The 60948-nt window shown below is 43.9% G+C and overlaps 1 protein-coding gene and 1 long non-coding RNA gene across 2 annotated transcripts; both read right to left on the reverse strand.

The window, feature by feature from the left end:
* Nucleotides 1-1310: 1310 nt before the first annotated feature.
* On the reverse strand, nucleotides 1311-54634 carry plcxd1 (phosphatidylinositol-specific phospholipase C, X domain containing 1). Its single transcript, XM_034180609.1, has 7 exons — nucleotides 54384-54634; nucleotides 46495-46623; nucleotides 42761-42903; nucleotides 29365-29493; nucleotides 28132-28287; nucleotides 9973-10153; nucleotides 1311-1663 (listed from the first exon to the last, which is right to left on the reverse strand). Exons 1-7 carry the CDS (start codon nucleotides 54463-54465, stop codon nucleotides 1419-1421), a joined length of 1065 nt encoding a protein of 354 aa, XP_034036500.1. The 5' UTR covers nucleotides 54466-54634; the 3' UTR covers nucleotides 1311-1418.
* Nucleotides 54635-59080: 4446 nt separating this feature from the next.
* On the reverse strand, nucleotides 59081-60702 carry LOC117519278. The gene is made up of 3 exons (XR_004563232.1): nucleotides 60608-60702; nucleotides 59212-59329; nucleotides 59081-59129 (listed from the first exon to the last, which is right to left on the reverse strand). It is a non-coding gene; the product is annotated as an uncharacterized LOC117519278 (long non-coding RNA).
* Nucleotides 60703-60948: the final 246 nt, after the last annotated feature.

A 60948-nucleotide genomic window follows, 5' to 3' on the forward strand; every position in this document is an offset into this window, starting at 1 on the left:
TGACGCGTCTTCTTTTTGACCTTAGAAGACATTTAAGAAGGGCAAGAGAATAAAGTGAGAATATTCACTTTAAAAAGACACTTTTTATTGAAAAAGCTGATGTTTACAGGCACAGCAGGATAAACCAAGTGCTAAAATCAGTTAAAGATGACATCATGCAAAAAAAATATTTTCATGCATTTCTTGTCATTTTTATCTTTCTGTGCTGGTGCAACATTCTCCAAGGATAAATACATTTATATACATATTACAGTTTAGCTACTCTTTAGAACTGCTGTGAGAATTTGTAAAATTCCATGTCCTATAGTTATATGTGCTCCTTGAATAATGATGTGCTATTATTATTGCTTTAGTGACAGTAACATAAAAGTGGCCTCCCTACCAAAACACACACACATCTTCAACCGCTTAGTCCAATTAAGGGTCGCGGGGGGCTGGAGCCTATCCCAGCAGTCACAGAGCGCAAGGCAGGGTACACCCATGACAGGACGCCAGTCTGTCGCAGGGCCACAAATAGACAAACAAACACAGACACACCCACACGCACACCCACGGACAATTTAAAGATTCCATCCACCTAACCCGCATGTTTTTGGATGTGGGAGGAAACCGGAGCACCCGGAGGAAACCCACGCACACACAGGAAGAACATGCAAACTCCACACAGAAAGGCCACAAGCGGGAATTGAACCCATGACCTTGTCACATGTGAGGCAACAGTGCTAACCATTAATCCACTGTTCTGCCCCCCAACCAAAACATGAAAACTAATTCAGTATTGTCCATAAGTTGTTAAATGAATGTAAACAAGTGCAGGTCAAAATACTTATTTTCTGGGTACAGTCCAGTGCCTCAAACAGTGCATTTAGAATAATTCAAGTACTTGAATAACTTTTGTCACTCAACAAATCAACAGTATTCCATGCAGTATTTTTTTTTTTTTTTTGTACATCATTTTCTGAGTACCCCCTACTTATACATATGAAAGGTGGAGACCAGAGGTGGGCCAAAGTCAGCTTGTAAACAATTGATGGTCATTATGACTTGAGTCTTGACTTGGGACTTGCTGATTCATGACTTGAGAATGACTTAATGGTGACTTCGTCCCACCTCTGGTGGAGGCCCTCACCGAGTGTGTGCACGCGCGCTCATGCACATGCACATGCACAGTCACAACCCCCAAAAGAAAAAAATGATTAATTTCTTCAGTTTCGGAGGGTGGAAGGTAGGGGGCGGGGTACATTATCAATTTTACCCCCTTTTCTCTTTGGTTCATCCAAAGAAAGTGTTCTTACTTTGTTTGACTGTTAAATCAGTTTAATCTTAACCTCAGAGCAGAGAAAACCTTAGGCCAAGCCTGTGATGTTTAGCACCCCCAGGTGGGAACCAAGGGTGTGGATTGTGCGTATCTGTGAAACTCATGAAGACCATTTCAGTAATTTCTCATTTAAGGCAACAACAGTTGGTGCGAAGCGGCTCTCTGTGACAAAGTCTCCTGCGATGATATTGAGCGAGGTGACAGCAGAGCCAGGTTTCTGCTCCTCAACCCAGCCAAGGAGTGTTGGGTAAGTGGACATCACCAAGTCCTTCAGCGACTCCGTCGGGTGTGTGCAGATGTACTTCAAGTCCTCTGTGAGATTGATTCCTGTGACAAAGAAACCTCCTGAAACACAAAACACACCCTTTAGTTGTGGGTGTTCATGATATTGTCCAATACCTGGAGGAAAGCAGCCATAATAATTTATCTGCTGTACTGCTGTTTCATATGTAGTTGTTAACTTTCCATCAGAATTGCTCCATAATCATATTCTTTTTAAACTTCCAAGGAGACAATGTTTTCACCAACTCTTTACTGGATTTTTAAAAAGTTTTCTTGAAAAACTATATAACCGATTTTCACAAAATTTGATGAAAACATTCTGCCTGAATGTACACACTCAACAAAAATATAAACGCAACACTTTTGGTTTTGCTCCCATTTTGTAGATCCCAGATCTAAAACTTTTTCCACATACACAATATCACCATTTCCCTCAAATATTGTTCACAAACCAGTCTAAATCTGTGATAGTGAGCACTTCTCCTTTGCTGAGATAATCCATCCCACCTCACAGGTGTGCCATACCAAGATACTGATTAGACACCATGATTAGTGCACAGGTGTGCCTTAGACTGTCCACAATAAAAGGCCACTCTGAAAGGTGCAGTTTTGTTTTATTGGGGGGGGGGATACTAGTCAGTATCTGGTGTGACCACCATTTGCCTCATGCAGTGCAACACATCTCCTTTGCATAGAGTTGATCAGGTTGTCAGTTGTGGCCTGTGGAATGTTGGTCCACTCCTCTTCAATGGCTGTGCGAAGTTGCTGAATATTGGCAGGAACTGGTACACGCTGTCGTATACACCGGTCCGGAGCATCCCAAACATGCTCAATGGGTGACATGTCTGGTGAGTATGCTGGCCATGCAAGAACTGGGACATTTTCAGCTTCCAAGAATTGTGTACAGAGCCTTGCAACATGGGGCCGTGCATTATCCTGCTGCAACATCAGGTGATGTTCTTGGATGTATGGCACAACAATGGGATCTCATCACGGTATCTCTGTGCATTCAAAATGCCATCCATAAAATGCACCTGTGTTCTTCGTCCATAACAGACGCCTGCCCATACCATAACCCCACCGCCACCATGGGCCACTTGATCCACAACGTTGACATCAGAAAACCGTTCACCCACACGACGCCACACACGCTGTCTGCCATCTGCCCTGGACAGTGTGAACCGGGATTCATCCGTGAAGAGAACACCTCTCCAACGTGCCAAACGCCAGCGAATGTGAGCATTTGCCCACTCAAGTCGGTTTCGACGACGAACTGGAGTCAGGTCGAGACCCCAATAAGGACGACGAGCATGCAGATGAGCTTCCCTGAGACGGTTTCTGACAGTTTGTGCAGAAATTCTTTGGTTATGCAAACCGATTGTTTCAGCAGCTGTCAGAGTGGCTGGTCTTAGACAATCTTGGAGGTGAACATGCTGGATGTGGAGGTCCTGGGCTGGTGTGGTTACCCGTGGTCTGCGGTTGTGAGGCTGGTTGGATGTACTGCCAAATTCTCTGTAATGCCTTTGGAGACGGCTTATGGTAGAGAAATGAACATTCAATACACGAGCAACAGCTCTGGTTGACATTCCTGCTGTCAGCATGCCAATTGCATGCTCCCTCAAATCTTGTGACATCTGTGGCATTGTGCTGTGTGATAAAACTGCACCTTTCAGAGTGGCCTTTTATTGTGGGCAGTCTAAGGCACACCTGTGCACTAATCATGGTGTCTAATCAGCATCTTGATATGGCACACCTGTGAGGTGGGATGGATTATCTCAGCAAAGGAGAAGTGCTCACTATCACAGATTTAGACTGGTTTGTGAACAATATTTGAGGGAAATGGTGATATTGTGTATGTGGAAAAAGTTTTAGATCTTTGAGTTCATCTCATACAAAATGGGAGCAAAACCAAAAGTGTTGCGTTTATATTTTTATTGAGTGTGTATATATATATATATATATATATATATATATATATATATATATATATACACACACACTAGCGGGCTCTAGATTGGGTAGTGTTTATAAAATAGATAGCTGACTTTTTGCAAGGGTGGTAATAAATTATGCAAAGTTTCTATAATGAGTTCAGAATGTTTTTAGAACCTTAGACCTCAATAGTTTTTAGAGGAACTCAACCCTTTTATTTCCTGTTAATTATGTAATTTTTTAAAGTTAATTTACTGTCTTAATGTTTTTATAAATTGTTTAGGTTCTTGTTATACACACTATTAATATAACTAAGGCAAAGCCTTGGACCAAACATTGACATAGGCTGATGCAAGTATATCATGTCAATTGTATGTGATACACCATAGTTCATAATTGCTTGGGTGTATGAAGATCTTTAGATGAAGGTACTTTAAATAGACTTGATGATTTGTTAATGATAAACTACTGTAGGCTATAATGGTGCATACATATTTTTTTACTAAAGGTATTCAAGAAAATATCATTGCTAAGTAGAATATCAAGAACAAAGTTCTGTATTCTCGAGATTGATAGATTGATAGATTTATTGAGTGATTAATGTAATTTAAAAACAACAGTAAATAAGATGTTTATGGCACCAACATTAATGAGCAAAGCTCATCACCCCCCCCCCCCCCCCACCCCAAACCAGGGCCCTCTTCATCCCCCGCCATTTTAAACTTTTTTTTTTTTTTGCCTCTCACATGCCTGGAAGCTCCTCACCATCTCAATGTCATTTACGAGGTCTGTCCAAAAAGTATCGGACCTTTTTATTTTTGGCAAAAACCATATGGATTTGAATCATGTGTGATTGCATCAGCCAAGCTTGAACCTTCATGCGCACGCGTGAGTTTTTTCACGCCTGTCGGTTGCGTCATTCGCCTGTGAGCAGGCTTTGTGTGAGCAGTGGTCCACCCCTCTCGTCGGATTTTTATTGCGAATAAATGTCTAACGATTTGGAGCTTTGCTGTATCAAAGTTTTCCAGAAACTGTGAGAGACCTCCAGGTGGACACCATTCGGAAAATTTAGATGGCTTTCAGCGACGATTTTATGGGGATTACACAGATTAAGGAATGCTCCAGCCGGTTTAAAGACCGCCCACAGCGGCTGAGAGCATGGCGCAAAGCAACGCCGTGATGAAGCCTCACAGGACATGTTCTGGCATGTCCAGCTCATGCTCAATTTCTCGGATAGTCACACGACTGAAAAACCACCGAAAGCCGTGTGAAAGCCATCTCAAAGCCGTCCTGTGAGACCAACATGGAGGTGGTTTTGTGCCGCGCTATGAACGGCTCCTTCTCTTTCCATGAAAAAAACTCCTGTAACAGTGGAATGTGCCGTAAAAGTACTGATGTCCACGTCTCCTGCCGTTTTTGTGTAAGTCAGACGACGTCCCGGATCAACAAAGCCTTCACGTTGGAAATGATCTGGTTGTTTCAGCGGGGTTTGAGCCTGTCGATCGGCGCTCGGAGCGCGGCACGCTCTCAGCAGCTGTGGGCGGTCTTTAAACCGGCTGGAGCACTCCTTAATCTGTGTAATCCCCATAAAATCATCCCTGAAAGCCATATTAATTTTCCAAACGGTGTCCACCTGAAGGTCTCTCACAGTTTCTGGAAAAAATTGATGCAGCAAAGCTCCAATCGTTCAGACATTTATTCGCAATAAAAATCCGACGAGAGGGGTGGACCACTGCTCACACAAAGCCTGCTCACAGGCGAATGACGCAACCGACAGGCGTGAAAAAACTCACGCATGCGCACGAAGGTTCAAGCTTGGCTGATGCAATCACACGTGATTCAAATCCATATAGTTTTTGCAAAAAATAAAAAGGTCCGATACTTTTTGGACAGACCTCGTAGGTCCTTCAGACTTTTTTTTTCCAGTAAAATGGCTCAAGGGAGCATTAGCATGGCTAAAAACCTTCAGCTGAAAGCTTCTGGGGGAGAAAACTGCAGTCCAGTCATCATCTATCTCAGCAACAGATATCTGAAGCTTTTGTACAACAATCATTTCCACATAAACTCAGCATTAAGATGGGGAAGTTCTCAGAGCGTGACAGCATCGACCGGTGTTCTGTCGAGATGAGCTTCCATAGCGTAAATCCACAGTGTGTCTGCTTTAAAGACAGCATGTACATGCAATTTTTACTTTTTTAAGTGAAAGGGCACTTATTGCTGTATTTTTATGTAAAGACAAAACTTAAGCGGGTTTTCTTCGGCCGTGAAGTTCAGCGTGATGGATGAGGTGTAGATTTTACCAGTCGCATTGGAAGCAACACGGATGAGCCATTCCTGTGTTTATACAGAGATAAACTGTGACTATTTATACTGCAATTTATTTCTTTTTATAAAGACAATGACCGTGTTTGGGATTTTGTTTTTTATTTATTTATTTTTGTGCATTTGTTTTAGAAATATTGTAGTGATCGCCAGCCCACCGTCCCAAAGACTGTGAAGTGTTGTGCTGCAATACATTATGGGAGTTCTGGGTTTTTTTGTTTTTTGTTTTTTTTATTATTGTTATAGTAGTTCATGTTGGTTTAGCAGTTTTGTTTGTATTATAGACTTTCTGTGTTTTTGTAGTTCAAGTAGTGTAGTTAGTTGGGTGAAAAGTGCCTTGCGTTTGATGTCTTCTGTAACTGTTTGTGTTGTTGTTGTGTGAAAAGTAAATAACACTCCTTTGCGGCAGCCAGCAGGGTGCATAAAGACAAAAGCTCTGGCTTGTTATTAAACGCAGTTTCCCACAATATACAAATAATGAATGTTCCAGCTTTTCACTGAAAGAATGTAAAAACATTCATTATTTGTTTTATATAATGGCTAAAATAGATCCTTGTCATTTTATATTATATTAATTTACAACAGAAAAGGGACTTACATTTTGGTACCTCCTCTGTGCAGTAAAAAAAATAACATCAGAAATGAATCCAGCTTTGGTGCATCACTGCTGCTTTGACATCAACAATCCAACAAGAACTTTAAATAGGAGTCCAGAAATAATTCAGACGATGAAGTCCGCCATGCCGTGCATCATATCATCGTCCGTCAGCAAAACAAACTCTGCCGTGTTTGTTTTAAAGCTAAGCGCCGCCCGGCTTGTATGAGCGTGCGCACGGTGACCACTCACACAAGTGGGAAGGAGCTTGTGCGCGTGTGTACTACCAAATAAAAAAGACTGTATTTCCTCAGTGCAACGAAAAAAATCACGTCAGACGGCTTACAACGCAGTGGATTTGTTTTGTGTGTGTGTGTGCGCACTCGTGCATTGTGTGTGCATGTATGTGTGTGTGTATGTACATGCATGTGTGTGCACGCATGTGTGTAGGGGTGTGGGTATGTAGGTGTGTGTGTGTGCAGAGTGCAATGGTACCAAACGTATGGAACCAAATTTGCACTCTAAATGGAACCAAACTGCACTCTAAATGCAATGCAACACAGATGGGACAAATAATCCATGTCATGTGACACACAAAGCACCAATCAAATGACAAGGATCCACTTATAGCCATTATATAATATATAATATAGATAAACTGACCTCTTTAGATAAAGATGATGACAGTGTTTGGGTTTTTTTTTCAGGTGTTTGTTTTGGGTTTGTGATCGCCTTTGAAATTACTCAGAAGCCCCCGCAGCTGCTTATCAGTAGCCGACAGTGTACCAAGTCAATACTAACTAGAGACATTCGTCACGAAATGCCCCACACTCAGTACTATTTTCCATGTAAAGTGCAATAATATGTACATGTGTGGGGTAGGTATTTGGTTGAACCCTCATGTGTTTGATGTAAACTGGGATACACAGTGGAAAAATTGGACATTGACATTATATTTATTTAGAGGATGTGGCCAACAGTGACCATAAAAAGTCAGTAGCCTTCGAACAAATGCAACTATTGGTAATTTTTTAAACATAGATCAAGGTCACTGGACATCAAACCCATGCGAAGTACTCCTACAAGGCATGTACCCACCAAATATGAAGTTTCTGCGAGCAATAGGTGCTGAGGTACATTGCGGCAAACAAATTTCAGGCGAAGGATTTGACAGTTGTGACCACTGGTGACCTTGAAAAGTAGGTCAAGGTCACCACCCTTTGAACCTATGTGAAGTACTCCTCCAATGCATGTACCCACCAAATATGAAATTTCTGCGAGCAATAGGTGCCGAGGCACATGGCGACTAACAAATTTCAGGCAAAGGATTTGACAGTTGTGACTACTGGTGACCTTTTCAAGGTCACCACCCTTCAAACCCATGCAAAGTACTCCTCCAAGGCATGTACACACTATATATGTAGTTTCTGCGAGCAATAGGTGCCAAGCTACGTTGCGGCAAAGTATTGGACAGTTGTGACCATTGGTGACCTTGAAAATTAGGTCAAGGTCACCGGCCTTTGAACCCACGCAAAGTACTCCTCCAAGGCATGTACCCACCAAATATGAAGCTTTTGCAAGCAATAGGTACCGAGGTACATTGCGGCAAACAAATTTCAGGCGAAGGATTTGAGAGTTGTGACCATTGGTGACCTTGAAAAGTAGGTCAAGGTCACCACCCTTCAACCCCATGCGAAGTACTCCTCCAAAGCATGTACCCACCAAATATGAAGTTTCTGTGAGCAATAGGTGCAGAGCTACATTGTGGCAAAGGATTTTGCAGTTGTGACCATTGGTGACCTTGGAAAGTAGGTCAAGGTCACCAGCCTTCAAACCCATGTGAAGTACTCCTCCAAAGCATGTACCCACCAAATATGAAATTTCTGTGAGCAACGGGTGCCGAGCTACGTTGCGGTGAACGAATTGCAGCCGGACAGACGGACGGACAACCCGGATGCTATATGCATAAAAAATAGCATTTAGCTGCAACTTCCTCGAAATTTCTTATCGGTTTAGCGTTATAAAAGTTAACTTTTCGGTTAGCTATGCCCATCGCTGGTATTTATGGGATATTATGCATTAATGAATTTGAAAAGATATCTTTTGTGAACCAGATTTCACCAACCAGTGAAAAATGAATTTGCAGAAATTTCACCACAGTAATCTGCATCACCTTTGTTTAAAGTTCATCAGAATGAATCACCCATTAGATAGAAATTTGCGTCCTGTGACATGCTGATAATGTAGCTGCATTTTCGTTGTCTTAAAAGTGGGTGAAAAGTTGTTCAGATGGATATCATCCAGTTTTCAACCAAAAATCAACATTAAAATTACAGCTTGTGCTCACTAGGATGCCAGAAGCTTGCTGATGGCTACCAGAAGCCTCTGGTCAAGGTGGAGCTTGCTCAAAATAATTAAAGGAACACTTTTTAATCAGGGTATAGCATCAAGTCAGTTCAAGTTCTGGGATACTGATCTGGTCAGTTAAGTAGCAGAGGGGGTTGTTAATCAGTTTCAGCTGTTTTGGTGTTAATGAAAATAACAACAGGGGCACTAGAGGAAAAACAATGAGAAACATCCAAAACAGGAATGATCTTACAGGTGGAGGCCACTAACATTTTTTCCCTCTTCATCTTTTCTGACTGATTGTTCACTAGCTTTGCATTTTGCTGGGGTCAGTGTCACTACTGGTAGCATGGTTTGGTGCCTGGACCCTACAGAGGTTGCACAGGTAGTCCAACTCCTCCAGGATGGCACATCAACACTTGCCATTGCCAGAAAGTTTGCTGTGTCTCCCAGCACAGTCTCAAGAGCACAGAGGAGATTCCAAGAGGCAGGCAGTTAGGTCCTTAACCCATCAGCAGGACCAGTATCTGCTCCTTTGTGCATGGAGGAACAGGATGAACACTGCCAGAGTCCTACAAAATGACCTCCAGCAGGCACTGGTGTGAATTTCTGACCAAACAATTGGAAACAGATTTCATGAGGGTGTCCAGAGCCCCCTGAGCATGTGATAGACATGAAAGGATCTGGAGATACTGTGGAGAACGTTATGCTGCAACCTCATTCAGCATGACCGATTTGGTTATTAAAAGCCCAAAATTACCATATGACATTCATACCTGTGATAAGTGTATGTAAAACCACAACTATATGTACACTTACGTTGCTTGTTTGCAGACCTTAATGAGAAATTTTGGGTTTAACATGGAACATTTCGATGATCTGCAAAAAAGGGTGGAGCTATAAAACCTTTACATGACTTAACATTACAAGATGAGCTGTTTTGTTTACAGGTATGTACTCTGAGTGGCCTTTTGTTTAGTTTATTTTTTTAACCCTCCTGTTTAGTTTAATTTTCTCTTTATATTTCAAATTCCAAGCTTGTTGTTGACTTTGACTTGACTGAGGACATTTGCATCTTGAAAGATATTCATTTTCTAGAGTACTAAATAATTCACCTGAGTAACACAAGATAGACTTGGAGCGTGTCTTTAAAGATTTAGCTAAACAGCAGTCCTACCTGGTCTGCCGTGCTGTTTTCTGTGTTCAAACTCCTCGATGAGAGCCTCAGCTTTGCATTTGTTGGCCCACCAGTAAGGGATGTGTGGCCACAGCTCGCTGTGACAGCTCGCCATGGTGTGTTCGTAGGACACGATCACTTGGTAGCCTAAAGCCCACAGGTTTCGAAGGGTTAATACTTCCTGAAATTAACAGAAACCAACAGTTCTTGAGAATGTGTGAAGTTTTGACTTACTGGGTTCAATGGTGAGAAATGCACATTTCTCAGAATGCAAAAGATGGAGAACCACGCCCTACTATTTCTGGGACAGGCTCAAAACTTCTTAATCGCCCTCGTATATCACTGGCCGCAAACCTGGACTTTGTGGTCTGTGGCTTTGGGAGGTGGAGTTGAGACTAGAGGATCAATTTATTTCAATTTACTTCATTTATACAGCACCCCATCACAACAGAGTTGCCTCAAGGCGCTTCACACAAGTAAGATCTAACCTTACCAAACCCTAGAGCAAGCACACAGGCAGTGGCAAGGAAAAACTCCCTCTGATGATTTAAGGACAAAACCTCAAGCAGACCAGACTCAAAGAGGTGACCCTCTGCTTAGGCCTTTCTAACAATTACAAGGTTTTGCAAAGTTTTACAAAGCTGAATAAACAGAAAATAGAAAATCAAATAACATAAAACATATAAAGAAGATGAGGAGTCCACACAGGCCTCTAAAACCTTTTCCACATACACAATATCACCATTTCCCTCAAATATTGTTCACAAACCAGTCTAAATCTGTGATAGTGAGCACTTCTCCTTTGCTGAGATAATCCATCCCACCTCACAGGTGTGCCATATCAAGATGCTGATTAGACACCATGATTAGTGCACAGGTGTGCCTTAGACTGCCCACAATAAAAGGCCACTCTGAAAGGTGCAGTTTTATCACACAGCACAATGCCACAGATGTTGCAAGATTTGAGGGAGCGTGCAATTGGCATGCTGACAGCAGGAATGTCAACCAGAGCTGTTGCTCATGTATTGAATGTTCATTTCTCTACCATAAGCGGTCTCCAAAGGCGTTTCAGAGAATTTGGCAGTACATCCAACCAGCCTCACAACCACAGACCACGTGTAACCACACCAGCCCAGGACCTCCACATCCAGCATGTTCACCTCCAAGATCGTCTGAGACCAGCCACTCGGACAGCTGCTGAAACAATCGGTTTGCATAACCAAAGAATTTCTGCACAAACTGTCAGAAAACCGTCTCAGAGAAGCTCATCTGCATGCTCGTCTTCCTCATCGGGGTCTCGACCTGACTCCAATTCGTCGTCGTAACCGACTTGAGTGGGCAAATGCTCACATTCGCTGGCGTTTGGCACGTTGGAGAGGTGTTCTGTTCACGGATGAATCCCGGTTCACACTGTCCAGGGCAGATGGCAGACAGTGTGTGTGGCGTCATGTGGGTGAGCGGTTTTCTGATGTCAATGTTGTGGATCGAGTGGCCCATGGTGGCGGTGGGGTTATGGTATGGGCAGGCGTCTGTTATGGACGAAGAACACAGGTGCATTTTATTGATGGCATTTTGAATGCACAGAGATACCGTGACGAGATCCTGAGGCCCATTGTTGTGCCATACATCCAAGAACATCACCTCATGTTGCAGCAGGATAATGCACGGCCCCATGTTGCAAGGATCTGTACACAATTCTTGGAAGCTGAAAATGTCCCAGTTCTTGCATGGCCGGCATACTCACCGGACATGTCACCCATTGAGCATGTTTGGGATGCTCTGGACCGGCGTATACGACAGCGTGTACCAGTTCCTGCCAATATCCAGCAACTTCGCACAGCCATTGAAGAGGAGTGGACCAACATTCCACAGGCCACAATTGACAACCTGATCAACTCTATGTGAAGGAGATGTGTTGCACTGCATGAGGCAAATGGTGGTCACACCAGATACTGACTGGTATCCCCCCCCCCCCCCCCCCCCCCCCCCCCCCCCCAATAAAACAAAACTGCACCTTTCAGAGTGGCCTTTTATTGTGGGCAGTCTAAGGCACACCTGTGCACTTATCATGGTGTCTAATCAGCATCTTGATATGGCACACCTGTGAGGTGGGATGGATTATCTCAGCAAAGGAGAAGTGCTCACTATCACAGATTTAGACTGGTTTGTGAACAATATTTGAGGGAAATGGTGATATTGTGTATGTGGAAAAAGATTTAGATCTTTGAGTTCATCTCATACAAAATGGGAGCAAAACCAAAAGTGTTGCGTTTATATTTTTGTTGAGTATACATTTTAAAAACTAAAAAGTGGGACAATTTAGTCCCAGGAAGCATTGAAATACTGCACTTATACTATGAAGTGTACTCAGGAAGTAAACTCGAGGTTTACTTAAATTTATTTAATAAAATAAACTTTAGAGCCCTTTCACACATAACATGAAAAATGCAGAAACCTGAAGAAAATCCGTGAACTAAACACAAAATGGGGAACTACGAACCATCCACCTGCTGTCATGAGGGACGCACGGTCACACAGGCGTGCATGATACATCGGCGATGGTTTCGTGCACGCTCATGCACGTGCACAAACACAATTGCGAGGAGCTGGAATGCGTTGCACCACATCGCACTGCTGATGTGGAGAAAAATAAAATAAGTAGATGTATAATTAGTGAAAATCATTGGGTTGATATCAATAATAAATAAAAGGGGACACAATACAGAACCCTGCAGTTAAATAAAAAAATAAATGTCAGTCGCTGGATTCAAACCTGCAGTTTACAAAAGCTCAGATTACCAGACGGAAACTTTACCACTGCACTACAATCACTGTCTTATAACAAGAGCGTGAAATGTCTATTCAGCTGGTGGATTGAGTGCAGCTGGTTGTGGCAGAGGAGTGTTTGTATAAAAGAGGGAGTGTGTGTGCTCTTCTTTCTCTTTCTGGAGATTGACTGCAGGTGTTTGAACGTGTTCACTTCCACGTTCCCGTGAAGACAGAGACCTCTGTGTGGGCTGTCGTTGGCGGTGCGCTGCTGAGTTTGTGGTGCTCTTGACGCTCTGGGGTGGTGTCGAGTTACAGCTGATTGCTGTGACGGACGGTTCGAATTTTGGACCAAGCTGTGGAAGGAGGCCCTGCTGCTTTGCTCTGGTGCTCTGCTGAAATATTTTGTCCTGTGAGACCGTTGGATGTGCCCTGTTTGCTGCGGCGGCTTTACACTCGGTGTGGACATTTGGAAAACTCTGCCAGCTGCGTGTGCTGCTGGGCTGTGATGCAAGGGCGCCCTCATGTGGTCATGATTTGTGATGTTTTAAATTAGTTTTTATAAAATTGTCTTTTTAACTAGAAATCTGATTGTTAATAAATTCTTTTGGTATTTGGGAACCACTTCTCTGTCTCAATTGCAACGAAACTGTGTCTTAAGTTGAAGTTATTCAAACTGTCGAATTCCCTGGGTGAAATTCCCAGGGTGGTGTCAGAAGTCCGACATATCATGTTTAATCATGATTTTTAATAGTCTTGACGATTAGGAGTAACTTCTCCGCTTTGCCACATTTTGGTGTCAGAAGTGGGATGCAAATTGAGACTAGAGAGGTGTGTTCTGTTTGTTTTTGGGTGAAGTAAATTTTTTTGTATGTGTTTAATTTGTTTTTTTCTGTTTTCCAGAGCAAAGCAGCAGGTGGTCTCGGTGCAAGTAATTTCCCCTATTTTGGTCATATCCTCATTGTGGGAAAGTCTCAGGGGGTATGATGGCAGAGGAAACACAGGAGCTGAGAGAGTTAGTCACTCAGCTTAGGATGGAGAATGAGAGGTTGAAGCAGGAACAGGCTGAGGCAGTGCCTGGCCCGAGTATAGAGCCCTCATCTAACGTGTCCCCTAGTGGTAATGCTCCAGTAATGGAGAAGTTTATTTTTTTACCCCGAGACAGAAAATGTCCCATGTTTAATGGCAAGACAGGTATGGGGTTGGCTGAATGGTTGGAGGAGATGCAAGCTTGTGTGAGAGCCTGTCATGTCTCTGAAGCTGACCAGGCATTTTTTTATTTTGATCATCTGGAGGGGGAAGCACGTGAGGAAATAAAGTATCGTTCCAGTGAAGAGCGTTCAGACCCATTAAAGATCATTGGGGTGTTGCAGGAGCTGTATGGGGATACAGAATCTTATGTAGCACTTCAAGAGGCCTTTTTTCCCACAGACAGCGTTAGGGAGAGACTCTGTTAGGGTTTTCATTGGCATTAATGAGTCTGATGACATCTGTTAAGCAGCGCGTGCCTAATGGTGTCCCAAATGCAGAGGTTTTGTTACGTGATCAGTTTGTTGAGTGTGTGTTTGATGGGTCACTTCGGCGCGAGTTGAAGCAGTTTGTGCGCTGGCAGCCTACCGCTACCTTGTTGGAGGTTAGGGGTGAGGCAATTAGGTAGGAACGACAGGGTTTACCTGGAGGTACGAAGGGTAGTGATTTTTCTATCCAATTTGATGTGGGTACTCAGTGCGGGGTTCAGGGCAGTGGCCAGGTGGAGGCTGGTTCTTTTCAGGCCTCAGAACTACAGGAAGTAAGGGAGATGCTCCGGCAGCAACAGGAGCAGTTGAATCGGCTGACTCAGAGTATTTCCCATTTGCAGGATTCTGGGCGGTTTCGTCAATCAGTTCCCCGGGGGTCTATAATTTGTAGGCGCTGCCAGAAACCAGGTCACTTTGCCAGGGAGTGTGATGGAGTTCCTTTTTGTCGGCCTCTTCATTAAACAAACCATCTTCCGCTGCTCAGGGGTCGGGAAACTAGTGCCCGCTGAGCTGCGGAGCCACAGCTTGGGGGGGCAAATTACTGGCTCAGGTTTGGGTAAGACGTGTGACAAGGTAGTGTCCAAGCTTGTGTCGCCGTGTCCTCATTTAATGGTGAGCATGGGGAGTTGAGATCCCTTGTCTGATAGATACAGGATCTATGGTGTCAACTATTCCAGAGTCTTTTTTTCATCAGCAGTTTGAGCCAGGGGGTTTGAGGTGGCTGAAATCATGTCATTGGCTACAGCTTAAAGCGGCTGGTGGTGATGGTCTAGTGGTTAAGGTGTTGGGCTTGAGTCCAGAAGATCATGGGTTCAAATCCCCGCCTAACTAAGGGCCCTTAGTGGCAAGTGAGCGCCTTGTATGGCAGCACCCTGACATCGGGGTGAATGTGAGGCATAATTGTAAAGTGCTGTGAGCGTCTGATGCAGATGGAAACGCGCTATATAAATGCAGTCCATTTACCATTTATTTGAAGTTGGATGTGGAGCTTTGTGGTAAGCTGTTGCCAGCATGTGGCATTCTGGTGGTTAAAGATGTGCCTGGTGTGTCTCTGCAGGCTTCTGGGGTCCTGGGGAACTTTTTGGGCAGCACGGGGTTTCCCTGTTTGATTTGCCAGCGGTGGTGGAGGCTCCTGAGTATGTCACACAAGCGTTTCAGAAGTGCGACAAGGCTAGTGGTATTGTGCATCAAGGAGTAGGGAAGGTTAAGGTTCATGGGGGAGAGGCTTGTCGGATCCCGGGCAGTGTAATGAAGTTTGTTAGGGCTACATGCTCGGAGCGGTATTCTGGTGGGGCGGGCCTGTTTGAGCCTGTGGAGTCTGGCTTGCCTGCTGGACTGTTGGCATCTCCTGCATTGGTGCAGGTGGAGCGGGGTATAGCCTACATTCTGGTGGTGAATGTGGGATCGGTGGATGTGTGGCTATGTCACCGGGCTATGATTGGCACTTTAGAGGAAGTTCGGGTTGTGAGTCTGCCTGCAGGGGTTGCTGAGGTGCCCCTGGTAGAGGCGGTAGTGGCCTCGCAGTCCATTTCTCCATCAGTGCAGGATCAGATTGCAACCCTGGAATTGGGTCACTTACCTCTGGAAGTACAAGGTAAGGTGAGAGCATTGTTGGGTCAGTTTAGTTCTATCTTTTCAGCCCAAGATGGGGATCTGGGTTGTACTGACCTAATATCGCATCAGATTCCGCTCCTGGATGATATTCCAGTGCGACAGCGGTATTGCAGAATTCCGCCATCTGAGTATGAGGTTGTCAAAGATCACATCAATCAGGTGCTTGGAACACAAGTTATTAGGGAGAGTAGCAGTCCTTATGCCTCTCCTATTGTGCTGGTTAAGAAAAAGGATGGCAGTTTGCGTATGTATGTTGATTACAGGCTCTTGAATGGAAAAACTAGAAAGTACGCCTTCCCTTTGCCTCGGATTGATGAGTCCTTGGATGCCCTCACTGGGGCTCGTTGGTTTTCTACCATGGATCTGGCGAGTGGGTATAATCAGGTTCCTGTGGCGGAGGCTGATCATCATAGGATGGCCTTCTGCACGCCTTTTGTTTGTTTGAGTGGAACCGGATGCCCTTTGGGCTTTGCAATGCTCCTGGTACTTTTCAGAGATTGATGCAGAGGATTTTTGGTGATCAGCAGTGTCTGTCCTTATTGTTGTATTTGGATGACATTGTGGTTTTTTCCTCTACTATTGAGCAACATCTGGATAGGCTGAGGGTGGTGCTGGAGCTTTTGCAGCATGAGGGGTTAAAGGTGAAACTCAAAATGTGTGCATTTTTTCAGCAGGAAGTGTGTTACCTGGGGCATGTCATCTCTGATAAGGGTGTTGCTACTGACCCTAGTAAGGTGGAGGTGGTTGCTCACTGGCCACCTCCGGTCACACTCTCAGAACTGCGCTCTTTTCTGGGCTTTGCCAGCTACTACCGCCGGTTTGTAGGTGGTTTTGCAAGGGTGGCAGCACCCCTGCACAAGTTGGTAGCAGAGTTGGCTGGGGTGAAGCCCAGTCAGGTAGCTCAGCCAGTTTCGGGTTATTGGACAGAGGAACGTGCTTTGAGACTTTAAAAGCTAAGCTTACCTCCGCACCTGTGCTGGCATATGCCGATTTTAGTCTTCCATTTATTTTGGAGGTGGATGCTAGCTATGGGGGGCTGGGAGCAGTGTTGTCTCAGGAACAGGATGGTAAAGTTAGGCGGATTGCTTACGCGAGTCGTGGGTTACGCCCTACTGAGCGTAACATGGTGAACTACAGCTCTATGAAGTTGGAATTTTTGGCACTCAAGTGGACAATGACTGAGAAGTTCAGGGAGTACTTGCTGGGCCACAAGTGCATTGTGTACACTGACAACAATCCTTTGAGTCATGTGTCATCTGCAAAACTTGGTGCTACTGAGCAACGTTGGGCAGCGCAGTTGGCCTTGTTTGATTTTGAGATTAAGTATCGTTTGGGTTGTAGTAATAAGAACGCGGGATGCAGGACTTCTAGGTAATGGTTAGTGGTGCCCAGCTTCCGGAGCCGCTGCAACAGGTTTGCCAGGGGAATAAGGTAGATGTAAGACAGGCTGTGGTTGCAGTCTTGCCCCACCTGTTGTGAAAGTGTAGTAACACGGACCCACAACAGGGGGCGTAAATGAATGGACAATGAATGAGCCGAAAATAGAACACTTTACTGTTGTGAATGTGCACAACGAAATACAGATGGTTACAGAATTTGTATGCAGTCAATCTACAGAGGTGACATGTGGGCAGGCTCGAGGATAGAAGACGTCCGTCCAGAGAAGAACCGGATCCCACATGATTTCCACCGCCACCGAACCTGGAGGATACTGGAGCCGCCAAGTCCCGAGTCCCCAGGTGGCCACCGTCTCCGGCTGTCGGATCTGGTACTGCTGGCAGGAAGCAGAAATAGTTAGGTGTGGGTGTGTGCACACCCAGTAACACAGTCAGTCAAGCAGGTGGGAATTTGCACCTCCACCTTCGCAATACTGAACACAGTCAATCCGCTACACTCGACCAGTTGCTTGTCTTACGAGTCGTGAAGGGTGTGATCCCGCACCCTGCCGTCGACGACTGAATCAGCCTCCCGCTGACACAAGCAAACAGGTCCTTCTGAAAAGATTAAGCAAACGATTACGTGCAATACGGCACAGTTAAATGGCTGAGAGTTTACCTCAAATGGTAGGCGATATCTCGGCAGCGGGGTGGAGATGTCGTCTGGCTTTTATGGAGCGGTTGATGAAGTGGAGATGAGTGACAGCTGTCATGAGTTGATGAGTGACAGCTGTCACTCCCGGATGTTCCCGTGAGGCGGCAGCGCCCTCTCGTTCCTGAAGCCCGCACTTCAGGCAGGGCGCCCTCTGGTGGTGGTGGGCCAGCAGTACCTCCTCTTCAGCGGCCCACACAACAGGACCCCCCCCTCAACGGGCGCCTCCTGGCGCCCGACCAGGCTTGTCGGGGTGATGGGTGTAGAAGTCGGCCGGGAGGGCTGGGTCCAGGATGAAGCTCCTCTTCACACAGGAGCGTTCTTCGGGTCCATACCCCTCCCAGTCCACCAGATACTGGAACCCCCGGTCCATACGACGGACGTCCAGGAGCCGACGCACAGTCCAAGCTGGCTCTCCGTCGATGATCCGGGCAGGAGGCGGCGCCGGTCTGGGAGCACAGAGGGGTGAGGTGTGGTGTGGCTTGACCCTGGAGACGTGAAAAACAGGGTGGATCCGCAGTGAAGCTGGGAGTTGGAGCTTCACTGTGGCCGGATTGAGGACTTTGAGGATCTTGAAAGGTCCAATGTACCTGTCCTTCAATTTTGGCGAGTCCACCTGAAGGAGGATGTCCTTCGTTGACAACCACACCTCCTGCCCGGGCTGGTATGCAGGGGCCGGGGACCGCCGGAGGTCTGCATGGGCCTTAGCCCTCGTCCGGGCCTTCAACAAGGCAGAACGGGCGGTGTGCCACACCTGACGGCATCTTCGCAGGTGGGCCTGGACCGAGGGCACACCGACCTCTCCCTCCACCACAGGAAACAATGGGGGCTGGTACCCCAGACACACCTCAAACGGGGAGAGGCCGGTGGCAGAGGACACCTGGCTGTTATGTGCGTACTTGATCCAGGCCAGATGGTCACTCCAGGCTGCCGGGTGCGCGGAGGGCCTGCTCCAGTTCCTGGTTGGCCTGCTCTGCCTGTCCGTTTGTCTGTGGGTGATACCCGGACGAGAGGCTCACGGTAGCCCCCAGTTCTCTGCAGAAACTCCTCCAGACCTGTGAGGAGAACTGAGGACCACGATCCGAGATGATGTCAGTCGGTATCCCATGCAGACGCACGACGTGGTGGACCAGGAGGTCTGCTGTCTCCTGGGCCGTTGGGAGCTTCGGGAGGGCCACGAAGTGGGCCGCCTTGGAGGACCGGTCCACTATCGTGAGAATGGTGGTCATGCCCTTGGACGGCGGGAGGCCCGTGACAAAGTCCAGGCCAATGTGGGACCAGGGGTGACGAGGCACCGGGAGCGGTTGCAAAAGTCCTTGTGTCCTTGAGTGGTCTGCCTTGCCCCTGGCACAGGTGGTACAGGCCTGAACATATTCCTGCAGCTAGAGCACTGACGGGGACTAGAAGGAGAGAGCATATCTCACCCATATTGGCCTCTCTTCATTGGCTTCCTGTTAATTCTAGAATAGAATTTAAAATTCTTCTTCTTACTTATAAGGTTTTGAATAATCAGGTCCCATCTTATCTTAGGGACCTCATAGTACCATATCACCCCAATAGAGCGCTTCGCTCTCAGACTGCAGGCTTACTTGTAGTTCCTAGGGTTTGTAAGAGTAGAATGGGAGGCAGAGCCTTCAGCTTTCAGGCTCCTCTCCTGTGGAACCAGCTCCCAATTCAGATCAGGGAGACAGACACCCTCTCTACTTTTAAGATTAGGCTTAAAACTTTCCTTTTTGCTAAAGCTTATAGTTAGGGCTGGATCAGGTGACCCTGAACCATCCCTTAGTTATGCTGCTATAGACGTAGACTGCTGGGGGGTTCCCATGATGCACTGTTTCTTTCTCTTTTTGCTCTGTATGCACCACTCTGCATTTAATCATTAGTGATCGATCTCTGCTCCCCTCCACAGCATGTCTTTTTCCTGGTTCTCTCCCTCAGCCCCAACCAGTCCCAGCAGAAGACTGCCCCTCCCTGAGCCTGGTTCTGCTGGAGGTTTCTTCCCGTTAAAAGGGAGTTTTTCCTTCCCACTGTAGCCAAGTGCTTGCTCACAGGGGGTCGTTTTGACCGTTGGGGTTTTACATAATTATTGTATGGCCTTGCCTTACAATATAAAGCGCCTTGGGGCAACTGTTTGTTGTGATTTGGCGCTATATAAAAAAATTGATTGAATTGATTGATTGATTCCCGGACGTCGGCTTCCATCGACGCCCACCAGAAGCGCTGCTGGACCACTGCCACGGTCCTTCGCACCCCTGGGTGACAGGAGAGCTTGGAACCGTGACAGAAGTCCAGGACTGCAGCTCTGGCTTCTGGTGGGACGTAGAGGCGGTTCTTCGGGCCCATGCCTGGGTCCGGGCTCTGTGCCAGGGCCTCCCGGACGGTCTTCTCCACGTCCCAGGTGAGGGTGGCCACGATAGTGGACTCAGGTATGATGGATTCCGGCGGATCCGACAGCTCAGTTTTGACTTCATCTTCGTGTACCAGGGACAAGGCATCCGACTCAGGTTCTTGGTCCCGGGGCGATAGGTGATCCGGAAGTCAAAACGCCCGAAGAAAAATGACCAGCGGGCTTGCCTGGGGTTCAGCCGCTTGGCGGTCCTGATATACTCCAGGTTCCGATGGTCTGTGAAAACCGTGAATGGCTCCGAAGGTCCCTCCAACAGGTGTCTCCACTCCTCAAGAGCCTCCTTCACCGCAAGAAGTTCCCGATTGCCCACATCATAGTTCCGCTCTGCCGGGGTCAACCTGCGAGAAAAGTAGGCACAAGGGTGAAGAACCTTGTCGGACTCCCTGCTCTGGGATAACACGGCTCCTATCTCTGAGTCAGAGGCGTCCACTTCAACCACAAACTGGCGGCTAGGATCGGGCTGCACCAGAACTGGTGCAGTCGAAAACTGACGTTTCAACTCCCTAAACGTGGCTTTGCACCGATCCGACCAGGTGAAAGGGACTTTTGGGGAGGTCAGGGCTGTCAGGGGGCTAACTACCTGACTGTAGCCCTTAATGTTCCTCCTGTAGAAATTTGCAAAGCCGAGGAACTGTTGCAGCTTCCTACGGCTTGTAGGTTGGGGCCAGTCTCTCACCGCCGCAACCTTGGCCGGATAAGGGGCGACGAGTTGGAGGATATGATAAACCCCAGGAAGGACAAAGAAGTGCGGTGGAACTCGCACTTCTCGCCCTTCACAAACAACCGGTTCTCCAACAACCGCTGCAGGACCTGACGTACATGCTGGACATGAGTCTCAGGATCCGGGGAGAAGATGAGTATATCGTCCAGATATATACGAAGACGAATCGATGCAGGAAGTCCCGCAAGACGTCATTAACCAAAGCTTGGAATGTCACGGGGGCGTTAGTGAGACCGAACGGCATGACCAGGTACTCAAAGTGACCTAAGGGGGTGTTAAATGCCGTCTTCCACTCGTCTCCTTTCCGGATCCGAACCAGGTGATACACATTCCTAAGATCCAGGTTTGTGAAGATCTGGGCTCCATGCAAGGGCGTGAACACTGAATCCAACAGGGGCAAAGGGTATCGATTGCGAACCGTGATCTCGTTCAGCCCTCTGTAGTAAATGCATGGACGAAGTCCGCCGTCTTTCTTGCCCACAAAAAAGAAACCTGCACCCATCGGGGAGGTGGAGTTCTGGATCAGCCCAGCAGCTAACAAGTCCCGGATGTAGGTCTCCATTGATTCGCGCTCAGGACGGGAGAGGTTGTACAGCTTGCTGGATGGGTACTCAACGCCCGGGATCAAATCAATGGCACAATCGTACGGACGGTGCGGGGGAAGGGTGAGTGCCAGATCTTTGCTGAAGACGTCAGCAAGATCGTGGTACTCCACCGGCACCGCCGTTAGATTGGGGGGGACTTTAACCTCCTCATTAGCTATTAAACCGGGGGGAACCGAGGATCCTAAACACTCCCGGTGGCAGGTTTCGCTCCACTGAGCCACAACCCCAGGATTGTGTTTTACCATCCATGGGAAGCCCAATATCACGCGGGAGGTAGAAGGAGTAACAAAAAACTCAATCACCTCCCGATGATTCCCAGACACCACCAGAACTACTGGTTGTGTCTTGTGTGTGATTAATGAGAGAAGGGTGCCATCTAGTGCCCGTACCTTCAGAGGCGAAGGAAGCGCCACCAGAGGGAGCCCTACCTCCCTTGCCCATCTGCTGTCCAGCAGATTCCCTTCTGACCCCGTGTCCACCAGTGCTGGGGCTTGAAGGGTTAAATCCCCGCTCAGGATCGTAACTGGGAGATGTGTGGAGATGTCCCATGTGCATGTCTTGGCCCACCCTTAACCCAGTTTCTAAGGGCGGGCGTTCATGTTTAACTGCTTGGGGCAGTCTCTCTGCTGATGCTCACTTGAGCCGCTCCCCGCGGGCCAGTCTCCTCTGTCTGTTAGCTGATCTGAATTTGGCCCTGCTCGTGTCCATAGCATCATCAGAAGGGGGAGCTGTTGCCACACGGAGCGCCGAGGCTGTGGAGTGTGGGGCGGGCGGAACCTTGTCGGACCCGGAAGGGAGAGGGACGGCGCGTGCCCGGCCACGTCCTTCGTCTCGCTCCCGACTGCGTTCTTCTAATCGATTGTCTAAACGTATGACTAAATCGATAAGTCCATCCAAATCCCGCGGTTCCTCCTTGGCCACCAGGTGCTCCTTCAGGACCGGCGACAGTCCATTTATGAAGGCGGCGCGGAGCGCAGTCGTATTCCAGCCGAACGTCGCAGCCGTGATGCGGAAGTCGACTGCATATTCAGCTGCGCTCTGACGCCCCTGTCTCATAGACAGCAGCACGGTTGATGCGGTCTCGCCTCTGTTAGGGTGATCAAAAACCATTCTGAACTCCCTCACAAACCCAGTATAAGAGGTAAGGAGCCGTGAATTCTGCTCCCAAAGCGCTGTAGCCCAAGCGCGTGCCTCACCTCGAAGCAAATTAATTACATAAGCCACCCTACTGGCGTCTGACGCGTACATCACGGGACGTTGTGCAAAGACGAGCGAACACTGCATTAAAAAGTCAGCGCACGTCTCCACACAACCCCCGTACGGCTCAGGGGGACTTATGTATGCTTCATGGGATGGTGGGGGGGGGTCGTTGAATGACCATTGGAATGTCTATATTCGGCACCGGGTCAGCAGGAGGAGAAGCTGCAGCAGCGCCCTGAGCGCGCGCTTCCACCTGCGCTGTGAGAGCCTCCATCCTGCGATTGAGGATGACATTCTGCTCGGTCATTAGATCCAACCGGGCAGTAAAGGCGGTGAGGATTTGCTGCAACTCACCAATCACGCCTCCTGCAGACGCCTGTGCACCCTGCTCTTCCATTGGCTGGCCAACAGATGGTTGACGTCCCTCGGGATCCATGACGTTGGCCGAGATGTCCTGTTGTGAAAGTGTAGTGACACGGACCCACAACAGGGGGCGTAAATGAATGGACAATGAATGAGCCGAAAATAGAACACTTTACTGTTGTGAATGTGCACAACGAAATACAGACGATTACAGAATTTGTATGCAGTCAAAATACAGAGGTGACGTGTGGGCAGGCTCGAGGATAGAAGACGTCCGTCCAGAGAAGAACCGGATCCCACACGATTTCCACCGCCACCGAACCCGGAGGATACTGGAGCCGCCAAGTCCCGTGTCCCCAGGTGGCCACCGTCTCCAGCTGTCGGATCTGGTACTGCTGGCATGAAGCAGAAACAGTTAGGTGTGGGTGTGTGCACACCCAGTAACACAGTCAGTCAAGCAGGTGGGAATTTGCACCTCCACCTCCGCAATACTGAACACAGTCAATCCGCTACACTCGACCAGTTGCTTGTCTTATGAGTCGTGAAGGGTGTGATCCCGCACCCTGCTGTCGACGACTGAATCAGCCTCCTGCTGACACAAGCAAACAGGTCCTTCTGAAAAGATTAATCAAAAGATTACGTGCAATACGGCACAGTCAAACGGCTGAGAGTTTACCTCAAATGGTAGGCGATATCTCGGCAGCGGGGGGGAGATGTCGTCCGGCTTTTATGGAGCGGTTGATGAAGTAAGTGGAGATGAGTGACAGCTGTCATGAGTTGATGAGTGACAGCTTTCACTCCCGGATGTTCCCATCAGGCGGCAGCGCCCTCTCGTTCCTGAAGCCCGCACTTCAGGCAGGGCGCCCTCTGGTGGTGGTGGGCCAGCAGTACCTCCTCTTCAGCGGCCCACACAACACCACCATCTTCCATCTGACCTGGCTGCACTGCAATGGGCTGATCCAGTGATTCGGGAGGTTTGGGTGTTTTGGGACCATAAAAGGGGTCTTGATAAGGAAGAGTGCAATCAGGTGTCACAGTCAGCCCGGGTGCTGCTTCAGCAGTGGGACCGGTTGGTGGAGAAGGATGGTGTCTTCTACCGTCAGGTGTTTAAGTCCAATGGAGCTGGGGCTGTGTTGCAGTTGGTGTTACCTGCAGCTTTAAAAGCCGATGTGTTGACTGAGGTTCATCAAGGGTATGCTCATCAAGGGATCAAGAGGACCCTAGAGCTTTTACATCAGTGGTGTTATTGGCCAGGGATGTCTGCAGAAGTGGCAGATTGGTGCCAGGCATGTGAGAGGTGTCAGGTAGCAAAGGTGAACCAACCAGTGGCTCGTGGCCCATGGGACACCTGTTGGCATATCGGCCTAATGAGATTCTTGCCATTGATTTTACTGTTCTAGAGCCTAGTCATGGTAGAGTGGAAGACGTTCTAGTAATGACTGACGTTTTTAGTAAGTACATGTGGGCAGTCCCTACCCGTGACCAGCGAGCTCCTACAGTAGCTCAAGTTCTGGTTATGGAGTGGTTTTCAAGGTTTGGGGTTCCAGCTCGGATACATTCTGATCAGGGACGGAGTTTTGAGAGTGTATTTATCAAGCAGTTGTGTGGCTTCTATGGCAAAGAGAAGTCTCATACTACACCATACCATCCATCTGGGAATGGGCAGTGTGAGCGTTTTAATAGAACGCTTCATGATCTGTTGCGCATACTGCCCGTGTCTCCAAAGCAACATTGGGGTTCCTGTTTGCCCCAGGTTCTGTATGCTTATAACACAACGCCGCATCAGGCAACTGGTGAGTCTCCTTTTTTGTTGATAGTAGAGAAGCTTGAATCTTCGACTGGACTGGGTTGCTTGACACGAGGACGTTTCGCTTCAAATCGCAGAAGCTTCCTCAGCTAAAATTCTTGCTCTGGTAGTCTGACTTCTGTCTTGACTCGTGAAGCGAAACGTCCTCGCGTCAAGCAACCCAGTCCAGTCGAAGATTCAAGCTTCTCTACTATGGAAACCACCTGGGCAACTGAGAGCCTACACAGAAACTTTTTTGTTGATGTTTGGTCAGGAGCCAAGACTTCCAGTCGATTTTCTGTTCGGTCGGGTTCAGGAGCCTGTGAGTGGTTTTGTTCATGAGTGGGTCCGGGAGCACCAGACCCGCTTGCAGATGGCTTTTGATGGAGCCCGGGATCGGCTGAAGGCCACTGCAGAGTGGCGTAAGAAGGATTATGATCAGTGTGTCCGTGATGTTCCCCTGAAGGAGGGCCAGTTGGTCTGATTGCGAGATTTTGGGGTACGGGGCCGTCATAACATCCAGGACCAGTGGTCCTCTGTGATGTATCGTGTCCTGAGGGCACCACAGGAAGAAGGGACTGTTTATACAATCGCCCCTAAGGATGATTTAACCAGAGCCAAGCAGGTTCATCGCTCATTGTTGAAGGTAGTGGTAGGGGTTGGGTCCCCTGATGAGGTTGTGACACATTCTCTGCCCCCTGTGGAGTTTTCTCCATTTGTGGTGGAGCCATTAGAGGACAGGTGGTGGTGTAATGGTGGGTGGTTGGTATCAGGATCTGAGGACCCTGCGTCTACTTCAGTTGTGCAGGAAGTGGTGACTCCGCCTGCTTCTCAGATGGAGGGGGTGGGAGACCCAGGTTGCCCCTCAGGTGGAGGGGGCAGAGGCTGTGAGTTTACCTGCTTCCCCGCAGTTGAGTCCACCAGTAGATCCAGTGGTTGTTATGCCATCTCTGCCAGTGGAGTCTAGTATGTCTTCCCTCCCCCCTAGTGAAGAAGTTGGATTTCGGCGGACGACTAGGGTTACTGCGGGTCATCATTCTAATATTCATCATCTTCCACGGTCTGCAGTGCAAGTGGGTCCTTCTGGCCCTATGTAATATAGGTGGTATGACTAAGGTTAAGGAATGGGTTCTATTCCATCGTCGGGGCAGCGATTCAATTTGTGGGGGTAGATTGTAGCAGGATGGATGACCTTAATGATGTTCAGCTGGTGGATTGAGTGCAGCTGGTTGTGGCAGAGAAGTGTTTGTATAAAATAGGGAGTGTGTTGTGCTCTTCTTTCTCTTTCTGGAGATTGACTGCAGGTGTTTGGACGTGTTCACTTCCAAGTTCCCGTGAAGACAGAGACCTCTGTGTGGGCTGTCGTTGGCGGTGCGCTGCTGAGTTTGTGGTGCTCTTGACGCTCTGGGGTGGTGTCCAGTTACAGCTGATTGCTGTGACGGACGGTTCGGATTTTGGACCAAGCTGTGGAAGGAGGCCCTGCTGCTTTGCTCTGGTGCTCTGCTGAAAGATTTCGTCCTGTGAGACCGCTAGATGTGCCCTGTTTGCTGCGGCGGCTTTACGCTCGGTGTGGACATTTGGAAAACTCTGCCAGCTGCATGTGCTGCCGGGCTGTGTGATGCAAGGGCGCCCTCATGTGGTCATGATTCATGGTGTTTTACATTAGTTTTTATAAAATTGTCTTTTTAACTAGAAATCTGATTGTTAATAAATTCTTTTTGTATTTGGGAACCACTTCTCTGTCTCAATTGCAACGAACCTGTGTCTTAAGTTGAAGTTATTCAAACTGTCGAATTCCCTGGGTGAAATTCCCAGGGTGGTGTCAGAAGTCCGACATATCATGTTTAATCATGATTTTTAATTGTAGGAGTAACTTGTCCGCTTTACCACATCAACAAGGAGATAAACATATTTTTTTTAAAAAGAGAAAAAAGTGCCGAAATAACTGACTGGCAAAAATTTGTCTGTGTTGTAATGTAACACCTTACGTGCACAGTCACGTCCAGCTGTCAGTCAGTCAGCGGTCAGTTGACATGCGCTAATGTCCACAGCAAAGCAATCACACAACAATGAGTTCACGCCTTCGTCACCCTTATTTGTTTGATTTAATTTCCACTCTTTTGTCTGTCATGTAAACTGAAATTTATGTGGTGGACGTGAAATCAGCCGGCCGGGCGGCTTCACACCGTGCTGTGCGCTTAGACGCTGGCCGGTCCACATGAGAGCATGAGCGCCCGCACACACATACACTGCGTCAGCTAGAACTGACAATGTTTGATTCATGGTGTGTGTGTGTGTGTGTGTGTGTGTGTGTGTGTGTGTGTGTGTGTGTGTGTGTGTTGGTGGAGGGATGACATGCTCCACAAGCCATTTGTGTTGGTGGTGGGGGGCAACGCCACACGCCATTTGTGTGTATGTGTGTGTTTGGGGGGGGGGCGTTCAGCACAGTCACACCCGTGTGTTGCTAGGTGACACCACACTCATGTGGCACTTAGACACCTTTCACAGACAGATCGAATGTGATCGTCTGCTCTCTGCTATCATATCAGGAATGCGAATAGCCCGGCCTTTTGTAAGTGTGCAGCGAGCGGTGTTACATGTTCGTATGTAACACCTGGAATTTGGCTGACACCTGCAGAGAGAGGGATCGAATGAGCACATGCAGGGCATTCACTGTCTTTCGGCCACTTGTGCATGCAAATGTTGTGGTGACAGGTGCACAAGGTGTTTGAGGTGGCTTAAATTTTTCACGAATGGCATGCAATTCTTCCTTCATGTGCTAGTCTGCTTCAAGCATGTTATATGTGAAGGGGCCCTTAGGTGTGCTTTTTTGGGTAAAGGTTCCAATATCACAAATATCTGCCGTTTTGATTTGTCCATGCCTTGCAAGATACTGAGTCACATTTGCCATTGTTGAAGAAACTGTTATGCATGCTCTTCAGTTATTAAGTTATTATCATTAATTATTATTTACACAATATCAGTCTGGACGTTTTGAGTCACAATGAAACATCATTTCAAAAGATGTGTTTTCAGTGTTCATAAATATGAAGAACTGAAGTCCTTATTGAAAACAGGAAGAGAAGCTGTACCTTTTTGGGGCAGAGTTTGGAGGTAAAAATGTTGCGGATGTTCGTGAGGAGCAGCATGTGGAGCTCCTGGTTTAGGCCCAGGAAGTGGCTAAAAGACAGGATGACCACCTCTCTGGGATGAGCATCCAGCCACTCCTTTATCTCTGTTAGAACCGTCTGTCAGGAAAGCACAAAACAGATGTTCTTACAAAACCAGATCGACATCATTCCGAAGACAGTCGTTCCTACAGTGTTCCTTCAGTTTGGATGTATTCACCCTCCCATTAAAGCTGACAGTCACGGGTTCATGGTAAAGTGGCAGAGTAGGATTGTCATACAACTGTTTTTCTCAACCCAGTTCTCAAAGACCACCTAACCTGCACATTTTACACCTCTCCCCGCTCTGCCAGAAGATCAGTGTGTTTGTGTGTGTGAGTGGTCCTGTTACCCGGTATACTTCACAGGTGATTCACATCACTATGGTGGTGATAGTGATGTACTATTTAAGTTGGTCACAGTGCTTCTTTGGGTGCTGGATATGTCTTTCCTGTCCACTGTGTTTTTCCACTACTCTTGTTATTTATAATCATGATGAGGGCAAGAAATTATTCCAAATATTCAGCAAATCAAGGAGGCATGCCAGACACCTGTGACTTGCTACACTTTGAAGATAAATGGACATTGGTGTGTTTGACAGTTTGGGCTGACATTAAATGTTTGTTAAATCCTGTGTTTTTCTTCTATTTGGTGTGGTTGCTGCACTTGGTAGCGCCAAAGTTTAATCACTTTGCACTCTATTCAAACATTCTTAATAATGTTTTAAAAAAATTATATTATCATTATATTAAAAAAAGATATTAAAAAAAATAGGGAAGGGCCAACCATGTCAGCACATTTAAACTAGCCTTCGAGTAAATAGTTAGGTAGGTCAACAACATATTACTTCTCAGTACTTCTCACTGAAAATTGTGATTTTTTTTTTTTAAGAAATGGAACAATTTAAGCAGTTAAAAATAAATAAATACTGGATTTCTAAAAAAATCCGCACTGTAATATGATTAATCATTGTTTGTTATTTTACCAAGTTTCAAGGAGATCAGCTTTCTGATAAAACATAGACAGCAAAGATCACATAAGCTTGAAGCAGTATTAAATACTATTATTTTCCCTTTTGTTTTACAGTGTGGCTGGCTTAGCATTTTGTCACGACCCCTTCAGAGAAACCCCTGGCTGCACCCTGTGCCATGACTGCACCTGGACGGTTAGCGTGGTGTAGACACCGTGGTAGAAGTACAGGTCACTGGAGCTGTCGCTGGGTCTGTGTGCAATCCTCAGGTCGCAGTATCTGACTCCACAGTCCAGCTGCTGCATTATAGTGTACTCCTGCAACACACAGGAGGATACACAAACCATTACACAACACCTATCATCAAGTTTGGCTTGCAGAGAGGTACGTATAGAAAAATGTCCGAAACAACACTGAATGAAACACTTTAAAATTTAGTATAACATGGCAAACTTTACTGCAAATCCAAATCAAGAGCAAATGTTGTTGCTCAGTTTTCACAAACTTAAAGGTGTCATTCTGAGACAGTTTGGTCAGTTTCTCACCAGATTCCTGCAGACCAATTTGCTCGTTAGGATGTCATCTGGTTTATCCACCAGTCATGGTAACGGCACCAAAATGATGTTGCCGGTGTCACAGACCGAATGATCCCCACTAAAAACTGGTCCACCCTGCCTCCACTGCCCATGCATCCAGGGGCGTCGGACAGGGGGGTAAAGGGTACTATGTACCCAGGGCCCAGAGCATTGGGGGGCACAAAAAACTGGCATTAAATACATTTTTGTGTTGCATGTTATTAATGTCCATACAATTCATGTTGTAAAAGAATATAATTAGAATGAATGTATAAATGTTGCAAAACATAATTCTGCTCTAACAATAATATTGAAAGATCTCTGAGAGCCCTTCCAAACCCTGCACAGTTGTACAATGGTTTAGTCCAGGCGCACAGGTGGCACTCTACCACACACACACACACACACACACACACACACACACACACACACACACACACACACACACACACACACACACACACCTCATTATCATACCTGGATGATTTAAAGATGGCGCAACCCCGTGTGCGACATCGAGGAGCCCTTAGAGTCTTTAGGGTGTTGGTGTTTTTGTTACTTTTACTCACGCACCACGTAAAGGCAACAGTGCAACCCAGTCTCAAGTACGACCGAGATACGTTGCTTTCTTTACAAGACCAAATAAATGGGGAGTATACGATCTCAAAGTGCTGGATCTACACCCGGAGCTGATATGTCAAGAAAACGTGCAGCAAGCCCACTACCTGATCCAGGAGGCCGGCCGCACCGGTCTCAACAGCTCGAGGCGGAGGCGAGGCGGACGGGGCGGAGCTGAGCGGAGGTTCCGTTGGGTTGTTAGGAAAAGGAGGCTAACGCTCCCCTCCATTCTGCTTGCAAATGTCCAATCACTGGGAAATAAAATAGACGAACTACATGCAAGAATATCAGCGGAGCGGTACATGAGAGACTGCTCACTACTCTGTTTCTGTGAGACGTGGCTGGAGGAGAAAATCCCCGACGAGCCTCTCACTCCAGAGGGCTATACCATCTTTAGAGCCGACAGGTGCGCTGCTGACTGCGGGAAGAGCCGCAGAGGAGGGACGGCAATCCTAGTAAACCAGTCCTGGTGCACAGTCAACACGTGGAATGTTGTCACTAAGACGTGGAATATCTTACCTTGAAATGTAGACCGTTTTATTTACCCAGGGAACTTCAATGCATTATTGTAAGTGTGGTGTATATTCCCCCCTCTGCTAAGGAGGAAGTAGCACTAAAACTTTTACATAACATAATCAGTAAACATGCAAATGAGTATCCGGAAGCTGCTTTTACAATTTTAGGGGATTTTAATCACTGTAATCTCCGAAAAGACATTCCCAAACTTTATCAATATGTGACTTTCCCAACCAGAGGTGACAGAACATTAGATCACAGCTATTGTAATTTAAAAAATGCATATGTAGCTGAATCTAAACCTCACTTTGGGAAGTCTGATCATATGGCTATTTTTTTAAAACCCACATACACAAACAGACTAAAAGCTACTCCTGTCACTACCCGCACCGTTAATGTTTGGACTGGAAGTGCAATGGCCTGCCTCCAGGGCTGTCTTGAGGCCACAGATATGAACATTTTTAAGGAGGCTTCAGAACACATTCATGAATACACAGAAACTGTCAGTGACTATATTAGCTGGTGCACCTCCATATGTATCCCCTCTCGTACTGTTCGCATTTTTCCAAATCAGAAACCCTGGTTTAATGCGGACGTACGGAAAAAGATCAGGGAGAAGTGGGAGGCTTATAAGTCTGGAAATAAAGAGGAGTATAAGAGGGCTAAATATGAACTGCTAAAGCAAAAAGAGCACGCTCCCAAAAACTAGTAAGCCTACCCTTGCAGGATAACACCCACATCATGTGGAAGGAAATACGATCTATTACAAACTACAACAGAAGCACCAATGTCACTGACGTCAGAGATGCCACCCTTGCAGACCGCCTCAACAACTTCAATCGGAGGAACACGGAGACACCCGCCAGACTCCCCTGCAGTGCTGAGGACACCACCCTGCAGGTGACACACACACAGGTGCAGAGAGCTCTAAAACGGGTTAATCCCCGGAAGGCTGTGGGCCCAGATGGAGTGTCACCTAGAGTCCTGAAGGCCTGTGCTGAACAACTGGCAGGTGTGTATACGGACATTTTCAACCAGTCCCTGTCACAAGCAGTAGTGCCACGTTTGTTCAAATCTTGCATTTTGATACCAGTCCCCAAGAAACCTGACACTTCATCTCCGAATGACTTCAGGCCTGTGGCCCTAACACCCGTGGCCATGAAGTGTCTGGAAAAGCTGGTATTAGCGCACATAAACTCTTTCATTCCAGACAATTCAGATTCATTACAGTTTGCTTACCGTCCAAATAGATCAGTGGATGATGCGGTCGCCTACAACCCCTGGCAAAAATTATGGAATCACCGGCCTCGGAGGATGTTCATTCAGTTGTTTAATTTTGTAGAAAAAAAGCAGATCACAGACATGACACAAAACTAAAGTCATTTCAAATGGCAACTTTCTGGCTTTAAGAAACACTATAAGAAATCAAGAAAAAAGATTGTGGCAGTCAGGAACTGTTACTTTTTTAGACAAAGCAGAGGAAAAAAATATGGAATCACTCAATTCTGAGGAAAATATCTGCTTTTTTTCTACAAAATTAAACAACTGAATGAACATCCTCTGAGGCCGGTGATTCCATAATTTTTGCCAGGGGTTGTATGTCTTACACCATACACTTCAACACTTGGATCATAATAAAACCTATGTCAGAATACTATTTTTAGACTATAGCTCCGCTTTCAATACTATCGACCCGGGTAAACTCGTTGTAAAGTTAAGACACCTTGAACTGCCGGCCACAACCTGTAATTGGATTTTGGACTGTCTGCTAAACAGACAGCAGGTGGTGAAGATGGGGAGGGGGGGGGGGGGGGGGGGTAACATCAGGTAACCTGTTGGTTAGTACAGGTACTCCCCAAGGCTGCTGCCTCGGCCCAAGGCTCTATACATTGTACACACATGACTGTGTCTCCACTCACAATAGCTCACTCATCATCAAATATGTGGATGATACCACCATCTTGGGCCTTATTGCGGGTGGGGATGAGACAGGATACAGGGAGCAGGTCAACAACATCATTGTCTATGGAGAGAAAAATGACCTTGTCCTCAATGTAGACAAGACCAGGGAGCTTGTCATAGACTTCAGGAAGAAAGGTCCTCCTCTGCAACCTCTCATCATCAAGGACACGGTAGTAGAGAGGGTTGACAGCTACAAATTCCTGGGCCTATATTTAACATCTAACCTGAGCTGGTCTACTAACACTGTTGCCACAATGAAAAAAGCCCAGAAGCGTCTGTATTTTATAAGACTTCTGAAGAAGGCTGGACTTAGGAAGCGCCCTCTCACACATGTCTACAGAGGACTCATAGAGAGCATCCTGGCATTTGGCATCACGGTGTGGTTTGGTAACGTCACACAGGCAGATATAAAGTCACTCCAAAGAGTCATTAAGACTGCAGAGAGGATCATTAGGATAGACCTTCCATCCATAACCATGACACACACAGAGCAGTGCAAGAAGAAAGCTCAGTCCATAATCAGAGACAGGCACCATCCAGGACACCTGTTACTGAGGCCCAGATACAAACCCTACAGTCTGAGACACATTAGAGCAGACAGCATTATCACACACAAAACACGTTTCTACAACAGCTTCTTTCCAGCAGCTGTAAGGCTGATGGCCAATCTATAGACTATAAATGTACTGGAAACAAGCGTTGTTTTATTTTTTTTTTTTAAGATGTTTTAAGATTTTATTTTTAAGATGTTCTTTTGACTCTAAGGGTGACAATACAATTCCTATGTATGTGTACAATTTTGTTGTGCTCTACAAATGGCAAATAAAACTTTGACTTGACTTGACACACACACATCCTAAATGGGATCTGACAGAAAGAGGAGGTGTTTAGTAGAGCTGAAACAACTAATCGATTTAATCGATTATTAAAATAGTTGTCAACTAATTTAGTCATCGTTTAGTTATTAAATAACTTTGTTTTACCGCAAATGTTTCGTTTCTTCCATATAAATCAACCATTTCTGCAGCGCGGCTTTGCTTTGAACCTTGAACCAATCGAAGCAGTGATTCGCAGATCGAAGCAGTGCTTCGAACTGCTGCTTTGTTGGTTCATTGTTTCCCCACTAAAACCCCAAAAAGCACATATCTGTGAGTAAGATTTACCTTTTTATGTTAATCTGACCTGTTATGGTCTTCTGAAATAGTTGATAGATGTATTTTATAACTTAAAAACGGGACCGATGCTAACGCGTTAGCATGTCTACGGCGTTTTCAATGTTAAAGTTAGCATTAAGCTGTTGCAGCTGTCAGCACATTTGTTTTCTGTATAATAATTCATGGCTCAGCATTTGTTGTCGTAAAAGAGTCAAATGTATTACAAATTGTAATATTTTATTTATTTCTTATTTATATATTAGTAATAATAGCAACAACAATAATAGTAATAATAACCACTAATGCTACAATGCTAATGCTAAAACTAATGCTACCCCCGCCCCCCCCTCGCCCTCACCAACAGCCCCATCACCACTGTGGTCTGTCACCGCTTCCTCGGCACCACCATCACCCAGGACCTCAAGTGGGAGTCAACCATCAGCTCCCTCATCAAGAAGGCCCAGCAGAGGATGTACTTCCTGCAGCAGCTGAAGAAGGCCAAGCTGCCTGTCCAGCTGATGGTGCAGTTCTACACGGCCATCATCGAGTCCATCCTCTGCTCCTCCATCACGGTGTGGTACGCCGGGGCCACAGCCAGGGACAGACACAGACTGCAGCGCATTGTGGCCTCTGCTGAGAAGGTGATTGACTGTAGCCTTCCATCTCTCCATGACCTGCACGTCTCCAGGACTCTGGGCCGAGCAGGTCGGATCACAGCTGACCCTTCTCACCCTGCACACGGTCTATTCAAACCACTCCCCTCGGGCAGGAGGCTACGGTCCATCCGGACCAGAACCTCCCGCCATAAGAACAGTTTCTTCCCCTCTGCCGTTAGACTCATGAACACCTCATAACTCAGTCACCTTAAGCTTAACTCTGTCACTTTATCATTTTATCACGGGTCACTTTAGACAGTGTACTTTGGTTTTTAATTGCACTCATCCCACTGCACTGTTTTTTCTGTTTCTCTGTTTTTCTGTTGCACACAGCCTTTCATATTTCATATTTCTTTTTTTTATCTAATATTTTATCTTATTTTGACACATATGTTATATTTTATCTTAGCATTTTATCTCTTCTTAATGTTGCACCATTGTACCAAAGTAAATTCCTAGTCTGTGAATCCTGTTCACTGGCAATGGCAATAAACTTCTGATTCTGATTCTACAATACAATTTTAGAGAAAGAAACAAAAGAACCTGATTAAACACAACAGAAAAGATAAATCCAACTAACAATGAACATAAATAAAGATAAATATAGAAATAAATAACTGTTTCCTGTGAACACCTAGTGACTCAAACCTCCACTTCACCCCTGTTTTATTTAAGTTTAATGATAATTTGTTTTGGTCAAACCACATCTAAGCTGTAATTTTACACAAGAAAAATTAAAATGCAGTTAACTGCACATGTGTGTATTTTTTCATAGAAAATATGTTTTTAAAGATCACATATTACACTTTAGTCAGGCCTTTAAAATAGTTTTGTGGACTCTTGCTGTAATATGTTGTCAGTGGTTGAGATAGTTGCTGTAGGCATCTATGAGGTCTGTTAGAAAAGTATTGGACCTTTTTATTTTTTGCAAAAACCTGATGGATTTGAATCACATGTGCTTGCATGAGCCAACCTTGAACCTTCGTGCGCATGCGTGAATTTTTTCACGCCTGTCGATTGCGTCATTTGTTGGTAAGCAGCCTTTGTGTGAGGATGTGTGTAGTGCTCTCTGCAGATTTTCATTGCAAGGAAAAAGACGGAACAACTGGAGCAGCGCCGCATCAAATTTTGCCAGAAACTGGGCAACAGCCAGGTGGAAACAATTCGGATGATTCAGACAGCTTTCGGTGACTTTTCAGTCGTGTGACTATCCGAGAAATTGTGGAAGAGGTGGGCATGTCACAGCATGTCCTGTGAGACTTCAACACGAAGGCGCTTTTGCGCCGCCATCAGCAGCAGCATGAATTTCGCCACAACTCTTTTCATGGCCAAATCTTCTGTCACAGTGGAATGTACTGAAAAAGTGCTGATATCCACCTCTTCCGCAATTTCTCGGACAGTCACACGACGGTCCCGCATCACACAGCGTTCACTTTGGAAATTATCTAGTCGTTTCAGCATGTTGATAGCCGACCAGAGCGTGGCTCGCTCTCCACCATTGTGCGGACGTCTTTAAACCGGTTGTACCGCTCCTTAATCTGTGTGATGCCCATAGGATCGTCACCGAAAGCCGTCTGAATCTTCCGAATGGTTTCCACCTGGCTGTCGCCCAGTTTCTGGCAAAATTTGATGCAGTAGCGCTGCTCCAGTCGTTCCGCTATTTTCCTTGCAATGAAAACCCGCCGAGCGCACGACACATGTCCTCACACAAAGGCTGCTTACCAGCAAATGAGGCAATCGAAAAAAATTCACGCATGCGCACGAAGGTTCAAGGTTTGCTCATGCAAGCACACGTGATTCAAATCCATCAGGTTTTTGCAAAAAATAAAAAGGTCTGATACTTTTCTAACAGACCTCATAAAAATGCTCATAATCGGGTGAAACCTGATAGAAATCTCTTTGTGGCATGTCGGTGATGTGTATATGTGCAAAATAAAACAAAACACTACTCCGGGTATGTTTTTGACGAGAATATAACATAACTTTGTTACAAGCTCAAAGTTGATGTTGCATGATAAAGGCCTTTTAATAACTCACTTAAAGAAATAATGGCAAAACTCACATGTAAGTAAAAAAAACCCCAAAACGATTAATCGAAAAAATAATTGACCGATGAATTGATTACTAAAATAATTGTTAGTTGCAGCCCTAGTGTTTAGGCTGAAATAAAATATGTCTTTCTTAAAAAAAAATCAAAGTCTGGATTTCAAAAAAGAAGAGAAAAAAGGACAGGGAAAGAAAACTAAATCACCAAATTCTTTGAAAAGCGAGGTGAGCTTGAAAGCTAGATATATTGAGTTGGGGGTCTGGGGGACCAAACTGCACCATTTTTCTAGAAAACACACCCTTTTTAAAGTTGGGGGAGCAATATTGAGTTGGGAGGTCTGGGGGACCAAATTGCACCATTTTTCTAGAAAACACACCCTTTTTAAAGTTGGGGGAGCAATATTGAGTTGGGGGGTCTGGGGGACCAAATTGCACCATTTTCTAGAAAATGGTGCAATTTGGTGCATTCATGTGCATTTTAACAGGTGGGAATTCACCAAATTGCACCATTTTTCTAGAAATGGTGCAATTTGGTCCCCCAGACCCCCCAACTCAATATTGCTCCCCCAACTTTAAAAAGGGTTCTAAGGCAGTGTTTTTCAACCTTTTTTGAGTCGCGGCACCCTTTTTATATTTACAAAATCCTGCGGCACACCACCAACTAAAATAATATTATAATGCTATTACCTCTGGTTTTGTGCAAAACCCAATTATCGCAATAGAAAATCGATACAGAAAACATCGCATTTCGAAAATCCTCAAGCATTTTGCGCTCTGATCTCAAGTAGGGCTGTCACGATTAGAAATTTCTGGAGACGATTAATTGTCAGACAAATAATTGCGATTGACGAATATATTGTCTATTTTTTTTTCTTTTTTTTCTCTTCTTTATATTCTACTATTGTAGTATAATTACACAACTGTGGAAGAACGTTTGGCTTCTGTGAGTGGAGAAACTGGGAATGGTGCAACATTTTTATTTTTATCTTCATTTTACATACAGTCCCAACTTTTTCTGATTTGTGGTTGTTTCTGTTGCATTTCTGAAATTGTTTCTCCTCATCAGTCACGTTTTGTGCTTAAACACTGCATTAAGCTCAAGATTGAACAAATTTGGAAAATAACAGCTGTTAAAGTTCAGAGTTCTCACCTGCTTTTTGTGATCTGTGCGTCTGAACATTTTTTTTGTGTGTGTATCTCAGTTCATTCATATATTCTCATTTTTTAAATATGTTTTTAAAGATATTTGACCGTTTATTTCATCTCATGATCTCATAAATTCAGCATACGACGCGCACATGGTGTGAACAGGACGGTAACGGCAGAATCACACCTTTAGAGAAAGTTCAGAGAGAAGTAAAAGCTTCACGTTTTGTTAACATGTTCACTCCATTTAAAAACCTCTCTCTGCTCCGTGCTCGCTGCGCACTGAACGTGTCGCGCCTGCATTCAGGAATCTCCCTCACCCCACCCCCTCCCCTCCCTCACAGTCTGCAAGCCTGTTAACTCCGCGCGCGTGCACAGACAGGCACAGACACACACACCGACAGCTCCGCATTTTAGACGGCTTTTGAAGGAGACACTGTTTTAATCGGCCGTCAGCCTCCTTGTTATTGTCCCGCCTTAAGACGAGAGCGAGGCTGCAGCACAATGACGTCAGATTCTGAGTCGTTTTATGCTTTGTGGATAAAATAAATAATTCACGGTAATCGCGAATTTGAAAAATACCCACGGCACCCCTGACGATCGATCACGGCACCCTAGGGTGCCGCGGCACCCCGGTTGAGAATCACTGATCTAAGGTATACATGATTTAGACCTGGTTTGACTACGCATTAGAAATTTGGTGTTTGCGTTAAAAAAAAAAAAAAAGAACATAACAGTGTGTGTGTGTGTGTGGGGGGGGGGGGGGGGGGGGGGGCTTCAATATGGCTAGTACCTAGGGCCCAGAATTTGGTGCTACACCCCTGCATGCATCATTTGGGATCACAGCAGCTCGTCTGAGACTGACTCTCTACACCCAAAGCGATCAAAGGGAATAATGTGATTCTTAACCATCAGATGACAAAGTAAAACCTCTTAAATCATTCTAAAGTCGGTTTTAAGCCAAAACGAGGTGACAATCAGTGAGCCGCTACTGACACTTTGAATGACGGAGGCATAGTGAACGCAGCAGGAGCAGCTCGTGCAGCTGCGGCGCTTTGATCACTTCCTCTGACTTTTATTATGAAATAATGCTGAATTTATGTGGAAATGATTGTTCTACAAAAGCTTCAGATATCTGTTGTTGAGATAGATGATGACTGGAGTGCAGTTTCAGGCAGAAACGAAGTGATAATCAGTGAACTGCGGCTGACACACAGGAATGACACGTGCAGTGAAGACAGGGCGGACCGATTGTTAGGAGGGACCGTTCAGTCGATGACACCGGTGCTGGAGGAGGACATGGGGTCATTAAGGTGTATTTACATGTGCTCTGGGGGCAAAGGGGGATTATGTACAGGCTTTCCTTGTCTGAAAACCAGGGGCCACAGATTATCTCTACGAATGTGACTCACAGTTATATAAAGCACAATAAAGGCTCTTGTTCTATGTTGCAACACATACAGTTGTATGTAAAGGTTTGGGCACCCCTGATGATTTCCATTGTTTTCCTTTATAAATCATTGGTTGTCTGGATCAGCAATTTCAGTTAAATATATCATATAGCAGACAAACACAGTGATATTTGAGAAGTGAAATGAAGTTTATAGGATTTACAGAAAGTGTGCAATAATTCTATAAACAAAATTAGGCAGGTGAATAAATTTGGGCACGCCAACAGTAAAAAAATACATCAATATTTAGTAGATCCTCCTTTTGCAGAAATAACAGTATCTAAATGCTTCCTGTAGCTTCCAATGAGAGTCTGGATTCTGGTTGGAGGTATTTTGGACCATTCTTCTTTACAAAACATCTCAGGTTTGTTGGTTTCCGAGCATGGACAGTCTGCTTAAAATCACACCACAGATTTTCAATAATATTTAGGTCTGGGGACTGAGATGGCCATTCCAGAACACTGTACTTGTTCCTCTGCATGAATACCTTAGTAGATTTTGAGCAGTGTTTAACAATGCACAAAGACACTATCTGCAGTAAGATCATGTTGTAGGTCTTTGGAGCAGGTCTGTGGGTTGACTATGACTGTTCTCACCATCCTTCGCTTCAGCTTATCTGAGATTTTTCTTGGCCTGCCACTTTTGGCCTTAACTAGTACTGCACCTGTGGTCTTCCATTTCCTCACTATGTTCCTCACAGTGGAAACTGACAGCTAAAATCTCTGAGATAGCTTTTTGTATCCTTCCCCTAAACCATGATGTTGTTTCACACAATGTTTGTTTTGAGGTCATTTGAGAGTTGTTTAGAGCCTCCCATGTTGCCACTTATTAGAAGAGATGCAAAGAGGGTAAACATTTGCAAATGGCCACCTTAAATACCCTTTGTCATGATTGGACTCACCTGTGTAAGGAGGTCAAGGGTCAATGAGCTTACCAAACCAATTCTGTGTTCCAATAAGAGTGCTAAATGTATTAGAATCAATAAAATGACAAGGGTGCCCAAATTTATGCATCTGCCAAATTTTGTTTAAATAATTATTGCACACTTTCTTTAATCCTATAAACTTCATTTCACTTCTCAAATATCAGTGTGCTTGTCTGCTATATGATATTTAACTGACATTTCTGATCCAGACAACCAATGATTTCTAAAGGAGAAGCATGAAAATTATCAGGGGTGCCCAAACTTTTGCATACAACTGTATTAAATCAGCACACATGGAGATGACAGACAATAACTGGTGACAGATAAAACAACAGACATCACAGGGTGAGTGGAAAAATGGTACACAATGATCAAGCAATACCGCAGACACAGAGAAAATAATGACACCAACAGGAACACTAAGAATGCAATAAAGAGAAGATCAAACCAAATTCCAGCATTAACCGAAGCCGGTATCTGTCAAGATGAGGTGCCCTGTCAAATTGATATCCCCAAATCGACAGTTACGTGTGCCAAGCTGAGCTCCCCGTCATCTAACAACAATATTGTACTTTAAAGACAGCGTGTACATGCAAGTCTTTACTTTTTTAATTGAAAAGACACTTATTACTGTATTTTTATGTAAAGGCAAAACTTATGTGGGTTTTCTTCGGTAGAGGAGCTCATCTTGACGGGTGGCCGTGTCCCGTCGAGATGAGCTCCATCATGCAACTGCGCATGCGCACCTCACCCGACGAGTTGAGCTCCTCCACCGAAGGAAAGTAGAAAACCCACGCAAGTTTTGTCTTTACATAAAAATACAGTAATGTGTCTTTTCAATTGTAAAAAAGTAAAGACTTGCATGTACACATGCTGTCTTTTAAGCAGAATATTGTTGTTAGATGACTTGGAGCTCATCGCAATGCAGAGATGCACGTGCAGTTGCGCGGTAAAGAGAGGTAGATGAACTCGACGGGGGGAGGTATTAAAGTCCAGGGTAGAGAGAACTGCATGTTTTCCCATGCATGCGCAGTGGAGATCTTCTCGATGGGTAGATCATCTCATCGGGACACCGGTGTCGCAGACCAAGCAGTCCCCCTAAAAATCGGTCCCCCCGATGACGCGGTTCACGAATTAACACCTCATTTCTGCTTCAAACTGCACACTAGTCATCATCTATCTCAGCGACAGATATCTGAAGCTTTTGTACAACAATCATTTCCACATAAATTCAGCATTATTTCATCATAAAAGGCGGCAGAAGCGATCAGAGCGCCACGGCTAAATAAGCTGCTAACTCATGCCTTCACTGCGCGTCTGACATTTCAAAGCGTCACGGAATTTTGCCTTGTTTCTGCTTAAAACTGACTTTAGAATGATTTAAGAGGTTTTTCCTTTATCATCTGATGGTTAATAATCCCATTAATGCATTTGACTGTTTTGGGTGAAGAGACTCCGTCTCAGATGTGCTGCTGTGGTCTGAAATGACGCATGCGCAGATGCAAAAGGTAGACCGATTTTTAGGGGTGGACGGTTCGGTCTGCTACACCGGCACCGTGGAGAACACTATGAAGGAACAGAAATAACAACCGCGGGGCAGAAATAAACGACACAAAGAACATCAGAGAAACATAATACATAACATATCACAACAAACAGAAAGGATGACAGACGGGCAAGAATGACCACAGGAGGCATGCCCACATACGACACTAGTCACACGAACGTAACAGGTGCAGAATGAACACACACACACACACACACACACACACACACACACACACACACCCAACCAGACAAACATTTGACATGGACCTGAAGCACGACAGCAGAAAGGATCATCCATACCTGACACTGACAGCCAGGACACGCCCACACACGCACACACACACACACACACACACACACACGCCCACACACACGCACACACACACACACACACACACACACACACACACACACACACACACACACGGGGCAGGAGGAACACAGGTGCACCTGACAGAAAAGACCACACACTGGTACACTCACTCCCACACTAACCCACAGACGAGCCCAGAAACACACATGTCCACACGCACACCGAATTCACACTCACTTTCACAAACGTACACACACACACACACACACTGGACACAGAAAGGAGATGCCCACTAACATACAAAAAACACAGACACAGATTCACGCATGACAGACAGACAGACAGACAGACAACACCCTCTCACAGACCACAGGGGAAAAGGCATGTGATCAGAGACATAGAAGGACACGGGGACAAAAACCACCTGACAGGACCGAACCCTAACACATCCTTTCACTTGGACAGAACTGCATCATCACTAGAATTTGAGCTGATATGACACAGACAGTGAGGTTGGATCCTAACCAGGTTAACCAGTAAACTGTGCACATGGTGAGTATGTTGCTGGCACAAAAAGAAAAACAGGAAAAAGGCCAAATCAACACCTCACATACCAAACCAAATATACGGGCATGTTTTTGCTGCTGTGTTGGTGGTTTTCCTCAGTATGTTACCTGTGTTACTGCCCACTTATAAACAAAGGGCCGAATAAGAGGCTTCATGTATTTGTCGAGCTTCTGAAGCATGTCAGGCTGCGTCAGATCAACAGGGGATCTGTCGTTCATGTCCAAACAGTAGGTTATTGCGTTGTGGCTGCCTGTTCCAAGAAAAGAAACGCAAGTGATCATTAGACATTTCTGATTCTTAACACCAAGATGAATTAACTCTGCCAACAAAGTTCGAGGTTATGTTTTCACCTCTGTTTGTTTTTGAACAGCCTGTAACCCACAATTTTTCATATATCATTATGAAATTTTTACTAAGGAATCATATCCTGATAGGCAAGAACTGATTCGATTTTCAAGATCATAGGTCAAAGAGCAAAGTCAGGTAAAATCCCTATCTAATTTTCAAAAAATCATAAGTATGTTAAGAAATATCAAATTTCACATTTGAGAGCATTATGTAGGATAGTATACTTTATCGACTGACAAAGTTTGATCCGGATCTGATCCAAATGACAGATTTTGTGGCCATTTAAATTTAACATTGAAAACCCCATTTAATGTATATTTTACATCATATCTTAATCAAACATGCCCCAATCACGCTCATATTTGAAAGTGAGGTGCAGACTGACACTCAGTATCGCCTCACAAAGTTTGATCCTGATTGTGGATTTTGTAGATGTTTGAATTTAATATTGAAAAGCCTATTTGATGTACATTTTGCATTATATCTCAATCAGAAGTGCTGCAATCACTCTCATTTGTGACAATGAGGTGCAAACTAACACTCTCAATGAATAGACTTGATCCACATCTGATCTGAATTGTGGATTTAGCAGATATTTGATTCTTTTTAACATTGAAAAGCCCTTTTGATCTATATTTAGGGCCCGAGTAGGCAACGTCCTACAAGGACCCTATTGTAATTTGTATTATAAGAGGTCTGTGATGAAAAAAGCGGTCCTTTTTATTTTTTTCAAAAAATAAATGGATTTGATTCATATGTTTTTACGTCAGACAAGCTTGAACCCTCGTGCGCATGCGTGAGTTTTTTCACGCGTGTCGGTGACGTCATTCGCCTGTGGGCAGGCCTTGAGTGAGGAGTGCTCCACCCCGCCCGTCGGAATCTCTTTGTCTGAATAGCCGCTACGGACGGCGCGCGTTGCTTTATCAACATTTTTTCTGGACGTGTGAGGGATATCCGAGTGGACACTATTCGAGAAATTAAGCTGGTTTTCGGTGAAAAGTTTAACGGCTGATGAGAGATTATGGGGTGTTTCTGTCGCTGTAAGGACTTCCCACGGAGGGGGACGTCGCTCAGCGCTTCCAGGCGCCATCGTCGGCCTGTTTCGACCTGAAAACATTGTAATTTAAGGCTTAATTCACCCAGGACGTCGTGAGAGAACAGAGAAGATTCAGAAGAGGCCGGCATGAGGACTTTATGCGGACATTCCACTGTTTAAGGACATTTTGTAATGAAAGACGTGCGCGCAAATTCGCCGACTCGTTTCCGTGACGACTCGGCGAATCTGTGTGCGCCGCGACAGGAAAAACACCTCCGTGTTGAAAACCATTTGTAAAATTCAGGCGGCTTTTGATGGCTTTCAACAAGTGAGTAACTGAGAAATTGTTTAACAGCTTGGGCATGTTCCAACTTGCCCGTTAAGGTTTCCAACAGAGGTGTTTTTCCTGTCGCGACCCCCCGCGGTCGGGTCCGGCCCGACATGCGACTCTGCCCGCACGTTCTTTCATTACAAAATGTCCGTTAACAATGGAATGTCCGAATAAACTCCTCATGCCGACTTCTTCTGAAAGTTCTCTGACGACTTCCTGGGTCAACAGAGCCTGAAATGTGGAAGTTTTCAACTTGAAACGGCGAGATGCTGCCGCCTCGAAGTGCAGATCGGCATCAGGCACCGTGGGCTGTCCTTAAAGCGACACTACCAGACCAAAATCTCTCATCAGCCATTAAAATTTTTACTGAAAACCAGCTGAATTTATCGAATGGTGTCCACTCAGTTGTGCCTTACAGTTTTTGAAAAAATTTTTATCAAACAAAGCAACAGTCTCTGAGCCATTCCTAAACAATGAAAAAACGAGAGGGTGGGCCACTCCTCACTCAAAGACTGCCCACAGGCGAATGACGTAACCGACAGGTGTGAAAAAACTCTTGCATGCCCACGAGGGTTCAAGCATGTCTGATGTAATCACACGTGATTCAAATCCATATGGTTTTTGAAAAAAATAATAAGGTCCGTTACTTTTATCACAGACCTCGTCCTCCTTAAAAATTTTCCAAGGTAAAAATTTGTGGAATTGGAAACTAGGGTTGGTGGAGGTTTGTGTTCTACGAGCACAGTGCTCAAGTTGTCTTTATGATGCATTAGTTAATTAAACTCAAATGATTTAAAGAAACTGTTCATTTCAGTGAATTCAAAAAAATCAAGCATTAATAATTATGTGAATAAAATGTACTGAATCATTTATGTTACAATAACGTATATGACCTAAGGAGGCATTCATTTGAAGCATTTTGCATTTATTCACAGCAATTCCACAAATAATATAAAATGATAAATATTAAAGTTATCTAATTTAATTAGCACTAACTTAAATCTATCTTTTTCTCTCTCCTATGTGGCATTTATGTGTGTTTTACTGTCTAAAGGTTTCACAGTTGTGGTTTGATATTTACATTTACTCATCATGGACATGAATATCGTGGTCATTTTGGGCTTTTAATGATGTCTTTGAACTTTTTTTTTGTACAGCATACCTCATTAGTGACTTTAAAAAACAAGAATTGGGTGCACAACTTTGAATTTATTTTGGACTAGAATTAAACAAACTAGAGTGTCATTCTACTTTGTTTTTAACACAACCTGTTTTTCCTCTTTAAAACTACTTTTTAAAGACTTATTATTAAATGTTATTTTCTTGTTTTGCCGTTTCCTTTTTTGTTTGATATATTTTTGGCTGTTTATTATTTACTGAGGCAAAGGGTATGATCATAGACTGTATACCTTAAGATTAAACAAAAGGAGAGTGTTTGGAGAGTTAATAAAAAAAATCTGGCTTGAAAGACCAATTTGTCAAAACTGAAAAAGCAAGTCCCTGTGAGAAAAAGATATAAGTTTTTCTTTTGTTTTTTCTAAAAAAAAATTGCATTAAATATTTCAAATCAATTGCAGTGATTTTATAAATTATTGCAAAGTACCTCAAACTATTCAGTATGACACATCCAGTGACATGGTGGCTTAGTGATCGCTTCCCGCCCTTTCTGTGTGGGGTTTGCTCCCCGTCTCTGTGTCGGTTTCCTCCAGTTTCCCCCCACAGTCAAAAACATGTTATTTAGGGTCTGCTCCTTTCTCTGCCCCTGACCAAGGCAGCGTCTCTACATCTGGAGTTGGACCCCGGGCGCCGGACTGTGGCTGCTCACTACTCCTAGTGGTTGGATTCTGTCTAACTGTAAGTAGGACGGGTTAAATGCAGAGGACAAATTTTGTTGTATATATGTACAATGACAATAATGGCTATATTATTAAGTTTATTTAACCCAAACCAACCAATTTTATTGTACTTCATTAAAGTAATTTTGCATACTTGAAGAAGTTGAGTTATCCAAACTCATGGCATTTAAGCCAGTCAGTTTCCTCAGATTGTTTGAGTTGAATTATTATTTGTAGAATAATTATTTGTGAACCAAGTGTTGTTGTGCTGTTGCCATGTCAACACCCTACCTGGGATGGTTAGCTGGTAGAGCGGGATGTCCCACAGAGCACGTGGCAGCTGAGACATCCAGCTGTCCATGGGCAGGTCTCCCAGACTCATTCTAGACACCATCACGAGGACACACCCACCTCCAACTCCTGCACACACCAAGTGACTGACTCTTAAACTCAGATACACAGTTACAATCGGTCCATTTATATTTTTATATTCTCTATCACAGCATAAAGCAGTTTACAGCAAATACTGGATGTGAGCTCAAGGTGCAGACTGTCCGCTTTAAACTGCAAGATACTCGAGTTGTGCGCGCACAGTAGGGTTATGACAAATCTCAAATTTATTAGCCTGGGGTTATAAATGATGAACTTTTACCTAAAACTCACAAAAATGTCTTTGGTTTTGCCCGACTTTGAAAAAACCTCCTGCACCTAAGACAGTTTCATATTTCACATTAAAACACCTAGCGGCTCAAACACTTTTTATTATAACATGTCAGTTTTATATATAATACACATGAGGAATACATGAAAATGAGTACATATAGCATTTGTAGTGTTTTTAATAGTGCTTCAGATTTGTGTATTAGTGTTAATAAATTTGTTGTTAACTCACACGATGCCACTGACTCTAAAACGCGTCTTTTGCGATAGTAACACCCCGCGCCAACGACGCGTCATCAAGCCAATTTCTTTTCTTCTCTTTTCTTTGCTTGTGGTATGTTTGTTGTTGACATGGACATAGAACTCAATTTTCTATGTGTCTTGAAAAAACACTCAAATGCTGAAGAAATCCTGGCACTGGGATGTTCTGAACTTTGAAAATGGCTGGCACTCAATAAGTTAAGATATTTGTCTGTTCTGCAAGTAGAACGAACCTCCTCCATCAACTTTACAGCTTTCTCAGCTACTATGCTGGAGCGAGGCACATCAAGCACTGATGGTTCTTTTTTCCAGTGAGTAGAGAAGCATTTCACAGCTTTGGGACACTTAAGTTTGGATATTGCTGACAGCAGGTCTTCATAAAAAGTCTCTGATTAGTGTTGGTTAGAAAACCAGGCCCACGACCATGTAGTTGCAATGAAATCGCAAGTTACCCTCAGCTGTTCTTACCAATTTGGAAGAAGGAATAATGCAATAAGTGTAAAAAAATTCCTCGTGAGTTCCACCTGGCACTGTGAAGTGATGGCAGCTTGTGCCATTTGATGCAAGGCCGTTTTTCCTCTGTTTTGTAAAACTTATATGCTTTCACAAAGCTCAAAAAGGAATTTAAAATCATGTCTCCAACCAAGGTTCTCATACTCTGGTATCACTTCTATGAACAAGTATGCATTTTGCAAATCATCATACTGTTCCAAAATCTCATCAATAAACTTGTAGTTAATGTTAGGTGACTGTATAGGAAAAAAGAAGTTCAACACATGTCGCAGAACAAGATCAAGAATGTGGTGCTGGCAGCCGATGTATTGAGGTTCATCGAATCCCTTGTCTCGAAATGTTCTCTGAAGCCTGGCTACAATACCATTTTTGCGACCAGTATTGACTGCTGTTGTGTCAGAGATGATCATCTGAATACTGTTCCATGCAGTGTACTCATCAAGCAGGTCCTGTAGTGGTATATAGATGTCTGCAGCAGTTCCACTGTCACAAGCCAAAATGAAGTTGTAATGTTCTTCTGTCATTTTTCAAGCACACAACTTGGTATTCTTTATTGTTAATTTTCTTACCATCAAACTGCAAACAAAATTTCTCTTCAGAGGAAAGTTCCATGAGGCGGTTCTTAACTTTTTCTGCATCTCTGATTGTTCAACGCCAGACTCCAGACTGTGATGGTGTTGGGACACTAACTCCATCTTCAGCCAGACTTTGAAGCACCTGTGGCACTTTTCTGGTTGACAAAGAGTGTTTAGACACCAGTTTGGCAGCAGACTTTGTTGAATGGCGTGTTCAATTTGATCTATTTTACCTTTATTTTTTATTTCTTTTAATTATTGTTTATTAATATATTTTAGCAATATTTATTTGTATACTTTTTTGTTATTTCTTGATACTTGTTAATTCTTTTCTTGTTACGTTATTTTTTAAAATCGTATTGTGTAAAATTTTTAAAAGTGATGTGGCGCTAGGTACGGGAGGTTTTTTCAAGATCCAATGAAATAAACTTCAAAAAAGCAATCTATGGGTAAAGGTTCATCAAATGCAACATCAGGAAAATGAAAGTTTTGAAAAAAGTTTTGTACTCATAACCCTAGCGCACAGTGTCTGCTGAGGCTCAGCAGCAGCATTGTCCAATTACTTCTGGTTTCCTAAAAAAAAGGGGAACATGCACAGAAATAGTGCTGTAAGTCCTGGACTATTCATCCACCTACAACCCAAATGAGAAAAACTTGGGACAGGATAGAAAATGCAAACAGTATATGAGATTTTTTTTTTTTTTTTTTTTGGAAGAAATGAACAGAGTGTGCTGGACCAAAGACCTTAAGGACCATTCAGACTGTTATCTGTTACAAGTCTAAAAGGAAGCATTTGTCATGGTATGGGGTTGTGTCAGTGCCCTTGGCAAATGCAATTTACACTTCTGTGATGGCAGCATTAATACAGAAACATGCACTGGCATTTTAGACCAACATATGTCTTTTCCAGGAACATCCAAGGATTTTCCAACATTACAACGCAAAACCAAATTCTGCACACATTACAAAGGCATGGCTGCAGAAGTAGAAGGTACAGATACGGGAGTGGCCTGCCTACAGTCTTCCCCAATAGAGAATGTGTGGAAAATTGTAAAACAAAGAATGCAAGGACTTCGTACTGTTGCACACCTTCAGGTGTGTTTGCAGGAAGAATGGAACAAAATACTTGAAATGCTTCATTTCTTGTATCTTCAGTGCCAAAAAATGTATTTTAAGTGCTGGGAGAAGGAATGGCAACATTACCAAGTGGTAAATGCTTTAACATCCCAACTTTTATTTGGGATGTGTTGCAGGCCCAAAATGCAGGAATGGGTGTATACGAGGTCTATTAGAAAAGTATCCGACCTTATTATTTTTTCAAAAACCATATGGATTTGAATCACGTGTGATTACATCAGACATGCTTGAACCCTCGTGGGCATGCGAGAGTTTTTTCACGCCTGTCGGTTACGTCATTCGCCTGTGGGCAGTCTTTGAGTGAGGAGTCGTCCACCCGCTCGTCGATTTTTTTCATTGTTTAGGAATGGCTCAGAGACTGTTGCTTTGTTTGATAAAAAATTTTTCAAAACTGTAAGGCACAACTGAGTGGACACCATTCAATAAATTCAGCTGGTTTTCGGTAAAAAATTTTAACGGCTGATGAGAGATTTTGGTCTGGTAGTGTCGCTTTAAGGACGGTCCACGGCGCCTGACGGCGATCTGCGCTTCGAGGCGGCAGCGTCTCGCCGTTTCAAGTTGAAAACTTCCACATTTCAGGCTCTGTTGACGCAGTAAGTCGTCAGAGAACAGAGAACTTTCAGAAGAAGTCGGCATGAGGAGTTTATTCGGACATTCCATTGTTAACGGTCATTTTGTAATGAAAGAACGTGCGGGCAGAGTCGCATGTCGGGCCGGACCCGACCGCGGGGGGTCGCGGCAGGAAAAACACCTCCGTTGGAAATCTTAACGGGCAAGTTGGAACATGCCCAAGCTGTTAAACAATTTCTCAGTTACTCACTTGTTGAAAGCCATTATAAGCCGCCTGAATTCTACAAATGGTTTTCAACACGGAGGTGTTTTTCCTGTCGCGGCGCACACAGATTTGCCGAGTCATCACGGAAACGACTCGGCGAATTTGCGCGTACGTCTTTCATTAAAAAAATGTCTTTAAACAGTGGAATGTCCGCATAAATTCCTCATGCCGGCCTCTTCTGAATCTTCTCTGTTCTCTCACGATGTCCTGGGTGAATTAAGCCTTAAATTAGGATGTTTTCAGCTCTAAACAGGCCGACGACGGCGCCTGGAAGCGCTGCAGGACGTCCCGCTCCGTGGGAAGTCCTTACACCGACAGAAACACCCCATAATCTCTCATCAGCCGTTAAACTTTTCATAGAAAACCAGCTTAATTTCTCGAATAGTGTCCACTCGGATATTCCTCACAGGTCCAGAAAAAATTTTGATAAAGCAACGCGCGCCGTCTCGAGCAGCGTGTGAAACAAAGGAATTCAGCCGAGAGGGCGGGACCACATCTCACTCAAGGCCTGCCCACAGGGAAATGACGTCACCGACACGCGTGAAAAAACTCACGCATGCGCACGAGGGTTCAAGCATGATTGGTGTAATCGCATGTCATTCAAATCCATATAGTTAAAAAAAAAAAAGGGTCGGTTTATTATCTAAGAGACCTCGTATTAACAAATTGAATTAAGTTGACCAGAAAATAATATGAAATGTGTTGGAATCATAGAGTCTGCTGTGAAATAAAACTCAACGTAAATGTCAGAATCGCTGCTGAGTTTTTATTTGCCTTTTACGCATTATCCCAATTTTTTTCCTGATTTGAGATTGTATTTTTAAATTAAATCTGATTGTCTGCACAGGCATGTTGTTCATCATTTCTTTTCAGCTTAGATGTCAAAAATGTTAATGTCCAAATATGCATGGATATCCCTGCACAGAACTGCGTTCATCAGAGTCAGGTGCTGCGTTACAGTGGTAAACAAAGACTATTTGTACAGTGGCGGCCTCATGGGAGAGGCCCCGTGATGACAGTGACAGTAAGCTTCATCTTCCACGTGGCCCCTTCCTCAATACACTATCAAAACAACAAAATCTACAAGCAACAGCACCTTTATTGGTCACCAGGATCCTGCAACTAACAAGTCTTCACAGTCAACTTGAATTGGCTTGTCTGTCTTTCTTTTATGGTATGACCATTGTGCAGGTTAAAAGATGCCCCCTTGGCCCAAAATAGGAGGTTCACTGCTCCTTACCTGTATCTGGGCTGGGCGATATGACCTAAAATTCATATTGCGGTATAAATTGAATCCCTTCACGGTAACGGTATATATCATGATGTAAACTTAAGTGTAAAAGTTATAATGGAAGTGTTTCTGAATGGGCTATATACTGCAACAATAACAACAAAAACAGATACATTTACTTTGCAGATCTCAAAACTACAGCTACAATTTGCCAAAAGGTACAACTAAGATGCTAGCCTAGAGTTGATGTTTTGGTGAAAGAATTAGAGCCCGACCGATAATGATTTTTTTGAGGCCGATGCCAATAACGATATTTGGATGAAAAAAATGCAGATAATCGATAAATCGGCTGATTTGCTGATAGCCGATAAATCAGCCGATTTTTTTTTTTTAATTAATAAAATGTTCTTTTTTGGCCCCTTAACAAAAAAGGTATGAGCTAAAAGCTGAAGCTTTGTCCTCATATTGATTATATTCCTCATATCCTCATATTGTCCTCATATTGATTATATTCCTTTATAACAGAGAAGAATTTTCAAGTTCAAAAAATGCAAAAATGCAATTGGAGCAGTTAGGGGGCTATTCAAACAGGCCAACTAGTAAGCTATCACTCCTGAAAACGATCTTTGCCATATCACGCGAGATAAATCTGCCCTCTGACTGGATTTTGAAAAACCATGTGACGGAGAACCAATTCCAATTGGACACGCACATTATCATCATCACACATCGTCTATGAGGAGTACCAAGATGGGCGACAGTGGATCGAAAGTCCGCGGAGTTAACTTTTCAGCAAAAAAAAGTAAGTTTCTATCTCATATCATTAAAAAGTTATTTACAATTTAGTAAGCTTGGTCCCAGCCATCGTATACGACGGCATCGGCCCCAGAGGGTTAATGGCGAATGGTAGTAATTCCCAGAACCCTTCCGGACGACCAGTGAATCTGAGTGTTTCAACCTCTTAGCAGTAAATGAAAGTTTTTCGTGCTAGAAATAAGGTCTACACAACGTGGGCTTAATAAAAAGCGTGACTGACACAATGAAGCACATTTGACACATTACTACATAAACTGAGTTAATCAAACTGAGTTGAACTGAAACAGGAGAAATGTGGGGTGAATGTAATCGCAAAGTTATTACAAACAACATCCTTATAAACTTACTTGTATGCTTTTGTCAGGTGATCAGTGCAGTGTGACGGCGAACTACGGGGGCCGGTGATGAACACATTTAAGCAGGGGTGTAAGCAGCTCTCAGTTGAATGGAGTCAGAGCTCCATCTACTGGACAAACGGTGCAAGGACATTTTACATTGCCAACACAAACATGATTTCAGTAACTGTTCTGTTTATGAGAAATTATCGCCGTTCTGTCAGCAAAATTTCAGCCGATAGTGAGTACTCTGAAAAGGGTTTATATCGGCCAATAATATCGGCCAGCCGATAAATTGGTCAGGCTCCAGAAAGAATTAAACATTTATTTATTGTTGGGTCAGTGGCTGAAGTTTCATCTCTTTAACACTAGATGGCACACCCGCTCCAAATACATGAACTGTTTTCAGGATGGAGGCATGTCCTCATTTACAAAATGCAACAAGAATCCCCCCCCCCCCCCCCCAAAAAAAAAAAAACAAAAACAAATAAAAGCACTTAATTTATTCATATTTGAAGTCAGTCTGGGTAAATCATCGTTCTCTGGGTGATTTTGTCCTTTCTACATCAGCACTCTCAAAGCAAACATAGTCAAGTCCATGAGTTTTGGACAATGAACACAATTTATGTAATTTTGCATCTGTACACTACCACAAGTGGAAATAAAACAATTGTGCCACCACACCATGAAAGTGTATAACTGATGACACAATAGACAAATGTTGGCTATGCATAATTTCCACACTCACAGCCACAAAATCCTATACTTTAAAGTTGTCATTGGGGTCTTGATGGCTTCCCTCACTCATCTCCTTGCTTTCTCCTGCCAGATTTACCATACAGTTCCAATACTGTTTGTATTTATTAATGATTGCTGTAAATGAAGTCCAAGACATACTCAGTGACTTGGAAATTTTCATGTGTCCATCCCATTCAATACTTTATTGCCAATCATGAAAGTTGATTGGAATTTGTCTTGGTGAGCGCACAGATAGACCGGTAGAATCAGCACTGATACAACTACATCAAAAATATGAACTGGTAAACCAGTTAAAAAGGAATCAAACACATAAATAGGAAAAATGAATGAATAAACACTCACTTAGCTGCCTTAACAAAAATTGGTTTAACAGTAAGGTCAGGATCAAAAAGCCTTATGTTAAATCATGGGAGTTCAAGAGGCGGATAGATATGGTGGTTTTTGTCTTAATATTTGAAAGTCTCTTCTGACTTATCTAAAAGAAAATAACTGTAAAAGTGATTTGTATTTATTAAAAAAAAACTCCTTTAATACCTCCTTTTTCAGAGAACATAAGTAATTACAGAAAGGAAATATTAGTTGTAATTTGTAAATGGTTAATGTATTATTTTTTGTGAAACCCCTTGAATTAAAGCTAAATGCTGACAACACAAGCACGGAAGAGAGATGCTAAATTACAAAAACTATGTCTGTCACTGTCCAAAATATTTACATACCTGATTGTACATATATAACAGCATGAGTTTTAAACAGTATTCTACTTCATGTCCCTATAAGGCCCTGCCTTGTCCCCCAAAGTTAAAATGGGGTTAGAACCACCACTATATTTAAGGTAAAGGACACTGATTATTGTTGATTATTTTCTGGACACATTCAGAATTACATGTTCACTGGGACACAGTAAAAAATGCTGTCAGCAAACCATCTGAACAACCTCTACTAAGCACAAAAATCTGACGGCTAAAACTAAAAATCCCGCCACCTCTCAAAGCATGATAAAATATGTCTATCCATTAGCTGTATGATGTAATAAAGTGTGGGGGGCTGGGCGTTCCTACCGCTCCACCTGCGGACCGGGATGATTTGGGTGGGGTTTCCGTATCGATTATCCGTAACCAGCTTCCCATAAATAATCCACATGTACGATCCGCTGAGTGCACGGTCTGATCGGGAGGGTCAGCATTGGGACGGATCATCAGGAAATGGCAAGTGTCCTCTGAGCACGGAGATGACGGACCCGCCGATCAGCGCATTCAGGAGAACTTGCCCGTCGAGAACAGCCCGAAAGGCGCTGTGAAGCCGCGGGGACGCCATCTTACCACTCCCTTCACACGTGACTGCAGATGGCGACAAATGGCTCCATCAGAATACTCAAACAAAAAGCATTTAGGCATTGTTGAAAGGTACTAAAATGATCCAGTTCCTCCATAGTGCTCAAACAGACCACATGACACTATCCCATGATGCAGCTGGAGTCTGTTTAACAAAGAACTTCTAAGAAAAATTTAAAGAAGATAGCAGGCATACATGAAAACAGCAATGGCATCCAAGGTGCAGCAGCACTGTACCAATACACATTAGGAGCCGTTTATAAAAAAGTCTGCCATTGAAAATACAAATTTTGGGGCACACATGGGCATCCCTCATCTTTAAATATCAAGGTAAGGGCACATAAAGTGGTGTGGTAGCGTAGCACATCAGACTTGTATCCCAACTGCTTGCTCACTTCCTTCACTGTGTAGTATAGTATCTGTTGGGTAGTATGTTCTAACTGACATGTTCCATATATGACTTACTGCATTGAGGTATGGGAAAATACATATAAAACAAATATGAATCCAATAGTTCTGTTACAAAAGAAAGCTATAAGAGTTATAAAAACCATATCGGGACCCAACCAATCCACTGCTTGCTTGTTTGCACATTTTGAAATTTTGGAACTTGATTATTTTACGATACAGTTCATGTATAAAGTTAAAAATGAACTCTTACCTCAACATGTCCAGGAATTGTTTAAAATGAGGGAGTCCTGTTATCATCTGAGAGGAATTTCAGTATTTGACTGCTTAAAGTATTGTACTACTGTAAAAAAGAATCTGGGAAAAAAAAAATCTGGAATAACTTCCCTGATAGTATTAAATTATGTGGCACTTTGACTGGCCTGAATAGATCTTATAAAAATAACAAAATTGCTTATTATAGTACGATAAATTAGGTAAATTGTTTTTGTTTCTGTTCTTCTGTTTAATCTGTGCTGTACTGCTGATTGTTTTGCTATGTTTGGATGTTTTGTTGTATTGATCAATCTACAAAACTTTTTGCTCGTCTTCTTGTCCTTTTTTTTGTATTTGCTGTTATGAGTGCATATATGTGTACAGTATTTATATTTTGTTCAAATATTATATAAATAATATAACATTTTTGTAGTTATATAGTTTTGTCTGCCTTTTGGTGGTTTTTAACAGGCCTGATTGGTGGATTGTTGCAGAGATGGTTGTCTTTCTGGAAGGTTCTCTCTCCACAGAAGAACGCTGGAGCTCTGACAGAGTGACCATTGGGTTCTTGGTCACCTCCCTGATTAAGGCTGTTCTCCCTCAATCGCTCGGTTTAGATGGGTGGCCAGCTCTAGGAAGAGACCTGGTGAATCCAAACTTCTTCCATTTCCGGATGACAGAGGCCACTGTGTTTATTGGGACCTTCAAAGGAGCATAAATGTTTCTCTACCCTTCCCCAGATTTGTTCCTTGAGACAATCCTGCCTCAGAGGTCTACAGACAATTCCTTTGACTTTGACATGCTTGGTTTGTGCTCTGACATGCACTGTCAACTGTGGGACCTTATATGTAGACAGGTGTATGTCTTTCCAAATCATATCCAATGAAATGTATTTATCCCAGGTGGACTCCAATTAAGCTGTAGAAACATCTCAAAGATGATCAGTGGAAACAGGATGCACCTGAGCTCAATTTTGAGCTTCATAACAAAGGCTGTGAATACTTGTACATGTAATTTTTTAAAATAAACTTGCAAAAGTCTAAAAAAAAAACTTTTTTTCACATTCATTGTGTCTACACAATGCCGAATGCCATATGAATGAAATTCGACCTCCATTCAGGCAAAGTCAAACCGCAATGGAAACACTTCAGTAGCATTCTGCGTGCATTCCAAACAGTTGGGCAAATTTGTGTGGCCGGCCCAAATGCTTAGCTCATGTTCAAAACACTCTAGGTGCAGTCGAGGTGGAAAAATATCATACGGCAGTCGAGGTGGACTCTAACTGCAATCTCATTGTGTTCTAAATATTCTCACAGCGTCAAAACAGCATTTGAAACAGTTTGATCGCATTCAAGGGAAATTCGCTATGGGCAGGCACATCTAATCCTGCCAGCATGTCCCGGACCGCACCCCCCATGCATCCTGTTCGGGGTGCGCAAAGGAAATATTGTAATGTGCAGTGTCTGTGACACGCATTCATTTTGTGAACTAGATGTGAACATTGCGCAATCAAACCGAAAACACTGTGTGTCACTGCGGGTCAGCACGTCTCTGAGCGGCTGAGCAGTACGCACAGCTGAACGCGATGTTATGTCCATAATGAGCATGATATTAATCCATTGTCAGTCCACTTCATGAGTTAGAAGATGTACCGTAATATTACGTTATCATGGCTGTAACACCTCATTCAGATGGCCACGTCACAGAGGCGTGCGGCGCTTGTAAGTGTGGTGTCACAGCTGTAATAAACATATAATGAATGATACATCTTCTAAACCATTAGAAGGATTGACGATGCAACCATTTACCAAGCACTACAATGTAAATAAAGTAAGTAATCAACTTTGGAATGGCTGCAGATGTGCTTCCCACCGCATGATGATGACTAGTCATGCCACATCTGCAGCATATACAACCAAAGATCACTGGAGCAGCAATAAAATATAATCCCATGGCTCTGTATAATTTGACCAAGAACTACAACAAAAAAGAATAGTGGACCCAGAGCAAAACCCTGAGGTATCTCATATTCCATAGTTGAGAATTTTGATGTTGCGTTAACACACTGCAGTTAGCCCAGGAAGTATGATCTCAGCCATTAAAGCACCCATTCAAAAATACCAAAATAATTCTCAATTCTCTCCAACAAAATACTTTAATTAACTGTAATCAAAAGCTGCGATGAAGTCAAGCAACAGCAGCATCAAACAATTACAGGTGCATCTAAAAAAAATAGAATATCATGAAAAAGTTAAATATTACTTTCAGCAATGACCATCTGTGGCTTAACCTTCTTGTAGAAAGTGTCCGTGAGTGTCTTCTGGACAACTGTTACTTCAGCAGTCTTCCACATGAGTGTGGTTGTGTTTACTGAACCAGATTTGAGAGGTTCACGGTATTCATACTGCATAAATAGTGACTTGAAAAAAAACATTCAAATATTTTGAGATATGCATTGTAGCTGCCTTCAAAGGCAACTGCCATATATTTAATTCATTATTTTAATACTCTTGTAAAAGACAATAACTACATAGTATTGTTTCATTTAAAAGGTTCAAGAATAAATAAGTAATCATTTCAAGTAAATTCATGTAACTATACTTGTAGTTCATTCGTTTGGATAAAAACACTTCAAGAAGAGGGGTGTCTTGTGTTGAGGATGCTGTATGAAGTCACCTTAATTCTTTGAGTAAATGCGGCCAATGAGATAATTTTTTGTTTTTTTTCTGTGGTACTGCTTTATTCATCTGCTTACGTGAATTGTTCTTGTATTTTGTGTAAGTTGTCTGTATTTTTGTGAGCTAATTTATGTTTTTCTATCTCTCTGTGTTAGGTCTGACAGCATTATGGAGGCATTATTAAGGGCATGTGAAGGCATGTTGGCCAAAATAAATGTCTGTTAAACCCAAGAATGATGTGGAGCCTTGATTAAACTCAAAAGGAGTAACATGTAGTTTCTATTTTTATGGAGCTGTTGAGTGTAATTATCAAAATTTAAAAAATATGATTGAAACATTTTTGTGTCTGTGTACTGAAACTAGGACATGTAAGCTTTTCACTCTCTGAAATACCCAACAAAATAATGAGCTTTTTCATGATATTCAAATTTTGTGAGATGCACCTGTATTTTGTGTCACTGTTTACTCTGGTAGTCAGATTATTTTCGTCACATTATTTTTTGTCACATGAAGCTAAAGGAAACTCGAAAGTCATTTCTAATTTAATTTTTAATTTATTGAAGATACATTGACAGAAGAAACATTGTAAAATTAACACTGAAATGTGACAGCAGAACTCGAACATGTAAATGTCATATATGCGCTAGGTGACTGATAAGCTGCGACCGAACTTGCCCAATACACACTGGGACAGGTGCACAAAAAAACAGGAGCTGATACAGATTGTTTTTTTTTTTTTCTTTTTGATGATTTTACTGCTTTTTTTTTTTTGATGATGATGATGCTGATTTTACTGCATTTTGTGTCAACTCTTTTTTGTCTTACATTACTTCTTCGGACCTTTTGATTTTAACTGCATTTCCATTACAATCAAATAATGATTAAGGGACTGTAAGACATGACTGTGTTGCTGCCTCAGTTATCGTACTCATCCTCGTCGGACTCTTCTGTCTCCTGTGCATCTTTTCCTCTAAGGCTTCTTTCAGAGCCTGCTCTTCCTCCACACTGGGGTCCTGGGCCTCGGTGACCCCAGGCTCACTGAGGTAGCTTTCCTGAGGCGGTGAGGGAACCGGAGGGCTGTAGCCTTCACTACATTCTTCACACCCATCCAATGTAGATGTTCTCAAACTTCCTAAGGGAGCAGATGCTGACTGTAATGCTGCATTCAGGGTGCTGACACAACTCGTACAAAGGCATACTGACAGTAGCCTTACTTTCCATCAGCGTATGCAAATGCTCCTGGCCACAAGTTAGAGCGCAGCACAGCAAAGGCATGCTGAGGACTCAGGCTGGATGACAGCCTGGAGCTCCAAGGTGTGGTGTTATACAAGTCTGAGAAGAACACATATCAAAAATAACTTTGTTGTACTAAGGCCATAAAGACATATACCTCATGTGTATTTAAAGTCTTACAATGCTCATTCCCTGATGCCAGGTTTCAACAATTAATTCAACAAATAATTCAGTCAATGCTGAGGAAGGAGCCACGGCCACTAGGCTGGAGGAGAAGGAGGCCAAAGAGGAGGTTTATGAATGTGGTGAGGGAGGACATGCACGCATGTCCTCCTGCAGACATGGTTCAAACGCAAATATCATTTATGATTGATTGATTAATTGATACAGGAGCTTTATTGAACATGTACAAATTGTACGTAAGACATAGGATCTTAATAATTAATGTAAATAACAATACATATAATTCATTACACACAGATAGATAGATAGACAGACAGACAGACATGTTGTCCGTGGGGATCCACGGGCTCTAGATTGGGTAGTATTTATCAAATAGGTAGCTGACATTTTTCACGGGTGGTAATAAATTATGCAAAGTTTCCATAATGAGTTGGAATAGCGTGTGAGTCTAGAATGTTTTTAGAACCTTAGACTTTAGACCTCAACAATTTTTACAAGAAAAACTCAACCTTCTTATTTCCTGTTCATTATATAAATTTTAATGTTAATTTACTGTCTTAATGTTTTATAAGTGTTTATGTTCTTATCATATACATATTATTATTATTATTATTTCATTTTATTACTTCTATTTTGTCATTTGATTTTAAATGGACCACAATGGAATTAAGTGTTTTCACTTTCTTGTGTCATCCATGTATTTTCAACATATTTACAATTATATTATGTACTTACATTGAACTGATTAAATAAAAGCATGCACGCACTCACACTTTTAATATAAAGATGATCTACCGCACCCTGCTGGAATGGCGTGTTAGTCCAGAATGTAGTTAGCCACATTAGCTAACATCCATAGCTTCTCCATCCTTGACCCAAAATACATAAGCATACCAAAAGGCAAATGTCAGCTCTCCTCAGTTTCTGCGTGATCAAAGCCATACACACGCATGCATGCACACAGAAAATACAGAACAAAAGAGCAACTTATAGTCTGGTGCGACTTACATATACATATATACGCTTTTCCTCATCAAGACATTTTTTAACGTGACTTATACTCCAGAAAATACTGTATTCTGCAGTAATCAGTGTCAAATATGTAAGGTGTGGGTGTTGAACACTCTGACAGCATGTTCTAGTTTCCACTGGATTGACAGGAAACACCCAACATCAGCGATAAGAGTAACTAACTTGCATCTTGGGAGAGAGGAGTGAGCAGAGGAGGTCCTACTTCTTCCTCATCTTCCTGTTTCTCATCCTCTTCATCTAAAGATCATTGACCTCTCCTGGCTTTAAAACATTAACCCAGGTACAACGGCCCTGAAAACATCCATATTAAACATTACAGTGGTACAGTGTGTTCACAAGCACCATATGAAGACTTTCTGCATGTGTCAGCCTTGCTCAGAGTCATACCTGTGACAAGATGTGGCTAACATGATGCACCCAGTTTGACATACTTTGAACCATTTCAGCAGTTGGAATACTCTCAAAGTCAGGGTTCACTTCATAGTCCTCATGAGGTTCTCATC

This window comes from Thalassophryne amazonica, chromosome 10 (assembly GCF_902500255.1).
Source record: "Thalassophryne amazonica chromosome 10, fThaAma1.1, whole genome shotgun sequence".
NCBI lineage: Eukaryota > Metazoa > Chordata > Actinopteri > Batrachoidiformes > Batrachoididae > Thalassophryne > Thalassophryne amazonica.

Bases quoted from the DNA above. Each gene is read 5' to 3' on its own strand.
- plcxd1 (XM_034180609.1), bottom strand. From the start codon at position 54,465: ATGTGGATTATTTATGGGAAGCTGGTTACGGATAATCGATACGGAAAC. The intron at 42,904-46,494 runs GTAGGGTGTTGA...TTCTTGGAACAG, and splicing joins CTACCAGCTAACCATCCCAG to GCAGCCACAACGCAATAACC. The intron at 1,664-9,972 runs GTAGGACTGCTG...TTTGTGTTTCAG, and splicing joins AAAACAGCACGGCAGACCAG to GAGGTTTCTTTGTCACAGGA.